This window comes from Dromiciops gliroides, chromosome 1, assembly GCF_019393635.1.
Source record: "Dromiciops gliroides isolate mDroGli1 chromosome 1, mDroGli1.pri, whole genome shotgun sequence".
Taxonomy (NCBI): domain Eukaryota; kingdom Metazoa; phylum Chordata; class Mammalia; order Microbiotheria; family Microbiotheriidae; genus Dromiciops; species Dromiciops gliroides.
The window spans coordinates 328,315,385-328,387,473 of NC_057861.1; the positions used below are offsets into that span (position 1 = coordinate 328,315,385).

At 37.4% G+C, this 72,089-nt stretch overlaps 1 pseudogene; it reads left to right on the forward strand.

Moving 5' to 3' along the window:
* Positions 1 to 9,102: 9,102 nt before the first annotated feature.
* Positions 9,103 to 48,271, forward strand: LOC122748836 (annotated as a pseudogene).
* The last annotated feature ends 23,818 nt before the right edge of the window (positions 48,272 to 72,089 follow it).

Sequence of the window (72,089 nt, forward strand, 5' to 3'; positions counted from 1 at the left end):
CCTTGCCTTTACCTAGCAGCCCACACTTCCAAAAAGAACATGTGAAGTTCTGCCACCACAAGTGGGTTCCCCAACAAAAAGGCCGATCCAGCAAGCCACCTTCACTTTCCTACTTCCTGCCTCCCTCCCCAAAAGCAGAGGTCCTTCAAGCTGATTGGTTGAGGGTGGTCTCCTGTACATTTTCCCAATTTAATATGATTCCCCTGATTGTTAGTGTACCTCTCTACCCCATTACTTTTTTGGTAAGAATTTGCATTTATCTATCTTGGAATATGTTTTTGTTTGTTTGGTTTTTCCCCCAATAGTGGAATGTAATTCCACTCCTTAAAGGTAAATACTATCTCATGTTTTATTTTGTGTCTCCAAGATCTGGCACTAGTTCTTCTCATATACTAACTAGGCACTTAATAAATGACTGATTAATTATCACCCAGCCATCTGCTCAGAAGCTATCTTGCCATCACCTTTCCAGTTTTGGAACTATGATCAAATCAATACTTCTATTGCTACTATAAAAGATATACCAATATATTCTTTGCTTACCATTCCTTTTTTGTGTATTGTCTTACCCAATACATATTAGCTCCCTGTGGACAGGAACTGTCTGCTACTTTGCATTTCTATTCCTATTCTAGTACTGTGTTTGGTGTATGCTAAGCACTTATTAAATGTTTCTACTTACTTATTCATTCATTCATTGATAAGATCATTGCTTTCACATAATGCATACCCTATCAGCTAAAGGTTATATTTTAGGCTAGAGCAAAAGGTTAGTTTGGGGTGATTAATAGACATGTTTTTAGATGGTGAAATTAAGGTGTCCATATTGATTGATGTGTCATCCCTCTATTGATAATGTGATTAGTACAGCAGACATGATGGTTTCCCTGAATGAATAAAAGTTTCTGGATAGTTGGAGGGGATTGTATATGTATATGGGGAAGGGTAAGCCATTAGATGACCAAGAGTACCTTATTCTAATGCATCTCAAGATTACTTGGTGATGTCAACATTTAGAGGGTGGGCAATGTTAAATTCAACCTGGCCTGTGTTTCAAGCTCTCTCATTTATATGTAAAAGCTACATGTAATAGATGATAGATAGATGAGAGAAAGAGAAAGAGAGAGAGAGAGAGAGAGAGAGAGAGAGAGAGAGAGAGAGAGAGAGAGAGATTGAGAGATTGGGATGAATCACATTGCTTGGTGGTAAAAACAAGTCTGAATATTGATTGGAGATTAGGGCAATTAATCTTCCTTAGAGGAAGATACCATTCCTCCCACTACTAAGATTATATCATATGAACAGGACACCTGCATCAAGGTCAACTGGAGGAAGGAGCCACAAGTTTCTATGAGGAAGCTCTAATTTGCTGCCTGTAAGCTTTTCTTTTTAAAAATACACATTAATAAATAAAATAAATTTGAATTGTTTTCTTTTGTAATCCTGAGCATTTTATGCATTTTAAAACATTATTTCAAACATCATTCCATGACTTATACCAAAAGGTTAAAAATCCTTTTTCCAAGACCTTGTTGAGTCAGGAGGTTGAACGGTACTAAATACTGTTTTCCCAACTATAAGATGTAGGCTCTAAAATAACCTTGAGTAAAACAAGAAGTTGTTAGAAAATCCATTTAGTTCAGGTCTCTAAGACACATGGCAATAGAGTCCAAAGGAAGAAAAGAAGGTGTCAGAGTCTATGATAAACTATTTTTTAAAAAAATAAAAGTATTTTATTATTTTCCTGTTACATGTAGAAATAGTTTTCAACATTTGTTTATATAAGATTTCCAATTTCAAATTTTTCTCCCTCTCTCCCCTCCCTCCCCCTCCCCTAGACAGCAAGTAATCTGATATAGGTTATATATACAAAATAACATTAAACACATTTCTGCATTAGTCATGTTATAAGAGAAGAATCAGAGAAAAAAGGAAAAACCTCAAAACAGAAAACCAACAGCACCAAAAACAAAAGAAATAGCATAGTCCAATTAGCATCCATATTCCACACTTCCTTTTTTTTTTTTTTTCTGGATTTGGAAAGCCTTTTCCATCATGAGTCCTTTGGAACTTTCTTGTACCATTGGATTGGAGAGAAGAATCTAGTCTATCATAGTTGGTCAATTCATAATGTTGATGATACTGTATATAATGTTCTTCTGGTTCTGCTCATCTCACTCATCATCAGTTCATGCAAGTCCTTCCAGGTTTCTCTGAACTTCTCTTGCTCATCGTTTCTTTTTTTTGGGGGGGGGGCAATGAGGGTTAAGTGACTTGCTCAGGGTCACACACCTAGTAAGTGTCAAGTGTCTGATACTGGATTTGAACTCACGTCCTCCTGAATCCAGGGCCGGTGCTATATCCACTGCGCCATCTAGCTGCCCCTGCTCATAGTTTCTTACAGCACAATAGAATTCCATTACATGATAAACTATTTTTGAAAGGCCCTAAAAGTATAAAGAAAGGACAATAGTAAGGGTAGTTTTTATGCAACCCAGCTCCTTAGTAGAAAAACAGAAAGGAAAATCCTCATATAGAAGAAAAAAAAGAATGAAGCAAGAACTGAAAGGGTCTATGGAGACCTTTGCACAGAGTAGCTCACGAGGAGCAAGCAGATGGCTGATCTAAGGTTAGACTATTCATTTACAGATAGAACTTTGCAGAACAAACCCTCAAGCAATGCTGTGTCACAATGAAAAACATCCCCCACCCAAAAAAAAAAAAGAATAAAAGAAAAACAGAGAAACTTTCTGCATAGTATGTCAGGCATGGGTTAGACTAGAAGGTCTACCATATTCATTCCAACTTTCGGTAAGGGGTTAAAATTGTAGCTAGTCTAAAATATCTAATGAGTGGTTGCCAATAAATTAGAAGCATTAGCAAGAGTTTAGACTTTTAAACATTTATTAAGGAGAATAAGAATTTGGTGAAGAGAGAGAGAAAGAGGCCTAGATCCATCTATCTATCAAAGGGAGAGTGCATTTTAGCTCCACTCTTCACAAGAGTCCAGACGAAAATGAGCTAGAGAGCTAGCCTAGCCCCTTCTTCCTCCCACAAGCAAATATCACTTCCTGACGCCAAAGAAAAGCTGCATGGCTTGCCCTCAGACACCTTCTCCTCATGGTTGAGCTTTCCTACAGTAGCTCTCCAGCAGGTGGCATCATTCCAATCATTACTGTCCACCCTTTGTTTTTTCAAGAAACGTGGGGTGTTTCCTTGATGAAACAGTCAAAAGTAACAGAATATAATACCCTATGCTAAAAAACAATATGTAAATAACAATATAGAAAAGAGAGAAAAGGAACTCCTCACCTGACAATGTCCCCGGAGCAGGTTGGCGCCAGAAGTGAGAGCCCCTTGGGGCCTCACCAGGTCAGTGAAAAAACAATCAGAGTAGTGGTATTTCACTGGTGGCCCAGAAGGCCTGCTCACCAATGTCAGGGGAGACCCACCGCACCCGCCTCACAGGGAGAACCCTGAGGCAGACGGACGGGGCCTTGGGGGTCACTTGGGACCTCCCACTTATTCTACACAGATAATTATGGGGACTACAATAAAAGAACAGAGAAATGATGGGATATGAGCATTCTCACACTTGAGCAATATATACTGCCCATGCAGTATGCCAGGCTTAAAATAGGTGGATGGGATATACGTCCATGCCACTGAACATATTGGAGGAATCTAAGTCAGACTTAATCAGATGCATGGGAATGAGACGTTCATGGCATCAGGCATATAGGAGGGGGCATAGAAGCCAAGTGTAGAATGAGACGGGTGGGATGAAAACTTCCAGCCATCTGTACAATATTGTGGAGAAAAATTAAACCAAGAGAAACCATCCTCAACCTTTGTCAGAAGCCGTTCCCTTGGCCACACATTGCCTTCATGTATGTCTCCCCTCATGCGACAGTTCAATGTCTACTCTTACATGTATTCCTCTTGTGATTGGATGGCATCCTGGCCAACTAGTGTCTGATAACTCGGAATGAAGGCAATTAATGTCTTAAATGATAAGTTCCCATAATCACACACAGCTCCAAGCTAATTGACTGGTAGCTTTGATAGACAGTATCCATGAGCAAACACTTCCTGATGCCAAAGAAAACCACATGGCTTGCCCTCAGACTCCTTCTCCTCATGGTTTAGATTTTCTATAGTAGCTCTCCAGCAGGTGGCGTCATTCCAATCATTACATTTGAAATTCTCAAAATACATCTTTGCCCTTATTTCCATGAGCCAGTTGTCTGGAAATACATGTAGCTATGCCAGGCCACTACTCATCCCCCCATATTAGCCAAAGGTATGGAGGGAAAGAGATCTTACTGTTATCATACAGAGAAAGCCTTAGAGTATCTAACCTGTATGCCTGGTAATCAATTAATTAATTAGCAACTATTAAATGTCTCATTTTGCCCAAGTAATGTAGCATATTCCTGCAATAATCCTCTGTCCTGCATCAACCCTTATGATGGAATTTCCACATGTGCAATCTGAGACAAGCAGGACTATAGGGTGGTGGTCATTAAGGATGGTTCAATTTACTCTATTTGGAAAGCTTGATCATGCCTCAAGGAGGCAAAAATAGTGAGCTAAGGAAAATTTCCACATACTAAATCAATGCTGCTGTGGTGGTGACCGTGAAGGTGGGGGTGTCTTGTGTATAGCATGGATGGAAATCCCTTTGAAGTGTTTCTGTTTTTCCATATGCTGTCTATCTTCCTGGGAAAGACTGATGCACCGGGCCATGTTATTGAATTGCCTAATGTTTTGAGCACTGCAAGGGTATGAGACCAATAAATATGTATCACACATTCAATGCAGACTGTATCCTTCCTAATATCTTCTCATTCCTTTCTCTTCTATTTGGTATTAATGTTAGAGACTATGATAACCTTACAAACAGAGGCCAGGTAACTCTGACAAACAGGGCTTGAAAAGTCAATGAATGGAATAGCTCTGCATATGAAACAGGATGGGGGCAGCCCTTTAGAGCAAGAATCTGTGCAAATACAAAACATGTTGATGGCCATCTTCAGAAATTGAAGATGAATTCTGAAAGACAGTTCCAATACACAGGCAGGTGTGCCTAGATTAAGGGACAGATGATGAAATTTTCCCAGCTGTCCTAAAAGAAATTGAAGAACATGCTAAAGTTAGCCTGATTGTTAGCTGCTTCCAAATCAGGATGAAACCAACACCATTTAATTGCACACAACATGATTTTCTAGCCTCAAATTGAGTAGGCATATGGCTTTCCATTACAATTCAACAACCATGTCAAAACTTGGGATCTAATTGTAGCTCACATTCCTTTTATGAAATGGTTGACTTGGGCAAGCAACCAACAGCAGAAGCATCAAGCAGGTGTTCCCATCTCGTCCCCTCATTTCCATTGGGTTGTTCTTGCAGACCCTTTGGCAAGATTCCACGCTGATAAACCCGAACCTGTTCATTGTTTCAGATTCATGGGTCAGGAAATGGATGTCTTCAAGCTGATGGCTTCATGTGCAGATGACACCGCAGCATTTGTATTTACCGATGAGGTCATGCAGGGCACCTTTTGATTATGAAACATATGCTGAAACAGCAGGATCTGAACTAAATACAAATAAAAATGTAGGCATTTGGCTTGGGTATATTGATAAACAGAAGCAAATTATGATCTCAGATGAGATTTAGGTTACAAATGCACCAATTAAGATTCTAGTGGGTTTCTTTGGGAGTCAAAATGTTGCAAAGTTATACTGATAGGAAGGAAATTAGGACATGAACAGGGGGTAGGATTGAAGGAAAACTGAAAGCTGTTTTCCTGCCATTGAAGGATGCTGATAATTCACTTCCTAACTGAGATCAGCATCTATTAGTGATGAGTACCCTCCCCTGGAATAGTGTGAATGTTGTTGGAAAACCTTTTCCCTAAATTGCACAAGAAAAAGATACTGAAGGACAGAGAAGGATACTGAAGATTCTACAGCCTGGCTGTGAACCTCCTGAGGAATGTTAAAATACAGGCTACAAGTGGTGCCTAGCTCACTGTAATATCTGCCACAAAAAGAACATGCACAGACAAACTTGTTGTTTGTCATTAATTCTCTAAGAGGACCATGACATTGGGGTGATGTCATGACTTGTGAGGGAGGGAGGGCTATACAAAGTCACCAGCTTCACTCTCTCCTCCAAAACTGTCTGGGTCCCAGTGGCAAGTTATATATCAGGATAACTAGAGATGGCTCCAGATGTTTGAGGCAATGAGGGTTAAGTGACTTGCCCAGGGTCCCACAGCTAGTAAGTATCAAGTGTAGGATCTGGATTTGAACTCAGGTCCTCCTGGCTCCAGGGCCTGTGCTCTATTCACTGCTCCACCTAGCTGCCAAGCACAAGCACACACAGAAAACGTGATGGAAGACTCATCCTTTAGGGGAGATTTGAAGGATTCCAAGGGTTGTGCTCACCCTAAGAGGTAGATGGCTTGCCCAAGGTCATTGTGATAATAAACATCAAAGGAAGAATTTCAATCCTGGTTCCTCTAACACCCTTTACTCTTTCTACCATGCCTCATTGCTATTAGTGAGCAATTGATTATTTTCAATTAAGACATGTCTTTTTCCTGGGTTTTCTCAAAGTACAAATTCTATCTCAGAAGAGTGATATGTTAGATTCTTATACCTTAATATAATGAGTTTTTCAAAATATTCTCTTTCCATTAAAGGATAGAAAGAGAACAATCAGGAAGAGGGGATAGGGTACTTACTACGGGGAAGGATCCTCAACAAGAGAAAAACAGGGTATGGGATGCAAACTTGGCTTGCATATTTTATTAAGACTCAGGCCTGTACACTTTGCAAGAAGTTAGATGCAGTATGATATTGCAGGAAGTAACATATGACATGAGTAGGAATCAAGAAACCTGGATTCCTTCCCAGCTCTGTCACTAACAAGATTATATGACTATGGACAAAATCACTTCACTTCTCTGGTATTATCATTTTATGGGTTCATAGGATCATAGATATAGTCACCTCATCTATAAAATGGGCGGTATTTGGATAGAGCACCGGCCCTGGATTCAGGGGTACCTGAGTTCAAATCCGGCCTCAGAAACTTAACACTTACTAGATGTGTGACTCTGGGCAAGTCACTTAATACCAGTTGCCCCCGCAAAAAAACAAAAAAAACAAAACAAAAAAATGAGCTGTATTTAACCAGACCATTCAGGAGCTCCTTTTCTGTCCTTTACGATTCTGAGTGAAACCTTTGTCAATCCTTGGACCTGGAAAAATCTTTTTTTTCCTCAAAGTTAAGGTCTAAGCCTTTAGCCACTTGCCCAATTCTTCCACAATTATGATACAAAGATGATAGAGACTTGAACTCTGAAGAGGTCTTTATGTGGTCCCTGAGCCACCTCACTGAACTGGGCTTGCTTAACCATCCCAAACAGAAGAAAGTGAACTTTAGGTAGAAAAAAAAAATCACTGATGAGATGTGAAAGGCTTCAGATATGATGAGTCTTTGTAGGAGGCAAGCTGCATAGGCCCAATGAAGCAGAAACCTGGGTCTGTCAGTAAGCTGAGCAATTATCAAGTGAATTCAATGCAAAGAGATAGTCCTTTGTATCCATTCAGATCTTGGACACACATTTTTTTTTTTCTACAAAGGAGCAAGATCTTAAAAACAAAATAAATAAAACAACTATCCACACATCAAAAATAGAAAATCACATATAAAAGTTATAAGACATGCTCTGTTGAAGACCACATGTTTGATTTTAAGTGGTAAATTACTGCTTGAAGGCAAATTTGATGTTCCTAATAATATCTGACATTTACATATATAAACACTTTTTACTTTCCAAAGGATTTTCATTTTCATTACTGAGCATATCATGTGAGTGTCAAGTACCACATATTGCACATAGTAGGAGTTCTAATTCATACCAATTCTGCAAATATTTATTAACCACCTAAAATATACAAGGTATCCTACTAGATACTATGGTTATGTGGGAATTTATTGTGATTTAGAGATCTTGTCTTTGGGCTGAGATTAGAAAGCCTTAGGCCTTCAGGGTTTTTCTCTGTGTAATCAGAGCTGCCCCGCCCCTCCCACTCTGCTTCTGTGGGGGTGGGGTAGGTGGGAGGACTTCTGAGCTGGGCTAAGCTGCGCACAGGAAAAAACCCAGGCCCCGGCAGTGGCACTGTGTGGCCTATGCGCACAGTGGAGATGTGCACGAAAAAACCTGAGGGACTCTGGAGTTTGCTTCACCCAGCCCCCAGCTCCAGGTGGCCGCAGCATGAGGTTCAGCCGGCCCTGGGGAGGCGAGCCCAAGTTTCACCTGAGAGAGAAGGTGGGGGGTTCGCAAGGGGTTTGGAGTTAGGGGCTTTTCAGGTGTTCACTGAGACGGTAAAGAGAGGGGCTGACAGAGATGGAGAAAAAGCTAAGAAGGAACGAGGACGCTAAGGGGCTTTTCAGGAAGGTCTGTGCACTTGGGGGGGGTCATTGCAACTGTAAAGAATTAGTTGTTATTTGAGGTTTTTATGCCTCAGCGAGCACTGGCCTGGGGCTCCGCAAACCGCACGGTGCTCCACCCACTGGTTGTAGCCATTGCCAGGGCTCTGGCACCTCACATCATCACCACTCCCTGACACCTACAAGGGCCTGGCAAAATTATAATGATTGGAAGCCTAGTGAGGGCAGTCATGTGACTGTCAGAGCGGCCATCCCATTGGCTGGGGCTGTGTGGGGTGTTTCTAGGTTTGGGGGAGGAGAATTGGGCATTCTAGGTGGAAGTTGGAAAGCGACAGGCGCTCTCCTGCGTATTTTCAGCTGAATCCTGGGCTGTGGTATTTTTTCAGGTATTATAATTTCCCTTTCCCCATTTTATTTCCTTTCCCTTGATCCTACTGATCCTGTTTGTGTGTGTGTGTGTGTGTGTGTGTGTGTGTGTGTGTTTTAAGTTTGTTCTTGTTAAAATAAATCTTGTTCTGTTTTGAGGGAGGCTGCCGGTCTCCTTCCTTGCACCAATATTGAGGCGAGCCGCTTAGCTAGCACTCCCCAATTAAAAATTGGTCCCCACACGACAGTACAGAAAGGGGGTTCACAATGGAGACTGAGGCTACGGTAGTAAGAGAGAAGTTAAAGAGTGAAGCAGGGGGCTTTTTAGTGAGGGGAACACTAGAAGAAGGTTAGTTGGTACGGAGATGCAGGACACTAAGAAAGTTGTGGGCACAGCAAAGAGTAAGGGCAAGCGGCAGCAGGAGAGAGACATGCCGGAAAACAGCCAGGTCTCATATAATTTTGCATTTCTTTACCCTTATGTCATACATTTATTTTATTTTTTTAGTGAGGCAGTTGGGGTCAAGTGACTTGCCCAGGGTCACACAGCTAGTAAGTGTTAAGTGTCTGAGGCCGGATCCGAACCCAGGTACTCCTGACTCCAGGGCCGGTGCTTTATCCACTGCGCCACCTAGCTGCCCTCATACATTTATTTTTATAAATAAATCCTGCTTTGATTATAAAAGAGGCTGTTTGCTTATCAATTTGGGAGGAGCAAGTGTGGAAAATTTTAAAGGGCCCTAACAGATTGGCTTAGGAAATTAATAGCAGTCAGATAGCCAGCCAGTCAAAAGTCAAACATCCACAGATTAGGCCCCCAGTTAGATTAGCCCCCAAGTTAGCAAAATATTTTAGCAGTTACAAAGATAAGAATATAAAGAATCTGTCCCCAAGAAAATACAAAGTAGATCAAGGCAATTTCAAGAGGGATAGGAAATTCAAAAAAATCCTAGTGTATGTATGAGTTAAGCACTGTACTATGCTTTGAAGGATGATAAGGGAGGGTACTAGAGAGAAGTGAGGACAAACAAATGTTTGTTGATTTTATTTGATATTCATATATCTTATTTCAAAGACGTCACATACTTATGACATGAAAATGTAAATATTATTACTCTTGTTTGACAGGTGAAGTAATTTAGATTGATAAATGAATGACACAGCTAAAAGAATTAGTCAAGTCAACATGCATTGATTAAACTCATATTCGGTGCCAGGAACTATGCCAAGCAGTGGGGAGTCAAAGAAAAACAAAAAGCAGTTCCTGATCTCAAGAAGTTCACAGTCTATTTGGGGAGACAGCATGCAAACAACTTTGGACAAACAAGTCATATACAGGACACATTGGGCATAGTTTCAGATGATTAAGGAGGACCGGGAAAAGGCTTATACAAGGTGGGATTTAGCTGAGTACGGAAGGAAGTCAGGGAGGCTAAGTAATAGTGATGAGGAGAGTGTTCCAGGCTTAGAGCCAGGGGAAATGCTGAAAGTTGGTGGAGTATCTTGTGTAAGGAAGAGAGGAAAAAAAAAAAAGGCAGCAAGTGTCACAGGATCAAAGCGTATGGAGAGGGTTATAAGATGTCAAGAGACTAGAAAGGTGGGAAGAGTCCAGTTCTTTAAATAAGAAAATTAAAATCCTACTGCTAGAAGGGGACTTGAATATCTTCCAATGTAGAGGAAAACCCCCAAAAATAAAATGATTTCCCCAAAGTCATTCTTAAGACAACGTTCTTGTTAGTGTATACATTGTTCTCTTGGTTCTGCTCATTTTTTTTTATTTTGCTATTCATTATTTTGCATGTCTTTCCATGTTTTTTCTAAAATCATTGAGCTCATCATTTCTTTTTTTTCTTTCTCTTTTTTTGTGAGGCAATTGGGGTTAAGTGACTTGCCTAGTCACACAGCTAGTTAAGTGTTTGAGGTCGAATTTGAACTCAGGTCCTCCTGATTCCAGGGCCTGTGCTCTATCCACTGTGCCCCTAGCGGCCCCTCTCATCATTTCTTATAGCACAGTAGTATTCCATCAAAATCATATGCCACAACCTGTTCAGACATTCCACAATTGATAAACATCCCTACTATTTCCAATTCTTTGCCACCATAAAGAGAGCTGCTATAAACTAAAATATTTTAGAACATATAGATTCTTTTCCTTTTCCCCTAATTATCATAAATTAACATTATAAAAATGATTTTCCTGAGACTGACACTAACATTGCTAATCAGTTTATGAGACAAGCTGAATAGTTTGGACTTGACGAAACAATGGTAACTAAACTGGAGGTGGGGGCAGGGTGAAGTGAGGGAGTTGAAGTATCTTGTGAATAGCAAGTTGAAATAAACGTGAGGATCAGTGTAGCATCCATGCCCTTGGTGTTATTGGGATCTGATTAGTTTATTACCTCATAATTCACGTTTCTTTTTTTTGGTAAAACAAATATTTTTATGAAGTAAAGTTTCGAGTTCCAAATTTTATCCTTCTTTTCTTTCCTCCCCCCCACCCAGGTCAGGCATTCAGATATAGGTTATATGTATGTAATTACTTTAAATGTTACCGTATTAGTCATTTTATAGAAGAAAAATTGAATAAAATGAAAGAAATAAAGCAAAAAAGCATACTTCTGTCCATGTTCAATCAATATCAATTCTTTCTTTGGAGGTGGATAGTATGCTTCATCATTAGTCCTCTGGGATTGTCTTGGATCATTTTATTCCTGAGAATAGTTGTCATTCATAGTTCTCCATCAGACAGTATTGCTGTCATTGTGCACAACGTTCTCCTGGTTCTTCTCACTTCACTATACATCAGTTCATGTAAGTTTTTCCAGGTCTTTCTGAAATCATCCTGTTTATCATCTCATGGCACAATATTATTCCATTACAATCATATACCACAGCTTGTTTAGATATTCCCCAACTGATGCACATTCTTGTTGTTTTCCAATTCTTAGCCACCACAAAAATAACTGTTTTGATATTTTTATACAAATAGGCCTTTTTCTCTTTTGGGGGGATGTATTTGGGATATAAACCTAGCAGTGGATTTTTCTGGATTAATAGGTATGCACAGTTTTATAGCCCTTTGGGCATAGTTCCAAATTGCTCTTCAGAATGGTTGAATCAATTCACAACTCCAGCAGTGGATTAGTGTCCCAGTTTCCCCACACTGCCTCCAACATCCAACATTTTTCTTTTTTGTTATATTTGCCACTCTGATAGGAGTGAGGTAGTACCTCAAAGTTGTTTTAATTTATATTTTTATGATCAATAATTATTTAGAGCATTTTATATGAATATAGATAGCTTTGATTTCTTTGTCTGAAAACTGTTCATATTCTTTGACCATTTATCAATTGGGGAATTACTTGTATTCTTATAAATCATTGATTCCCTTGATATCCTCAAGCTTTTGTTCTTCCAGATTAATTTTATTATTTTTTCTAGTTCTATAAAATACTTTTTATAGGTTGATAGGTATGGCACTAAATAAATATTTTAATTTAAGTAATGACTCAGATTTCTATAGCAAGGGACAATTTCTCCTCCTGTGGCTTCCTAGAGGAAGATTTATTTGTTTATTGTGTAGTCGTGAGAATGAGAACTCAATTAAGACAAGGTAAATTATTAGGATGCAAATTGTATAGAACACAGACCTTAGAATTAGAAAGATCTGAATTCAAATAGATCTCAGTCACTTATTAACTGTGTAATCCTGGGCAAGTTACTTGACCTCTGCCTCAGTTTTCTTTCTTTTTTTTTTTTTTTTTTTGGTGAGGCAATTGGGGTTAAGTGATTTGTCCAGGGTCACACAGCTAGTAAGTGTTAAGTGTCTGAAGCCAGATTTGAACTCAGGTCCTCCTGAATCCAGGGCCGGTGCTCTATCCACTGCGCCACCTAGCTGCCCTTGCCTCAGTTTTCTAAACTGTAAAATTGGGTTAATAATTATATCTACCTTCCAAGGTTATTGTGAGATTCAAATGAGAAAATAGTTTTAAAGTGATCAGCACAGTGCCTTGGAGCATTTGTTGTTCAGTCATGTTAAATTCTTCATGACCGTGTAGACCATACTGTCCATAGGATTTTCTTGGTAAAGGTACTGGAGTGATTTATCATTTCTTTCTCCAGTAGACAAAGGCAAACAGAGGTTAAGTGAACTACCCAGGGTCACACAGATATTAAGTGTATGAGGATGTATTTAAATTCAGGTCTTCCTGACTCCAGGACCAATTCTCTCACTACTGAACCATCTGGAACATGGTACACACTTAATAAGTCCTTCCTCCCTCCGTCACTCCCTCCCTCTCTCCCTCCCTCCCTTCTTTCCTTCCTTCCTTCCTTCCCTGTTAGAATTTGCCTATGATGAAATTTTATCTCAGACTTTTCTGGTTAGTGTATATCAATGGGAATCATTTGAACTAGATTTTCTCCCCCACAAAGATTGTCCCCCTTGTCTGGAATTCACCAAATCCTTAATTCCAACACTTAGAATTCCTTCCTTAATTCAAATAATCAGCAAACAATTACAAAGTGATTCTAATGAAAACATATTAAATAAGCTTTTCTTGATGTTCTGAGTTATTGATACTATTTTGTATAATTCCAGATTTTGATTTGTTCATCCTGGCATTTCACATGATATACTCTTCACATAAGTTAAATAAATAAGGTGACAACATACAGTCTTATGATAGTCCATTTACAATCTTAAACTAGCTAGATGTTCCATTTTCAATTCTAACTGTTTCTTCCTGGCCTGTATACAGTTTCCTTAGGAGACAAGTAAGATGAGTTGTTTCTCCCATCTCTTTAATGACTTACCAAATTTTGTTCTGATCCACCCAGTTAAAGGCTTTATTTTAGTCAATGAAGCAGAAATCAATGTGTTGTTGTTGTTATTGTTGTTTTTCTGGAATTCTCTCACTTTCTCCATATTGCAGCCAACATTGGCAATTTGGACTCAAGTTCTTCTGACCCTCTATGAACCAGCCTGCTCATCTAGTAATATTTAGTTTACATATTATTAAAGCCTAGTTTGTAGAATCTTAAGAATAACCTTCTGGTGTGTGTTGTGTGTAATTGTTCAGCATTTTGAACAATTTTGGCATTGCCCTGTTCAGGACTGGGACAAAAACTGATCTTTTCCAATCCAGTGGCCCCTGTTCAGTTTTCTAAATTTGTAGACATATTGAGTGCAACACTTTAACACCATCGTCTTTTAGAATTTTATAGAATTCATCTGGCATTTCATCACCTCTGCTAGCAACTTATATTTAGATAAGTCTTTAAGGTTAACAAAGCATTCACCTATTTCATTTGATTCTCACAACACTCATGTGAAATAGGTACTATTAATATCCCCATTTTTGTTGTTGTTTAGTTGTGTTTTAATTGTTTTAGTTGTGTGCAACTCTTCTTGACCCCATTTGGTGTTTTCTTGGCATAGATACTAGAATGGTTTGCAATTTTTTTTTTTCTCCAGCTCATTTTATAGATGAGGAAAATGAGGTCAATAAAGTTAAGTGAGTTGCCCAAAGTCACACAGCTAGTAAGTGTCTGAGGCCAGATTTGAACTCAAGAAGGTGAGTCTTTCTAACTCTAGGTCCAGTACTTTATCCATGGTGTCACCTAGCTGCCCCCACTTTACCCCTAAGAAATGGTTTCTTTGAATGATTAATGGATTTTTTTTTTTTTAGTGAGGCAATTGGGGTTAAGTGACTTGCCCAGGGTCACACAGCTGGTAAGTGTTAAGTGTCTGAGGTCGGATTTGAACTCAGGTCCTCCTGACTCCAGGGCTGGTACTCTATCCACTGCACCACCGAGCTGCCCCGATTAATGGATTTTTAATCAACTGATTAATGGAAACCTCCCTATAGCACAAAGTCCATCTCAAGGTTCCCTTCTTTTTGGGTTACTTCAGTATTTGTTTGCTTAGAGATAATTAACAACAGTTTGGGGAGTGAATCTTTTTTTTTTTTTAATAAGTCTTCTGAATTGGAAAGAATATAGAAAGCATTAGGTGCTGGCAATACTGAAGGTGAAGGGTTAGCAGTCAAGTTTTAATTTGGGTTTTAATCATGACATTCCCAAACAATCAGCTGAGCTTGCAGGAGGAAATTAAAGAGGAAGTTGAGAAAGAAGAGCAATTTATGAACAGCAGAATAACAAGAGGCTGAATGGGACCCAATTTGGGTTCAGCCTTTAGAAAAGATACCCTGAAGAAGGATGTGGGATAAAGCCTTTCTTTGGGTTTTAAAGAATGGTTACACAATCTCCAGATGATCTGGTAAAGACCTTGCCTTTGTTGAAGTTCCATTTGAACTATGCTAGCCATGTTGTCATATTGTTCTGTGACATCTACGTTCTTTTAAGTAAAAAAAAAAATACACTTATTTCTCTAACTTCTATTAATTAGTATTGATGGAAAGGTCTTCTAAATTTCTTGAAAATCTTTTCATGAAAAGGTACTAAAGTAGTGTGATTACCATTGACTATTTGACATTCACAACTGATGGTCAGAAATAAGGATTTTACCTACATGGATGAATGTATTTACTATACAGAACATATTCAGGCAATACCATGAATAAATGGCAAGGCATCCACTTGGATTAGGGAGCCCTTTTTATGTTAATTTGCTTACAATTCATGAATAATTGCCTCCTGGAAGAACCTGGAAGATCTAGGGAGGTAGGTGAGGGGATAGAGTGCATTACTGGTAAAGAATTGTCTCTCACACATACACCCCAATTCCTGAGAGTTTCAAAGGATACAGCCTTACAAATCTTCCCCTCTAATTCTGGAATGGATTTTTCAATTGTCCTTTTAGAGAATCAGACTTTTAGTATGGTAATTAGCTAGTTTACTTAACTGAGAAGCAAATATCTCTGTGATCACTCAGGCTGACAGAGAGAAAGAGAGAGCGGGAGAGCTAATCCGTATTCTAATGACTGCAGATGGCAACACCATCATACATCTCATCTGTTCCTAGGTGGAAATTTTCTTATTAATACTCAAACTTATGTCCATTTCAGATCGGGATGGTTTTTTATGTCGCCCCTCATTTCCCACTGGGGTTGGTAATTAAAAACTCTCCAGAGTAGACCATAGTTAATCTAAGTTCCTTCTTCCCCCTAGAGCTTTATAATTATAAAGTTACTACATTTATGGCTTTATGCACAGCCTCATGTTTTATCTGTTTCCAAAACAACAGTGCTGCATTGTGTGTGTGTGTGTGTGTGTGTATGTATGTGGTGTATGTGTATACAGGAGATATTGGCACAATGCATAGACTGAGGTGATACAGGTACAAAAGGACAAAATGACAATGAATAGGACTGAAAATGATTTGAAATCTTAGTCTTGGCATGCATTGGGATGGGGAGGAGAGTAAGCTATTTTAGTTACTGGTTTGGAGGTCAACTGCAGTTGCAGTAACCCAAGCCAGGTTGCCAACATCTTCCTTTTGGCTTGGGAACAAATTGCCTTCTGCTGTCCACTCTGGATAGCCACCCTTTTGCTTTTGAAACCAATAGGCAGTTTGGACCATTGAAATCCAGTTCAAAGGCTCATAAAAGTCAGTCTACCTGAACTGCATTATGGATGCATTTGCTGCCTGTTTTGATCTTTTCCAATGACCATCTTCTTTTTCTGGTTTATTACATTCCATAAGTATATTGAGTTCCATGGTCCTGATTTTTAAGGCTGTACTAATCTAGCAGTTGAAAGAATTAGTGGGAAATGAATCTATCCCTTCACTGAGTGAGTTATGAAGAGGAAGAAGTTGTATTCATTACAAAGAGATCCTACTGTACTTTTTATAGTAAAGAAATCAAATGAAAATTACTTTCTTACTTGTTCCTCTCAGATTTACCTTTATTCACTTTTGTTCTTAAGAATCCCCTATCAGGCTATTCTGCCATGTTTATTTGAAGTCCTTCTGTTCTATGCTATGTGAAGATGATGCTATTCATTCTCTAACTCAGATTTATATGCTCATAGATTTAGAGTTGTAAGGGGATCCAGAGGTCATTTAATCTTAACTTCTCTCTCTCTCTGTCTCTGTCTGTGTTTCTCTGTGTTTCTCTCTGTGTGGTTCTCTGTCTCTGTCTGTCTCTCCGTATCTGTCTCTCTCTATCTCTGTCTCTCTGTCTCTGTCTCTGTGTCTGTCTGTCTGTCTCCCTTTTTTCAGAAGGAACCCTGGTATACAACTGTTAAGTGGGAGAGGTAGGATTCACACTCATCTCCTCAGATTATTAATCCAACACTATTTCTAAAGTACCATAAATGTTTACAGTGCTGTGTGTTCCCTTTCTTCTTCCCCTCACTCCATCCTACTTTCCCATTGATGAATTCATACTAGGCCATATGTTCTCTTTCCTGAGGAATCCTTTTTAAAGAATCTGGGCCTCAAGCTTTTTTTTTTTTTCTTTTTTTTCCATCTGTAAAATGATCATATTGGATTAAATGACTTTCTAAAGTCCTTTCTAGCACTAAATTAATCCTACTAAATTCATTTACAAGAGGGTTGAAAGTTTTCTCTGAACACAAAGAGAATGTAGTTAGTCACTTCTTCTAGAAATTGTCCTTGACTTCCTAAGTGCCGTATTTTCTTAATGAGGTATGTATTAATAAGTATATTCTGTCCCTTACCTGGATACTGTTGCTGCTTAGCACTTTATTCTGTGGTTCCATGGTAAATTATAAATTCTGACATTAAAACAATTATTAAGGCAGTTATGGAGTGGATGGAGTGTTCAACCTGCAGTCAGGAAGATCTAAGTTCAAATCTGGCTTCAGTCTCTACCTAGCTGTGTCTCTTAACCACTATTTGTCTCAATTTCTTCAACTGTAAAATGGAAATAATAGCATCACTTACCTTTCAAGGTTGAAATGAGGATGGCATGAGACAATATTTGTAAAAGTGCTTAACAGAGTGTCTGGCACATATTTGCTTTTTCCCCCCTTTCTCCAATTGAAATAATCCATCCCTCAGACAGCTGCCAAGTTGATGGTCCCAAACTCATGTCTGACCCTGTAACTCCTCTGCTCAAGAGGCTTCCGTGGCCCCTTTTGACTTTAGGATAAAATATACTCTTGTGGGGCAGCTAGGTGGAGTAGTGGATAAAGCACTGGCCTTGGATTCAGGAGGACCTGAGTTCAAATCCAGCCTCAGACACTTGACACTTAACTAGCTGTGTGACCCTGGGCAAGTCACTTAACCCTCATTGCCCTGCAAAAACAAAAGAAAAAAAATACTCTTGTTTGGCATTTAAAACCTTCCTTAATATGAGCCCAGGCTAATTTTCCAGGATGGTTGCACACATTATACCTTTAATAGAACTATTCTAGCCAAACTGACTGATTTGTTGCTTAGATATTCCTTCTTTTTTCTCATTGCCTTTGAGTTAGTTGTCACCACCCATACTGGAGAAGCTTTTTACTTTTTTGAAACTTTCTGTAAAGGTGAATTCAAATGCCAAGAAATGTTTCTTAATTCGGATTCTCCTATTTGGTAGAGGCCCTTCCCCATCAGAGTGGGCATGTGTGTCTACACATATATCCTGTCTTGTTCAGCCACAGCAGAATGGATAGAGAGTTGGCCTTTGAGCCAGGAAGACCTGAGTTCAAGCCCCATCTCTGACATATATTGATTTTTTGACTCTGGACAAAACAGTTAACACTCTCATTCCTCCAGACATCTCTCTAAAATTATAAATTGCAGATGCCTATCTGCCTTGATGGTAAAAGTTTCCTCAATTAGGAATTCTCTATATCTGAGTTTCTTAAACTGTGGGTGGGTCATGAACCCATATGAGATTGAATAACTGAATGTGGGGGTGCTGAAAATTTTGGCAATGGTAAAACACCATGTATATCTATTTTATATACCTCTCTCTCTCTCTCTCTCTCTCTCTGTGTATATATATATATATATATAGGGTCACATAAAAATTTCTCTGGCGAAAAGGGGTGGTGTGTGGAAAAAGTTTAAGAAGCCCTGCTCTATATCAATGAAATCCTTGTCTGGGACATATCTTATATATTCCTGTATTTACTTACTAACATAATGAATATTTTATCTTCCTAGAACAGGGGTAATTAATCTGTTTGAGTTTGTCATGGATCCTTATGACAGTCCTGTGAAGACTTCATAGAATGTTTTGTTTTGTCTTTTATTAAAATTAAATATTGATTAGTGAAACTAGATAGACTTTTTTTTTTATCCAAGTCATGGGCCCATTGAAATCCATTTAAGAACCTCAGCCCTAACAGAATGTAAGGCAAGAAACATTTTGTGTTTTTGTCTTTTTGTCTCCATCCCCTTAGCACAATGTTTATTACAAAGCAGGTAATAAATAATAATTAAAAAAAATTAATTGATTGATTAAAGTGTCAGAAGCCTGGGTATAGAAGGAAAGACTATGACTAACTCTGAGCTAAATGATTCTCCTTTTTCTTTTCTTTCTTTCTTTTTTTTGGGGGGTGGTGGTGAGGCAATAGGGGTTAAGTGACTTGCTCAGGGTCACACAGCTAGTAAGTGTCAAGTGTCTGAGGCCAGATTTGAACTCAGGTCCTCCTGAATCGAGGGCCAGTTCTTTATCCACTGTACCACCTAGCTGCCCTGAGCTAAATGATTCTCAATCAGTTAATATAAACATATTGATCAAGTGAAGTCAACATGAATATATATATATATACCAGGCCCCATACTAATCACTGGGAATACAAGAAAAGGCAAAATCAGTTCCTCCTCACAGGTAACTCACAGAGAGAGACAACATGCAAGCAACTGGATACAAACAAAATATATACAGGGTAAAAAAGGAGATAATCTCACAAGGAAGTCACTAGTATTAATCCATCACTATCTGCTAAACCAAATAAAAGAGGCTCACTTGTTTTTGGTTTTTATTTTTTAGTTAAGCTATTATTTTTTGGGGGGGAGGGACTAGAGGGGGGGTGATATAACCCCAAAGTGATATCACCTTGACCTAATAATGACAATTCACAACTTTATGAATTCCTTAAATGTAAACATTAGCAGGCTTTGAAGAGCAAACCTATTTAATTGTAGCTTTCCAGAGGAAAGTAACAATCTCTCCAGCCAGAAATGGGCCTATCAAGTTGTACAAACAAGTGAAAGTGGAGGAGAGGAGGTTAAGAACAAAACTAATCAAATTTATTGGGATGGGTCATTATCAAGTGGTCAAAAGGAAAACAATTGCAAGAGTTGAACAATCAGCATCAAAGAACAAAATTAAGTGTCTTGGTCCTAAAGATGCTCAAGGTCAAAACATTCTCTTCCTATATTTTGTTTTTGTTTTTTGGTGAAGCAATTGGTGTTAAGTGACTTGCCTAGGGTCACACAGCTAGTGTTAACTGTCTAAGGCCAGATTTGAACTCAGGTCCTCCTGAATCCAGGGCTGGTGCTCTATTCACTGCACCACCTACCTGCCCCTCTCCCTATATTTTATGTCCCCAAACATTTGTTTGGTAATTCTGAGGTGTATATTTTAAGTGCCATAGCAAATTTTGCGTGAAAATTATGATTCCTCTTTCTAAGAAAAAGCTTTTTAAAGAGTTGATTTGGTACAAATCTTAAGTGGATAAATAGATTTTTAATTAATCTAGATTCCACCAGGTAACGATAGTGTGTATGTGTGTGGGGTTGGGGTAGTATCATGAGTAAATTTCGAGATAATTATGAAAGGGGCATAGACACTATTTGTGTCCTCTTTTATGTACACACACACACACACACACACACACACACACACACACACAAAAATAGTCTCTTAACAGAGGGAATGTATTTCCCAATATAACCTTACCGGTGTGCCTCAACCCTGACCTGAAGGGACCATTTCCAGGACTAAGGTTGTAGGTAAATTTTCATGGCCCATTTAGTCCTTGGCCTCTCTGCTTAGCCTGCCAACAAAGGGGCCAATTAGTAAAGACAATTGTGATACATTTTTTTTTTCCTGAGACAAATCCATTTCCATTGGGACATGGACTAAGCCCACCAACACATTTTGCATAAGAAGAAGAATCAGCTTCTTGAAGGGCTAAAGAAGCATGAGCTGATGGAAGCAAGTCTTACATCTTTTGCAGAGGTGAAGGGTCCAGGGAGGGTAGTGGAGATTCAAATTGTTGAAATGTGGATGAGAAATGAAGGGAAAAGCTGTTTTGTTATGTGTTGTGGCTTTTTTTTTTTAAATCTGTAATGATAACCCTGAATTTTCCATTTCCTTTTCATAAAGCATTCAAATGATGCAGTATATATTTATTCAAGGCTGTTATGAAAACAGCACAAAATGAAGAAATCTTGCTACATAAAAAGGGAAACAAAACGTAATCTTTTACTTTGAATTTGTCTGGCAGTATCTTATAAAATCTCTGTGTTATAGGAAGCTTTTAATCTATCACCCAAAGCCTAAGTTACTCATTGAAAATACATTTTTATTGAATTGAATTTAAATTATTTAGCCATTTTTATAGGCATAAGGTAATCAGATACATAATGTATCACGCAGCTCCCCAGAACGTCCTGTGCGCTGCCTTTTGCTAATTAAATCTACACCACTGTTAGTAGGGGAGAAAAGGGGATTTTTTCTTCTTTTTCCTTCTTTTATTATGCTCAGTTCCTTTTTTAAAGGAAAAATAAAGGTCAGCTGTTAATTAGCAACTTTCTGAAAGTATCCATTAATATTACATAAATTACTGCCTCCAAATTCAATTAGAATCTCGGGTTGTATTGGAACTAAATAGATGATTTAATTTTCAGGGCACATTATGTAATAAGGTCTGTGGAAGAAATCGATACAGGTACAGTAAAAGAACCCAGATGTAACTGAGTGCATGTGTCTCTTTACTTATACATTCTTCAAGTGCTGAAATTCCACTCTATCTATAAGTAAGTCACTGTGTAGATGCTACATTAACTCTCTTAGGGACACTGGGGTATTGCCCCACAACAGTGATTTATTTACTCAATATAGGGTTGACTCTTTGTAATCATAGAAAACTATGTGATGGGCATGTTGACAAAGGAAAAGAAATTAGGAAGCATGTGTTCAATTCAAAATCATTTATCAAATGCTTACTATGTGCAAGGGGCTGTGCTAAGTCCTATAGAATTTGGTAAAGTGAGAGAAAGGAACACAGCTAATATATTTTTGGAAATTAAAAAAATAAAACAAACACCTAACTTCATTCAACATGTACTTGTTGAATGTCTGCTTCATGCCATATCTTGTGCTTAATACTGGGGAAGAGACAAAGGTAGATATAATCCTTGCTCCTAAGGATTTTATAATCTAGTAGAGAAGATCAGACATGTCAAAGAGGAAATATAATGGAAGGCATAATATGAAAAGGTAATGGTAAAACCTATGACAAATCCTTTTTTGTGAAATAGATAATCTCCACATAATTGACCTGTAAAACCAGATTGGGAGGGAGGGGGCAAATTGGTTTTCTTGAAATCAAAGGCCTGTTTATCACACTTATCAGACAAGGCAGGCAATCAGAAGACAGGGACAATGGTTTTGTTCCAAGTTGACAAAACACTCCTAAACAGGGAGAAAAAAATGAAATAATGCTAGTTTGAGGTTAGTGGCAAGATTTCTCTGCCTTGTAAAAGGCCTTCCCCCCTCCTGAAATATATTTAGAATTTCTTTATCTTTACTCCTCTATTGCAATTCCTTTGTCTTAGCTTTGTGTATCTTACTACAATGTATGTCATTTTTCCCCCCCTTTCCCTTAGCGCTCTCATTAGGTAAAGAGTCTAGAGTGTGAGAGTTGGGAGACAGGAAGAATCAAGTTCAAATCCTGCCTAATAGGCTTCTTTGAAATGTGTCCCTTGGCACAATTCAAATCATTTCAATTTTAACTACACTTAAACCTCTGAGATGCAGTTTCCTAATCAATGAACTGGACAAAATAATAATTGTAGCACTCACAGAATAGGGATTTGTGAGTATCAGAAGACACTGTTTATTTAGAGCCTGCCACTTGCCAGGCCCTGAAGAGGTAATGACAAATAAAGGAAAATAACCCCTCCCCTCAAGGAGTTTATATTTTCTTAAGAGGAAAACAGCATGTAAACAGAAAAATACAAAATATAAATAAATATAAAAGACATACAGAGCAATTTCTGTCAGAGAGATAATAAAGCTCTTTGTAAACCTGAAAGGGCCCTTTAAATATCAATTCTTATCTTCACCATGTCCTTTCTTTTCCATTTTTTGGCCCTCTACTTATTTCTAGCTAGGCCCTCTGGTTCCCCTTTCTTTTTGCCTCTTTTCATTGCAGTCTTCCCTATATCATTCTTGGCATGTTCATATTCAATGGGAACCTTTAAAACTTCATGAAGAATCACTAGAACTGACAAAAGAGCTAATCTCTTCCTAATAAACAATTCCAATCCTAGTAGCCATAACTAGCTCAGAGATGATGCCCTTTCCACAACATTCTCATTAAATCCAGGGCTTTGTTTGGTGTTTTGGTTTTAAACAAACACTTGTCCCAGCAGTGCAGCTCACCAATATAGAACAAAATTACAATGTACTTCCAGCCAAATTCAGTTTATTGTCTATTTCAGTAGTGTTTCTTATGGTAGCAATTATTCTCTGTAAGCCTGCAAGCGAGCAGCAGAAAACTGAAATCATCAAAGAGTTTTTATCTGCGGCAATTTCAGAAATGGCAGGTAGCTGATAGTTTAAACTTTAGTTCTCTGCAGTAGAATAGTGCAAATAGGAGAATGCCATCTGCCTACTCCTGGAGGCACTTTGAAAAACACCCGAGTTAATAAAGTTGTTGGGGGTTTTGGGGGGAGGGGAAGGAAGAGTGGAGTGATGTGTGATGACTTTGGGTTACTAGTGCACTCCAGAGATGCCAGACAATACCTGTACTACTGTTGTTAGGATAAATGCCTCTGGGAAGACTTTAACAAGTTGGAGTTGGTATGTATATTTGGAGCTTTGACATTTGGATGCTCATCTCCATTTCCTAACTCTTATGCACCACGGTCCACCAAAAGATAGTTATTTTGTTCAACTTAGGCCATTAGACAAAGTTGGACACTAGTGAACAGGAGCCAATGTGTTGGGGTTTGTTTTTGTTTTGTTTTTAATACCGATGTGAATTCCTTATTCTTGGTTACATCCTCTTTATATTTTTTTGGATATCACATAATCCATAAGACCTAGAAACAAAGAATGATGAGAGCAGAACTCACTTTATAGGTCCATTCCCTGTTTTGTTTTAAAGGATATATCAAACAGAAATCTAACATTCAGGTCTTCTGAGAAATAGATGTTGCAACTTCTCTTGCCAACATATTCCAGTTTTTCAAAATTTATAGAGTCCAAAAGTGTTCTGAAGCCTGCCTGCTGCAACTCACCTGTATTTTTACTTGTCTTACTATGAGTTGAAGTAAAAAGTAGCAGGTGGTCAATAAATGCTTTTCACAAATTTGTTAGAACAGGGGTTCTTCACCTTATTTGTGTCATGCACCCCATGGGCAGTCTGATAAATCTTATGAACTATTTTCAGGATAATAGTTTAAAGGCATAAAAAAGAAGATATAGGACTAGAAAGGGAATGAATTATTTTGAAATATATACACATATGTATGTAGATCTAGATCTAGATTATTGAGAGAGAGAAAGAGAGAGGGGTGATCCAAGGTAAATAATCTCTTTTAGAAGAAACTATTTGCATCATCTATCCTCTGCTGTTTGCTCTTCAGGCAGACTCTTTTAGCTTCTCCTGACAGATCTAGTTTGGATTCTTTTGCCACTCCCATTTTACTGTCCTGGTTGCTTTCCAAATTCTCCTTATCTTCCTTAGCCTCTGGAAGCGTAGAGGAATGGAACAGCTGATAGCATCCCACCCTTTCAAAACGGAATTATTTTCATATAAGCATTCTCTAATACTTTAAGGATCTGTCATTTTGTCAGTGTAGGTACTCCTTCCACCACTACAGATCACAGACCCTGATCTCCAGGAGTTGCTCTATACAGAAAAAAAAAAAAAAATCACCTGGTAGACAGCTTGGCAGTGAGATTCTTTGTTTTTAGTCAGGTTTGTCCATTAAATACAAATATTCATTCCTATATCAAGCCCATATTTGAAGCCTTTCCAGCTTAGCAAGGCATAACAGAGCTTGGACTCCACCGGTTTCCCCTTCAAAAACCCAGGGTCACCTCCATGCCAGGGTAAGACTTTAGGAAAGGGTTATGTAAATACATGGGAAATTTATTTTACGTTAACTGTTGTGATTTGCAAAACGGGGGGGGGGGCAACTTAAACATCTCTTCATAATGCTGTTATACAAGTTAACTTTTTCTTATTATCCTGATTTTGGAGGGGGGGGGGATGAAAGAAAAAACAACCACAAAAGACATCACCTGACATCCTCTTGTTAAAATAAAAATCTATTATATTCTCTTTGTGAAATATAATAAATTATTTCCACAGAAAATGAGCCACAGTGACCATGCTTGTGGTCTTTGGCTTCCCATTGACCTGCCATATCTTTTAATATACTGAATTGAAATTTAAGTGCAAACTTGAAAATTGCTATAGTCTTTGTTCGATTGTCAATGAGTCACCAGACATTACCTAAAGTTTTGGAACAAACTCTTTCTATTCTCACATTATCTGTTATGCAAACATGTAATTTTAATATTATTTTAAACATATTAAAATTTTTATTTTTATATCACTATCATTTCCAAATATATTCTCTCTTCCCTTCCCCTACTCAGAGAACAATCCCTTATAACAAAGAAGTTTAAAAACGTTTTTTAAAAAGGCTAACCAAACTAGCCAACTCATCAAGTAATTTTAGCAGTATACTGTATGTGATGTTACATTCCTATCTCTACAAACAGGAATGTAAGTTTTAGGTTTTTGTTTGTTTATTTGTTTTTTTAATCTCTTCTTTGGATCCAAACTTTTTTTATTGTAATTATACATTTTTCAATTTGCCTATTTGTTTTGGTTTTGGTTATTTTTTGTTTGTAGTTCTTTTACTTTATATTATGGTATACATTATTTTCCTACATCTGCTTATTTTACCTTGTATCAGTTCATATTAATTTTTCCATGCATTTTCTGAATTCTTCATGTTCATCATTTCTTAAGGGACAGAAATATTTCATTATATTCATGTACCCAAATTTGTTAAGCCATTTTTCAATTGGAGGGCATTGACTTTGTTCCAGTTTCATTACTTCTATAAAAAGTACTGCAATAGATATTTGGGGATATATAGGACCTTTCTATCTTTGACCTCTTTAGGGTATACTTTGTAGGCATTTAAAAAAATGATATGAATTGACTTTTACCTTGAGAATGTAAAAACTCAGTCTCATATTCAGTTACTTTCAATTTATAGAACTAAGTTTTTAAAATGAAGTACTTTTAAAAATGTTTTAACAGGAATCTTGATGGTTTGTAGGATCTTAAAGATAATTTTTCTGGTATCTCATTATACATTTCCTATTTTGTTGTACTTTTAATAACAATAATCACTGATAATTATGTAGTATTTTATATATTATGAAATTTTTTTTTCCCCTCACATCTCATAACAAGAACTATCCCCTTGTTGCAGACAAGAAAACAGAGTTTAAGTGATCTGGCCATGGTCACAACAGCTAGTACTTATTTAAGTTGGAAGTTGGAATATAGAGATATGGTCATTTGGATAGTATGATACACTGAAAAATATGCTAAATTTGTTGTAAAAAAACCCAGGTTTCTGTCCTGACTCTGCCACTCTGGAGAACTTTAGCCAGACTCTAATGAAATCAGATCTGTTGGATTCTCTGTGTAAAATATAATATGTCATTTCCATAGAAAGTAAGCCACACAGACCTGTAAGGCTTTGGAAAAATGATTTAAGCTTTCTGGTGAACCCATTTATAAAATGAGGAAACTAGACTAAATGGCCTCTAAGTTTCCTTCTAGGTATTCCCTTATGATTCTGTGATAGTCTTTTGTCTGGAAGAGGGCTACTGGGAAAGGGAAGCCCAGACACTTTGATACCCAAGGCCAGATCATTGCTAGGAAAGGAAACTACTACCTTGAACTAAACTATCTTCCTGATCCTTTAGAGCCTCATCTGGATCACTGAATCAATTGCTTTAGAAGTGATCTCTTCGGAGCAGCTAGGTGGCACAGTGGATAAAGCATTGGTCTTGAATTCAGGAGGACCTGAGTTCAAATCTGGATTCAGACACTTGACTATTACTAGATGTGTGACCCTAGGCAAGTCACTTAACCCTCATTGCCCTGTTTAAAAAAAAAATGAAAAAAAAAAAGAAGTGATCTCCTTGGATAGGTAGTGCTATAATACTAGGACCCAGTGAATTCATCCTTTTTTATCAAGTCTTCCTCCTCTACCTCACTATTTCTTGGGGAAATGGAATTGCCTCCCTGTGCACTTTTTAAATCTTACTTATTTGCTACATGTACTTTTATAGAGCATTTTCTCTACTGACAAAAATAAACCGATTTTCTTTCCATTCTTAGGGAACATTTGCTAGAAATGAGTAAACCCCAATATCTAAAGAAAGGCAAAAAGAAAGACAAAGGGTAATCCTTAAACCTAGACAACTAAATGCCTCTGCTGAATCTCTCTGTCTCTGTCTCTTTCTTCTTCTCTCCCTTACTATCAACACAAAGAGAAGCTTCATGAAAAAATGGAACAGAGAAGGCAAGAATGTGGTCAGGCAGTAAAGGAGTGATAAAACATATGCTAGATGAGGATTGACATATATAGTGACACTGAAGAAGAAGCAAATGTGTCCTGTCCTCAGAGCTATTCTCTGATATTGAAGAAGCTTTTGCTGAAAAATAGGATATGCTTTGTCTTGTTATAGGCCCTGCAGTTGATACAAAGGAAGGAGGATTCAGCCCTTCTCATTATGCCACTCATTTATGAGGGTCTTGTCCAGTCTCAAATACTGTAATTTCCTGATCATGAAAGTCTGCTTCCTCTTCTCTTTTGCCAAAACTGACCTAACTCAGGTCTTATTCAGTGTCTGGGATCTGATATAATAAAAGTACAGTGTGTGTGTGTGTGTGTGTGTGTGTGTGTGTGTGTGTGTGTGTGTGAATGGCAGGGATGATTAAATTCCTCCCTGATCTTTAAAAAATTTTTTTTCATTTACTAACAATCCTGGGAAGCATCAGGACTACATGTGCTACCCACTTAATGATAACAGGACAATAAGTTACATTTATAATACTGTTGTTTTTCCTCCCTGGTGCTAGCAGCCAAAGAGAATAGGGAGTTGGAGTCCAAACTCATTTTCCCTACAATTAGCTTCTGTGATGTCTTTCTCACCTAATGAGAAAAGTGACAGAAGATTGAATCCTCCACTTCACCCCTCTCTCACCCAACCAGTACTGTGTCACTGTGTCCTAGCCAGGGAGGATCAGGGAGAGAGGGGAGAGAAGAGAGAAAGAGAGAGAGAGAGAGAGAGAGAGAGAGAGAGAGAGAGAGAGAGAGAGAGAGAGAGAGAGAGAGAGAGAGATCAGTGCTTGAGCTACAGTTTTATACAGGTCCCACTATTACATGGGACTTCAAAAAGACCAAAATTAATTAAGGAAGTTCCATTTTGAATTTGTTAATCTAGGGTAACATTTTCCTGGGTTACTAAAAATAAACTCAATTCAAATTGATTGAATGACATTTTTAGGGTTGCTGTGGTGAATAGAAAACTATGAATCAGTCCCTGCCCTCAAGGGAATTCAATCTAACTACAGAAAGGAAATTTATAACATGAAAGAATTAGGGAATTAGAGAGAACAAAGCATTACTAAGTGCCCTAAAGGCTTACAGTCTGTTTGGGACAGTAAGTGCTATGGTGGGGGGGGCGGTCTATTTGCCAATCAACAAGTATTTATTAAGCTGAAAAGGATCATTGATAACACATCTAGAGTTAGAAAGACCTCAGAGACCTTCTAGTCCAATCCCCTGATTTTACAATTGTGGAAACTGAGGACCAAATAAGTTAACTTCAGAAACCTGTTAAGAACTACCCACTTCTAGAAATCCATCTAAAGAAAAATAATATCAAGAAGAAACTATAAAATACTAATCAGGATTATGAAATATTGAATGAGCCCTAAACTGAGGGGGTGGGTGGTATATTTTATCTCTATTACTAATTTAAAACTTTAGGATTCAAAAAAGGATAGATTTCAATATTGCATGCTATCAGCATAGTATCTGACAACACTAGTCTTTGGATTTGAAGGCCATGGCTTAAAATATGGGAATTATGGGACCTCCTGAAGAGGGAATGCATGTGACAAGGGTCAATAAAACACCTGAAATAATAAAATACACATACCTGAAATTTTGCAAATTCATTCAATATATTTTTAAACACACAAAAAAGAAGGGATCCAAAAAAAATAACCCATTTGAATTTAACAACTTTGAATCTCTTTTTAATATTACCTTCCCTGAATTATTATTGAGAAGGGAGAATTATTCAACACTTATTTTGCTCCTTTTTTCTCCCTTCTGAGGAAAATATTTAGAATGCAAAAGCCAGAAGAAAAATGGTTAATAGGGAATCTAAATCCAAGATAAATATGAAGAGCTAGTCAGACAGCAAGTAGTTGTTTTCAAAGATTTGAAGTCAAGAGTCCTGAAGAACCACATTTTCAAGGTATCAGGGGAAAGAAAAACAAAAACAAAAACAAAAACTGGTAAATTGATAAACTGAACCATTCCCAAAGCTACACCTTCTGGTGATCTTTAAAAATCCCCATAGATTCAATGATCATATCTTTGCAAATGACTAGATGACTCCCACACCTTCACTCCCTTTTCTGAACTCCAGTCCTGTCTCCCTAATTTCCCAGCAGACATTGCTGTCTATGTATCCCAACAACAACTCAAAATCAGCATGTCTAAAAATTGAACTCATGCTACTTCAAACTCATCTGTCTTTTGAACTTCCCTATTTCTAGTCACTGATTCAAAGCCACAAAGACATCCTTAACTCTTCTCTCTCACTTAACTCCCATATCTAATCTATTATCAAGCCTTGCAGAATATCCTCTTAATGCTGTGGGAATGTAGTGGGATCCCAAGAAATCCAAAATATTCAAACCCCCTAGGCCAAGGGGAAAACAAGTCTTTCTCCCACCTCAGGTATGAGGTATGGCCAGACATGACCTCAGTACACTCATAAGCAATACTAAGGTCTGCAAGAAGATATGCAGAATAAGGATGGATGCTGCATATCCTGGTGATACACTATTATCAAAGATCCCTCTCCTCATCCATCCCCAGTTTTTACATTTCCCCTTGCTTTGTAATTCCCTTCCCTTCCTTTGTTTTGTAAAGATACAAAAGACCAGGTCTTCTCTTACTTCAGTGGGACAGTCACCATGGTGATCTGTTCCCCCAGCTCACCAGATTTCTCTCTCCTACTAAATCTCTTTTTTATTTTACAAGACTCATGATGAGCCTCCAATTCTTTGGGTGAGCTAGCCTCCCAAACTAGGTTGCAAATCCTCCCAAACATTAAAGTATCTTTTTTTTCTTTTAAATCTATCCCTTTTTATTTTTCATTTATATGACCACTGCCCTAATTTAGAAACTCCACACTTCTTGCTTAGACTATTGTAGTTGTGTGCTAATTGGTCTCTCTGGGTACAGTCTCTTACTCTTTCTAATCTATCTTCTACAAAGTCCCCAGAAGAATCTTATTAAAGAACAACTTTAATTCTGTTACTTCCCTGCTTAAGAATTATCTGTTGCTCCCTATTGCCTCCAGAATAAAATATAAACACTCCATCTAGCATTTAGGTTTCCCTCTTTGTTTCATATTATTCACTTTAGTACACTCTACATTACAGCCAAACTGACCTCCTATATTTCACATTATCCACCTTCCTACACTCTACATTACAGCTAAACTGACCTACTGTTTGTTCATCAAAGACATCTCCATGTCTTGCAAAGGCTGTTTCCCAAGGCTGTTGTCTACTCCTTTTCATATCTCAATCTCAGAATCTTTACCTTCATTCAAAGGTCAGCACAGGTGAAACTGAATAAGGGAAGTCATTCCTGATCATCTTAGTCATTATCTGTCTTTCTCTACTCAAATTATCTTGTATTTGCCAATATGTTTTCATGTATTTCCCATTTGAATTTAAACTTTTAGAGAACAGAGACTTAGTTTGCTTGCTTGTCTTTTTGAATACCAAGCACCAAGCACAGTGCCTTAAATAGCTAGCACTAAATAAATATTTATTGAATTGAATTAGAGCTACTAAAAATAAAATGAGCTGCCTTAGTAAGTCACAGATTTCTATTCAGTGACAGTGCTCTAGGGACAAATGGATGGCCACTTGTTGGAGATGTTAGAAAAGAGATTCTCAGTTATGTACAGATTGTACTGAAATCCCTCCCAATTTAAATTCTATGATTTTGAAAAAGATTTGGAGTTACAGACTAGGGCACTAAATTATTTGAGGCCTTCATGAAAGGGGAGAGGAGTCAACTGTCCAGAATGCTTTGAAACCCTTGGGGGATAGGTTTAAGGAAGTAACCATCTCTCACTGAGAAGGTGAAGGACATGGGAAGTGCAGCCATGGAATGGAAATTTAGTCCAGTGTCAAAATGGATGATCTTTGGACCTATACTCAGTTGATTATGGAACATACTGAGTTTCTCCCATTTTTAGAAGGGACTGTCAACCCAAATCTATTATCTCCATTCAGTGTCAAAGGCTGAATATCTGAGTAGAGTGTTTAGATAAAGGACAATTGATAGGAACAAGATTGATGATGGATACCTTATAAACTATAACATTCAAGCCAGTTTATCATTAGATTTCAGTTGCTTTAGGATAATATATTTGTGCTCAGTTAAGTTTTTTTCTTATCTATAATTTCAATTCATTCATATGGACGTTGATTCCTGAAACAAGAACTGAGAGATGAATCAGAGATGGGATCTATGAACTTAACTATCTCATTTACTTTTCAACAAAAAACCAGGGTACTTACCCTTGACTATAGAATTTTAAGACATTTTTATAAAATTGACAGTTAAAATCCCTATTCCCCAGTAGTTATCAGAAGTAATATGTTTTTTAAAAAACTTGTAAAAACAAAAGAATGGCATATTCTTATTTAAAAGCAACAGAAAAGGGATAGAGTAGAAACCTAGGTGCCAAGTATCACAAAAAGAAAAAAAAAAAGAGGTATGGTAGAAACTCATATCAAGGGAAGCCTTTTATTTGTTTCCCCAATCATTCTTATTTATTCCAGATCCTATACATTTACTTATGTTGTTCTCTACCCCTATCCCTACATCTCCTTTCTTCACTTAGGTAGCTCCATCTTACTGTTCCTTAGGAACTATTTAAATTTTATATGTCCCATAAAGCTTTCCCTGACCAATGCAGGCTTCAATGAGCTTTTCTACCACTGAACTGTGTGGGGACCAATTTTTAATTGGGGAGTGCTAGCTAAGCGGCTTGCTGCAATATTGGGGCAGAGAAGGAGACCATCAGCCTCCCTCAAAACAGAACAAGATTTATTTTAACAAGAACGAACTTTAAAAAAAACACAAACAGGATCAGTAGGGTCAAGGGAAAGGAAATAAAATGGGGAATGGGAAATTATAATACCTGAAAAAATACCACCGCCCAGGAATCAGTTGAAAATATGCAGCAGAATGCCTGTCACTTTCCAGCTTCCACCTAGAATGCCCAATTCTCCTCCCCCAAACCTAGAAATACCCCACACAGCCCCAGCCAATGGGATGGCCGCTCTGACAGTCACATGACTGCCCTCACTAGGCTTCCAATCATTATAATTTTGCCAGGCCCACATAGGCTTCGGCAAGTGGTGATGACATGAGGTGCCAGCACCATGGCAACGGCTACAACCAGTGGGTGGAGCACCGCATGGTTTGCAGAACCCCAGGCCAGCTCTCAGAGAGGCATAAAAACCTCAAATAACAATTAATTCTTTACATTTGGAAGTATTTATTACCTCTACCACTTACATATATACTGCCTTGTGAATCTCATATTACTATTAGTGTTTCATGTGTATATGGTCCCCAATTAGATGGTAAGTTAATTGAAAGCTATGTTTTGTATGTCCTATATTACCCTGTGTAATACCTAGCACAAGATTATGTACATAGTAGGTCTTCAGTAGATATGGTTTGAATTCTTTTCTTTCATTAAGGATAAAATTGGAGGCAGTAGGTGGCGTAATGGATAAAGCACTGGCCCTGGATTCGGGAGGACCAGAGTTCAAATCCTGCCTCAGACACTTGACACTTACTAGCTGTGTGACCCTGGGCAAGTCACTTGACCCATATTGCCTCATTGCCCTGCCAAAAAAAAAAATCAACCATTAAGGGTAGAATCACTTTCATCTCCCTTCTATCCTCAAGAATATGCTAAGTTGGCAAGACTCAACACTGAGTAGATTGGATACCATTCTCAGTTCTTTTTTCTTTCTTATTGAAATATTGTAGTAATGTATGAGAATGGCAATGGAAATGTTTGATTTTTATTATCACATGAAGTTTACAAGGGGGGAAAAGATTATTTTGAATAATAGGATCTTGAAAAAAGTATAAAAGTTGTACTCATTTATTTCTTCATATTTTGTCTCTCGCACAAATAATACTGACTGGTTTCAGACTATACCCCGAAGCTACAGCACATGTTTTATAACAGATGTTTTAGTGCCTAGCACTTTGCAATAGTCATCCATCCAAAATACTATAATTTGCCCCCAACCCCAACCACTCCCGGAAATAAAACAGCAAGAAAGCAAAGCTATCCAAACAACTAGCCCCCAGAGTCATTCTGAAGCTTAGGAGTTCTTCTGTCCTTGAGTTCACACCACATGATCAACTTTCTTTTTTTCTTAATTAAACTTTAGTTTTGAGAAAGTAGAAGTGTATTTTTTAAAAGAGGGATTTTTTTGTTTGTTTGTTTTCTGGGGGTAGTATCTCCTTTACCTGACCCCATGTTGCTTATGGGCATCATGCCAGGTGGGTGTGATAGTTAGAAGCAGAGTCAGTTTGACAACACACAATTTGATTAATGGTTAGAGGATGTCCAGAGCCAAAAGTAGTTTCCAGATACACAAAGGGAACCCCAATGGAAAACTGAGAAATTATGCCCTGATTTTTTCAGAGACTCATCCTAATGGAATAGCTAATAATGAACCAGGTTTTGTCTCTTTGAAAGATTTGACACATCAATAGATAGTTCAGCTAAATTCTATTTGCTGTCATATTGGAAAAAGCTTTACACTGGCTGGAGTCCTGTTTTTCATGTTTTCATCCAATCATATATCTGTGAATTGACTGGGACACACTGGCATATTGTGGTACAAACAAACCCATCTTCTGGTCTGGCTATCTTTCCATTCATATTGCGTTATCTTCCATCACATTATGTATTTCTATGCACAAACACTCACTGGCTATTTTTCTTTCTCTCTCTATCACTCTGATCAGCCTCATTACCTTTTGATAATGTAGTCTAAAATTTGTAAAACAGAGTAAACAGTATTAAAAGATATTGATAATAAGATGGTGTCTTTTTGGTGCACAGAACCATCAAAATGGACTTCCTAGAAGATAGCAGATTAGAAGTGAACTTTTGAAAGCCCCTTCTTTTACATATATCCACCCATGTTGCCAACTCAATAAAAGCCTAACCAGTTCTTTATGCTAGTGTGACAATTTTGCTTCCTTTTTTTTTTTTTTTAAACCCCAGGATGATTAGTTGGGTTTCAGGAAGGATAGCTGTTGCCTATGGTGTAATATGTCAGAGCACACAAGAGCCCTCTTGTCTCTACTCCTAACATGGCACAATGGAATTTTTCATATTGTGTTTCGTAGTCAAGAAAGACACTTCATTTTTATTCTAGTGAATAGTCAAGGTCATAATCTTATCTCCTGGGAACAACCTGCCTCTAAGAAAAGTTCAAATATCATCTACTGGTGGCAAAGATGTTTCCATAAATTAGAAATGCTCAAAGGAATCAAATGGGATTTGCAGATATCCCTGTCTAAATTTGACTTTTACAAATATCCTATAGCCTTCCAATCAGTGTTTCTGCCACAAGTCATTGTCTTTGGTCAGTAATGATGCCCTGGAGGTTGGCACAGATCAGTAACCCTGGAGAGTCTTTGTTTGCACTCAAAATATTGAATAACTTAGTCCTAATAATATCAGGTATTTGAGTTCAGTCCACACTGAACTTCATAGTAATAGGTATAATCAGGAAAGCGTCCTACTAATTTAGTCTCCTAAAAGTTAGTCACCAGGAGTACCTGGAAGATAGTCATTCTTTTAGGTTAGAGCTGCCAGTTGTCGGGTTTTTTTGTTTGTTTTTGTTTTATTTTGTTTTGTTTTGTTTTTCTCCCCAAATTATCTGCCATTTGACATGATAAGTGCTGGACTTGAGAAATTAGAAGAATGGTGGTAACAAATTATTTAGAGCCCCCAGCGTGAAGGCAAGTATATAGCAGAGAGCTTGGAGTCAGAGTCCCTTAGAAACCAGAATAAGTTCTACTTGAGTAAGCTACATGGAGCTACATTGTTTAGGAACCAATATCTGAAGGTAAAATTCCTAGTCTTTGTGGAGAGGGATTTTGTTTGTTTGTTTTCCCATATCTGTGATTTTAAATTTGTACAGATATCTTACAGATGTAGTTCTATCATTTGGCTATGTATAATTTAAAGAGTTTCCTGAGGCTCTGAGAAGTTAAATGACTTGTTCATGGTCATATAGCCTGAATATGTTGGAGGCAGGTCTGAAGATCAGCTATATACCTCCTATATTATGATACATCATTTGCCTGATTAAAAGTAGAATTCCTTTAAGTTCAGACTTTGATTGTAAGTCTGTACAGAGATAGGAAATCAGAGTTGGATAGGGAAGGGCGATGTCTATTGTATCAAGGGCTAAGAATTTTGGAATTAAGAAAACAACCAGAAAAAGGGAAAATGATAAATAATCATTGGGTAAGAAAAGATTATTCTACGTTTTTTTTTTCTATTAGTGGTCTTCCAAGCACTGAGGGTTCAACACTCTCCAAGTAGTCCAGAATGGCAAGACCGGGTATATTTGTGGTTCTATTGGTACCTAATTTATTCTTCCTTCCTTATTTGTGAGGAGTAATCTGTACATACATGATGATCCTGGCTTCTCAAATTATATCTTTTGTGAACCTTGAATTATGTCAATAAATACCCAGTTTTGGAAGTGAAGGGCATTGAAAATGGCACCAGATTTGAAGTTAGAGGATCTGAGCTTGAATCACACATGTGCCATTTACTACTCCTATGAATTTGTCCAAGTCAGTTAAGACCTCTAATAATAATTTCTTCATCTATAAAATTACAGATTAAGATTAGATCATCTCTAGGATCTTTTTCAGTTCTCCATATATGAATCTCTGAACTTATAGTTTGAAGCTTCACAGGAAAGCTGTGAAATTGCCAAATTTTGCCAGATTTATTTCTCAGTGGGATTGGCTCAAAATGTTTTTGACCTCTAGTTTTTTGACTCATATAGAACTTGTGATTTGTATTACTCCCTCTATACAATAGGATAATTCAGGAAATTCTGAATCAGCAATTATTATTTTATAGATTTGTCCAATGTCAGTCAGGAACAAACTCTGAAGCCAAAAAAAGTTTTAAAAAGAATTTTAGTAAGTCAGTTTGGCCCAGAAGAAAGGTATAAAAAGTTGTGGCTCCCTCCCTAAATGAGATTTGTATTATATACCATTTAAACAAGGGCATAAAGACCAGCATGTGAGTGGATAGCATATAGATAGGCAGTTTCCAGAACAGTTAACTTTCCAGTTACAGGTGCCTGAGATATATATCACCAGGTTAAGTATAAATATATAATCAATTTGGGGCAAAGTTGAAAAACAAGCTATTGGGGAGCCTAAAACACAACCTTTTTTGGTACACCTAAAACCTGGGCAGATTCCCTGGCAGGTTTCTGAGATTAGCATGACCTATGATTTGAGGTTAGGCAGTTTCTGGCCACATAAAGCAAAATGAAACAATATTAATAAATAATAAATTATTTTTTCCCACAATTCTCTCTCAGTATTTTTAAAGCCCAGTATTCTCATAAGCAGAGAGATGATTTAAGATGTCAAAGAAAGTTCATTAAAATAACCCAATTCAATGGAAGCACCCTCCTCTCTATCTTTTTTAGAGCCTGGCAGAATTTCTTTAAGGAAGGTTTGGGGCCAGATTGGTGGCAAATTTTTCCCAACCTTTCATCATTAAAAGAATCAATTTGAGCAAACCTAAAGAGCTGTGAGTCAGAAGACTTATACTTGCACCTAGAAAAATGTACACTAGACATTACATAGAGATTTCCCGGGCATTGAAAGCAAAAGCAATAAAAAAATGTTTCTAGCCAAAATACCACAAAAAGAAAGAAAGAAAAGAAAGAAAAACTTGGTCTTATGCTTCTTTCAATGTCATAAAAGTTGAACAAACTTAGTTAAGCAGTGTCATAATCTCATACATCCCCTAAGGAGACAAACCTCATTAAACAGAATCTATAGATTAACTAAAATGGGTTACAGATTAAACTACATTTAGAAGGTTCACAATGGACTGATTGAGAGAGGAGATTTACTTATCACCAAGATAACCAAGAAAACTCAGTGTCAGGGGAAACTTTCCTTACACAACTAGCTAGGGGAGCTAACAAGTAAATAAATCATTTTCGGGAGCTCAGACTCCCCTTCGGCTTCTACCTGAAGACTGTCAACTGTTAACACTGCTATTCTATGTCAGGTTTTAGTCAGGTGAGGTTAATATTAACCGAAGACAGGCTTTTGGTAACCAAAAATTGTAGGAAGAATGTCCCTAATCTCCAAAAAATAAATAAAAGGAATTTGGGTTTATACTTCTTATAAACATTAGCAACAGGAAATATTAAAGCCAGAGTAATACAGTAAAGATAGTCAATATAAAATCAAATCAAATCTCCTTTTTTCCTGCTAACCTACATTTAGTATGTTTCACCCTTACATACCTTTGTGGTTTGGGTGGTTTTGTTCTCTACTGATACCAAGGATTTGTCTTAGTATGGTGGAGCCAAAAGTGTCATTGAGCAAGGAGTCCTGAGTCCATATCCTAGCTCAAATACTTTCTAGTAGGGTCATACAGGGGAGGAGAGGGAACAAGAATTTGTTAAATGCCTACTGTATGCCTGACACCGTGCAAAGTGTTTTACAGATAGAATTCCAATTGATCCTCACAATGACATTCTGAAGTAGGTAATGTTACGATCTCCATTTTACAGTTGAGGATACTGAGAAAGACAGAGGTTAAATTACTTTTGTTATCAGGAATGGCTCTTTGGTTAGGAAAAGAGTGAAGGATACGCTTAGGAATGAAAGTGATACAAAAGCAAATATATATCATTTTTTTAAAGTACCACATAAAGTTGAGGTATTAGCCTGCAGAGATAGAAAGCAATAAGGATCTGCCCATCTTTCAAGGTTGTATCATCTGTCATTTTAAGACGAGTCTTCTTTGGCCATCTCAATAAGCACCCCCCCTAAAGAAAAGTTATAGATAAAGGAAGCCTGGAGTCATCATCAGCATGATCTGGCAACAGCTATTTAGCCAACATGTTGAACTGGCAGTCTTGGCAGTCTTTCACAAAATAATGTATTAAACAATATTTAGTACCTATTCTTGAATGAGGGTGGAAAGGGAGTATGATCTGGTCATTACAGGGAATGGTAAAAGAATAAATGAAAAGGATTCTCATAGTAAGTTTATGCAGATTTCACTTAAAGAATTCTAAGGAACAGTGTTGGAGAGATAGATTGGAGTTAGATTGTGAATTGTCAGCCTAAGAAATTGGGACTTTATTTTTTAGATTTGTGAGGGGAGGGCACAGTATGGTTTGAGTAGGAGAATAAATGTCTGCTAGAATTTGACACCATGCTAGGAACCGAAGGATATAGATAAAAGACAGTGTTTGCACTCAAGTATTTAACAATCTCATGCATATAATGTAAACCCATAAATAATAAACAACTATACATGACTCATTCAATCAAACATCATATAAGTACCACCTGACTGTTAAAGCACTATGCACTAGGCACCAGAGATAAAATGAAACATTCTCTTACTCCAAGGAGCTTACATTCTAACATGTAAAATACAAAATACACAGAGACAATAAAATAATTGGCACTGCTGAGATTTGTGATTTCATCAATTTGGTTGTTTATCCAGCATTGTAGATTGCAATCCATCCATTTCTGCCCATTCTGTGCAATCTTTATCCCTGTTTTCCCCTTAGTTTACTGCAGGGGATATACCCAATGTACTAGAGGCCTTTTTTTTGTCTGGAATAGAGAATATCAGTATAGTTTTGTGGCTATCCCCCTATAATCGCTTCACTCTACCACATGACCTATTCATCTTGTCTTGTTATTAAAGGTTTACCTGATGACATTGTTCACTCACAAAAGAATTTTTCCAGGTTCCCCATTGGCTATTATAAGCTACAGCCTGCTCATACCTACCATGTACTTCTCTGTTGCTCTCTCTGAGATATTCATTTATAATTTTTTGGATATTGCTTTGTTATCTGTCTTATTACCACACATCAATAGTAGTAGTGTATTGCTATTAAAATTTGTTCCTTTGTCTATCAGGGAAACTTGGGGGATATTAAAAACTGCAATTTACTGAAGGCAGTCTAGCTCTCTATGTTTCTTGATGGGTAATATGGCGATGCAGAGAGAGAAAAGTAAATAGTAAGTACAAACAGAGCAATTGTAAAAATTACAAGAGAGCTAACAATATGGTGTATTAGGAAAGGGCACCTGAATGAAGAGGTAAAAAAAAGCAACCTTAAGGATACTAATAGGAGAAGCTAGGTGGTGCAGTGGATTGAGTGCTTGACCTGGAATCAGGAAGACATTAGTTTAAATCCAGCCTCAGACACTTATGAGCTGTATAACCCTGGGCAAGTTACTTACCTTTGTTTGCCTCAATTTCCTCATCTGTAAAATGAACTGAAGAAGGAAATGGCAAACCACTTCAGTATCTTAGCAAATAAAACTCCTAATGGGATCACAAAGAGTTGGATTTAACTGATACGACTGGAAAACAACCACAAAATAATTCTAAGAGGCTGAAGAGATGGAGGGAGTACATTACAGATGGTGAGGATATACTATACAAAGACACTGGTAGGAGGTGAAATTGTTGTTGTTTGACATTTTCCTAGAAGACCATTAAAGGGTGATGTCATGAGTTGCAGTGAAATAGATTTAAGTGAGAAAAATCTGTACAAAGTCACTAGCCTCACCCTCTCCTCCAGAGCCATCTGGATCTAGTGGCAAGATATTTATCAGGATGACTGGAGATGGCTCCAATGTTTTAGACAATCAAGGTTAAGTGACTTGCCCAGGGTCACACAGCTAGTAGTATCAAGTGTCTGAGGCTGGATTTGAACTCAGGTCCTCCTGACTCCAGGGCCAGTGCTCTATCCATTGAACCACCTAGCAGCCCCAGGAGATGAAATGTTGTTTATGGGAAAGAGTTATTAGTATGGATTTCCAAGATATGAAGAGAAGTAATCAGGACTAAGACTAGAAAAATTAAATGGGAGCCAGGCAGGCCTGCTGCAGACTTTAAATGTCAGACAGAGAAATTTTATCTTATTCTAGAGACAACAGTTCCTTTTTTTTAAATTAAGGAGTCTATTCATCATATCTATTTCTTAGTGATAACCATTTGGCAGTTGTATAGAGAATAGATTGGAAGGGGGAGAGACTAGGAGAAAGAAGACAAATTAGGAGGCCAAGAGGTGATGAGGGCCTGTTCTAGGGTTGTGACTGAATTTATAGAAGGGAAGAGGTGGATAGAAGTTGTTCTGGTGGCAGAATTGACAAGACTTGGAAACTGGGTATAAGCAAAACAGAGAGTAAAGAGTATAGGAGGTAAAAGTATAGAGAGTGATAAATTCTTAAAGAAAAAAGATATCTTTGAGATCAATCCTCCCTAGTCTAACCCTTGTTCCCCCTGGCATTTTGAAGATGAGGAATTTGAGGTTCATAGAGTTTGTGACTTGCCTATTTTCACACAACGAGTTAGTGGCAAGCCTGAGTTCTAGCCTTGGATCATCTGACTCACAGGCCAGTGATTTTCTGCTACATCCCTCAGTCACTCTGTGGGTTGAAAGAGAAGGCCTCATGGATGTGGTGGATTTAAAGGATGGGTCAAATCTAGATGGGTAAAGGGGAGTACATGTATAAAAATCATAATAATGGTTCCCTTACATTGGATGTAGGGAATTCTTAAAACAGACCTGATGAAAGGGGCCCTTTCCCTTTGCTGATAGCTCTTGTCTTGGTCAGTAAGATTTTTTTTTTCCCTGAGAGCATAGCTATGGGGCTCACCTTTTGCCCTCACTGTCTCTGTTTTGAACATACCAAAGTCTCTTGATGGTGGCTTGTGCCCTGTACCTCACCCCTTCTCCATTATAGATGAATCTAGCCTTCCTACAAATGGAAAAAGTTACAAATTGATGCCTGACACATCTGCTTCCTTGATGGACAGTTCTCCAATGCTCTTGCTCTAGAGAGATATTTAGCAGGTTAGAAATAAAACCCATCCCAAGAAGAACAAAATCTCTCTCTCTCTCTCTCTCTCTCTCTCTCTCTGTTTTTTCCCTCCTTCTCCTTTCTTTTCTGCTCCTCCCCCTAAAAGAAAGAGTAATTGAGAATGTCTTAAGAACAGGTACTTCCATAATCATTCTGTCTAAACAGAAAGCTATGAAAATAAAAAGAAAGTCACTATAATAATGTGGCCCAGGGGATTCATATGATGTACAACACTACCAAGTATGGTTGAAGAATATTAGATCATAATTGGAAAATATTTAACAAAATAATTAAAAAATAGATAATGTTAACATGCCATTTCCTATGTCAACATGTGACCCACAGGGATCCTTATGGATGTTTAGTGGCTCACGTTGCTCTTTGAGTTTGACACCACTAGTGTCAAAGCTACAAGAGCAAAAATTCACCAAGACTTTCTGATGACCTCAACCTGGATTGAGTTTTAGGAACAAGAGAAAATTCGGAGACAAAATTGATGTTGAATAAAGATAGCCTTATAGATTCAACAGCGTAAAAACCACTTCTTTCAAAAGCCCCAGAGAATTAGGGTTTCCACATTAAGACTTGTGAAAAGCCAGCAAAAGATTCACTCTTAATCATATAATTATTAATTCATTGTTACTATATGCCCCTTATAAAGCTATATAAAGAAACTATTTTATAGTTGGCAGAGGAGATGACTACTCCCTTTAAACAAGTGTAAAAATGCCATTCCTAATTCACAAAAAGCTGGTTCTGAATTGTTCTCTCATCCCAAACTCCTAATTGACCACATTATGGTATCTTAGAAAGGAGAAGTTCTTCCAATCTGGCATTTCAAATTTACCAGCAACCACTCCCCCAGCTCCCTTTCAGCTTGCAGCTGTCCCAGTTCAGTGACATGCTGCATAATGTTACATTATAATGGTATTTTTCCAGAGGCAATCATTTCTACCTGGACTTGAAATGTGAAGGCATATATGACAAAAGCTTTTGTTTTCCTTCTCTGAGCAGAATCTCTGATAGCACCTTACATGTTTGTACTTTATGGGGAGGAGGAGTTTTTGTTTTGGGAAAATGAACATCAAAAAAAAATTCTATTTTTTTAAATGTACAAGTCCCATGCCTACTGTCTGGTTTCATTGTCTAAAAGCACTTTCCAAAAATAAGATCAGATTTCTACTGAGTACATACTTTGTCACCATTTTTTGTAAGCATAAAAGATACTATTATCATTAACTTTATGAATGAATCTATTTTTAATGATAGAAATCCCCCTCCCTCCCACACCCATCATGGTATATAGGTATTTATTTTGTGATGTGTCAAGGCATTTGTGTTACAAGGAAGACTCAGTGCCTTTTATGTACATTAACAGAGAGTGCAATTTTCAAATGCAGGGAGATAAAATTTTTAAACTTTGTCTTACACACATAAGTCCCTTACTCCTACTTTGATCAAGTAGCAAGCCCCCAACCACCCCCAAAATGGAGTAGAAAGAAAGAAGATAGTAATTGGGTTGAAAAAAAGCATGATGAAAATTTTCCTTCTTGTCTCAGTAGCAAAGTAACCCCTCACCTAACTACAGGGGAGATTTGGGGAGGATTACAGCAGGAAATTGTAGCTTCTATTACAATTCCTATTCTAGAAACAGAGATGCCAAATGTATATACTTCCTGATTCAACAGAAACTGTACTGTAACCTCCAGTACTTTTTATGCTGAGAGCTCTACATATACTGCATGAGTATATATTTCAGTTGATTTCATGTAAACTGAAAGCTAAACTAGAAGATTGTCCTAGTATCTCCTTGTTAGTGACCAAAACCAATGTTACCTTGTTTTATGGGTTGATTGGAAATAGAAAATCCAATAAAACAAAAACACTTTGTATGGGTTAGCTGTTGTCAATGCAGATAACCAGGGTATTTATTTATTTATTTAAATTGCTATTTAGATATCCTTATTAAATGCTTGTTCTTTTATTCTTAATTTGAAAATGTCTTGAAATTACCCTTTCTTCTCCTCTTTCCTCCTCCTTTGTTTTAATTATGGTGACTCTGATTGACAAGCAGACAGGCAGGGAAAGACAAGACAGCCTCCTTTATATCCTGTATGACACAATTTAATGAATGTGTGATGGCTACTCTGTGTGTGTGATTTTTTTTTAATTCCCTAGACCACTTAAACAATTGAAGACAAAACATGGAAATTATGAGCATGAAAAATGTGGGGAATGGGGGGGGTAAGGAAGAAGTTAATTGACCCAGGAACCAAATATAATATTCATTTGTGCACTCACTTAATAGATTAATAACTGCCAATTTGGTACAGGGATTCTCTGTAATTGTAATAAGAATTCCATCTCTGGCCCTTCCTGGGCAAAGGGAAGCCAGCAAATAGACTGTGGCCACTGGATGCCCTAGCCCTGTGTTTTATGTTGTTTACTTTATAATCCCATCATCCCCATGCCACCAGCATGCTTGAGGGGTAGTGAAGGCAGCCGCTGCTGCTCCCTCTCGGCCCCCTGTCTTTCAGAGCTACCCTAAGGTACTTAAGAATGACAGTATAAAGAATTTCTGTGCAGATGAGCCTGTAGATTTGGGGAATTGGCTGCTTATAGACAGGGATTCTTTTGGTAGACTTAATTCCTTTAGCAAGGGTGAAGTACCATCTGTGGGGATTCCTGTCATGTATAAGGAAGTTAGTCATGCTCTCTGTGGAGTTGAGTTTCTTGAATTTTAATGAAACCCATGTCAATCTGTCTCTTCTATACCCCAGTGTTAAAATCAGTGGTCAGCTAGTCAACAATCACAACAGTAAATCACAGTAGATAAACCAACCAGGACAGCTATGAAGAATTTAAGGTGGCTTCCTCCTCACTCCCCTCCCCAGGAAAGACTCTTAGAGAATACATAATGAACTTATGGCATTTTGTTTAAAGGGACAGTCTCACATTCAAGCCAGAATTTAAGAATTGATTGTTCTCTTTCTTTCTTTCTTTCTTTCTTTCTTTCTTTCTTTCTTTCTTTCTTTCTTTCTTTCTTCTTTCTTTCTTTCTTTCTTCTTTCTTTCTTTCTTTCTTTCTTTCTTTCTTTCTTTCTTTCTTCCTTCCTTCCTTCCTTCCTTCCTTCCTTCCTTCCTTCCTTCCTTCCTTCCTTCCTTCCTTCCTTCCTTCCTTCCTTCCTTCCTTCCTTCCTTCCTTCCTTCCTTCCTTCCTTCCTTCCTTTTTAAAACAAGTTTTTTTCTGTTTGGAACTTTCCCTTCACTGTTTTTATTTACATTCGCCCAAATAGATCTGTCATTGGTTTCATGGATTTGGTCCAGGTTATCTCAAAGCTGTACTTTAAAAATATCATCTAAGAGAAATGCTGATTCCAACTAAAGTGAAAATGAACTGTTATGCAGAAATTAGGAGAAAATTATGTGCATGCCACCTGCATATAAATTAAGTGTGAATGATGGAAGTCTGGGAAGCAGGTGGCTGTTTTATATGAGATATTTACAATTAGTGTGCATGCATCACTTGGAGAACCTATCACAGGCAAAACCATATTCTTTATTCCATGGGCTCCCAAAGTATTATGTTAGTTCAAGGGACACGGGACTAAAATGGACCACTACTAGCTTAAAACCAATGTTTTTGAAAAGCACTTCTCATTGTTACTTTGCTTGATTTGATACAACAAATAATTGTTCCTATTCAGAGGGAGGACAAAGTCAGACTGGAAGAGAAGTTTCTAGATAGAAAGGATTTGTCTGTACAAAGTGTAAGTTTCATCTACTTAACCTAAAACTTCTTGATTTTCTCTTGCTTAAAGCATAAATTATAACTGACTGTTCATTGTTTTGAAGAATTTATTGCCCTTAATCTTAATTTAACATTTGACATATACAATCTGATCATACTTTATAATTCTTTGTATTCCTAGCTCCTAGCACAATGTATTGTATCAAAGTGACTTTAAGTTAGTCAATCCAATATCTTAAGCATTTGTTAATTATTTATTAAATGCAATGCTTTTTAGTAAGTTGCTTTAGGGAGGTGATTTTCCAAATCTGTAAAATGGAAAATAGTTGCCAATCTGTATTGGTAGAGGAACCAAATTTACTGGAAGTTCCCAATACAAGAGAATTAACAGATTCAAATTAGTGAGGAAAAAACACTTTTTTAACTGGGCATGGAACTGTGTTAATCACTGAGGCAAGGAAATTGGGTTTGTTGTACCTATCCTAAAGATATTTAATTTAAAAATTGAGTCATTTTTGGCAAGGCAGCTTAAAGTAAACTACCTTAAAAGTAGAACTTCCATACCAGTCTTTATGATAATGGAATGAAATCATTGAGTGTTCTGAAAGCATATTCAGTAATTTCTCATACTTTCAACCCAGGTTAATCTTTCTAGATCATACATCTTCTTTTCATCCTAGCATTTTGACTGTTTATTTTCCCCTAAATCCATATCAAGCTATCAACATATTTTAATCAATGTAACATTCAATGTATGAATCCTGTAAGCACTTATAGCACTTTCTCTCAAAGTTGCATTTATTCCCTATATATCATTATATATTGATGTTGACCTTGTTTATACATACCATGAATGTCTTCAGGGCTGTGTCTCTTCTTTATATTTTATATATATATTTTTTTATCTAAAGCAGGGCTTCTTAAACTTTTCCCACTCCCGACTCCTTTTTGCCCAAGAAATTTTTACGCAATGCTGAGTATATAGGTATATAAAATAGTTATACATAGCCTTTTATGGTTGTCAAATTTTTCACGATACCCACATTCAGTTATGTGACTCCATATGGGATTGTGACCCACAGTTTAAGAAGCTGGGTTCTAAAGAACTTTGAAAAGAAAAGTACTGTATTAAAGGTTTTGAAGCTTCCCAAATCTACCAATGATTGGAGCAATGATTAGATGAGTTGAAACATCAAGGAGGTGCTCTTTCTCTCCATGGTAATGGCTTTTTGAGACTTAGTACCACACAGTACTACACAGGAACCATGCTGCTTTGAAACCATTAAAAACGAATAACATAATGAAGAAATGTCATCTTTCCCCTTTACTTCCACAGGAAAATGTGCCAAATTTCCCTAACTCCCAGTATAACTGTAGTCATGGGCAAATCATTCACTTCAGCACTTCTCTTACTGTGTCTTCCCCTTCCCTACCCCAAATATTTTGTTTTACCCTAAACAAAAAATAAATTCCTAGTGATGGCTCTGCAGATTCAGAAAGTTGAGACTCAAAATGATTCAAGGACTTGTTCAGGGTCATGCAATTAATAACAACTGGACTAGAGATTTGAATCCAAGGGTCTTGTAATACAACATCTATAACTTTTTTCCTTAAAGTTTTCTCTACTTATGAAATTTCCAAATATAATGCTATCTTTTATTAATATTTGTATCTCTCTATGATATCTAGCCCAGAGCTATGGATCATAGTAAGTACTACATTAGTGTTTACTTAATTGAATGTCTATATATTATATATTAACAACTCATTTTTTTTCCTATGGTCATGCCCAAATTTTAGATGGTATTCTGTATAACATCTACCTCTTTAATTAGGACTATTACTATCAAATTGCCTTCTGAGGGGTACACAAAAGTTAGCAGGGGCATAGCTAGAGGGTAGATGGAGAAGAGGCACATCAAATGGCATTGGGGATTAAATTCATGCTGAGTCATAAAAAGAGTTGGAGTTGAATCTCCTTACTGGTCCAATCCCACTACTGTTCATTCTGTACCACCAAACTTAGTTAAACATTGCTTTGCTCTAATACAGGTTGTAGAGGATAAAAGAACTACTTTGGAAGAGGGCATTTCTCAGTGAGGGCTCAATGTTCCATTAAAATTGTAGGCCCATTTAAAAAAAAATCATTTTATTGTTCAAGAATATTCTCACAAAAGGATAAACTGAAACTCACTTCTCTTTTCCAAGAATGGCCTCCTTGTTTACCAGAATTCTACCCTCTTTTTGGAGCTCAGGTGACTAATTTTTTGTAGCTTTCCATCCTATATAACTCATAACAGGTGATTGCCATTGTGTGCTATTCTCTCATGTGTATTAGTCTTAGGTCCCCAACCAGAATGGCAGAAAGGTAATAGAAAGATCACATTCTAGTTTGGGCTTCATGACTTTCTATCTAAAGTGAATATAGCTGCCATTCCTGGAGCAAGTGCCGAGGTGGAGGCTCTGGTGTCCCCCTGTGGAAGGGTGGGCATCTCGGGCCCGAGGGCCCAGGAGCTAGGCCCGGGTGCGGTACCTGCTGTTGCAGCTTCAAGACCTTCAGGCCGAGCGCTCTGAGGCATTTGGACTTCTGGTCCAGGGTCACCAGGCCTGCCTGAGCAGTGGTCCACACTATGACTTCCCCTTGCTACCGGCAGCTGGTGCACGAGGTGACCGAGGCCCTCATCAGCATCTCCGGAAAAGTGCTGGCCATCCAGCAGCCGCTTAAGGACACCCACGGGCTGCCCGATCTTACCCAACCCCTGTCCCGTCTGCAGGAGCAGGAGCAGGAGTAGGAGCAGGAGCAGGAGCAGCAGCGCCTGGAGCTGACAGCGGCTCTACAGCTGGCCCGGCAAAAGGCCCAAGAGGAGCCAGAGGCAATGGCCCCCCAGAGAGGAGGTTCAAGAATGGCTGCAGAGAATAATTAAAACCATGGAGGTAATCAGTGAGATTGTCCAGGACCTGAAGTATGATTCAGGAGAGGCTGAGTGATGTTTGGCCCCGAGGGACATGGGAAACACTAGAAGGAAAGGCGCCCCTCAGCCTCTTCTGGAGTCACCAGGCTCTGACTAGGGGATGGGAGGGCCTGCTCAGGGTCTTTACCCCCCAGGAATGCCCCTGGACCTCACCCTGCTGGGGGCAGAGGCTATCTCCTTCTGGCCCTTGGGGCAATATCTCCATCAACCCCTACTGCTCCCATCTGTTTGCCACAATAAAGCTTTCTCCTCCCCCGCCCCCCCCCCAAAATAAAGTGAATATAACCATGCCATTTAGTTAGTCCCTCAAGGATCTAGTCTCAGGTTGATCCTTTAATCAAAGGACCTTTAGATCAAATGAGATAATATGTGGCAAAGCATTTTGAAAACTGTTCTGATATACAAATGTGAGTTGTCATAATCAATCTTATTTTCCACATGATTTTAATGATAATTATTATATGTAAAATTCGTTGGAGGCAGTGTATTTTATATTTCCCTGTTGCCCAAAATCTGATACAATGCTAAGCGCATAATAGGTGGTGATTGTGTTGGTGGTGGGGTGTTGGTGGAAATGATGATGACATAATAAGCACTCTGGGCATTAGTTTCCTCATATGTAAAGGAAAAGAAAAATACTTTAGTTAGTAGTGTAGTGGAAAGAGTGTTGGTTTACAACCAGAAGAGCTGAATTCAAAACTGGCTCTGCTACTTACTGCCTGTGTAACACTGAGGAACTCATTTAACCTTGTTAGTCCTGCTTTATCACTGCAAAATAAGGGAGACTTGATTTTCTAGAAAGTCTCTTCCAGCTCAGATTCTGTAAGCCTATGAATAAATCAATGATTCCATACATTGTAACTGATATTTCTCAAGGTTTCATTCTGAAGACTTTGAGAATTTAGGTCTTTCTGTCAAATCCAGGGTCCTTTCCACTGGGAAGCATGAAGCTTTCTCCCTCTTTCTAAAGCACTTTGATGTTTTCAAAGTGTTTTCCATATATCATCTTATTTAAGCCTTATGACAACCATGAACTATTACAGGTTCTAATGCCCCCATTGTGCAGGTGAGGAAATTGAAACTCACAGAGATGGGACTTATTCATGGTCACACAGATAATATGTATCAGAGGCAGAATTTAAATCCATTGCTTCATAACTCTAAGTCCAGCACTCTATTCCAATGTCATCTTGGCCACTTTAAAAAAAAATTGCTGATGGAAATAAAGGAAGTTGTATTTAAATTGTTCAATTTTTAAGAACTCTAGAAAGTTATTTTATAGGGGAGGAAATCGAAACCAATGGATATAATGAATATTTGTGACTCTTCCACCTCTACCTCTCTTGTTTATATAGAAAAATAAGACTTGGTTGTAGATACTCATAGACTGAAACTCTATAATTGCATTTGCAACAGAAATTATATACTCTAGTCCTACTGTGTTAAGGAAGAAATGCTTTAAAATAGTTTATAAAAACACGTAAAACCCTGAGATTAACCTCTCCTTTGGTGAATGTTTTATGCTACATTCTTTAACTTTTTAAGAGAGAGATTGGGAGATTGCTCTCTTATCCATTCAAATGTATGACCATGTTATTTGTTTACAGTTAACAAATATACACACACACATACATATATATATATACACACACACAGACACACATATGTATATGCATATATACATACATACACACACATATATATATAATTGATTTTGGCTCATTATGCTTGTAGTATGTAAAAAAGTGATTATCTGGGACTAGTCATTTGCATCATTATAGGGCAGCCTACTCTTGTCAGCACCTTCTCCCCCACCCTCTGCTCTACACCTACCATCTAAGGAAAAGGTTGGACTTCAGCAATCTCTGAGATGTTGGAATACTTGATGCTTTCAGGCACTGTGGTTTCCAAAAATGAAGATGTTTTCTGGTGCTGACTGGAATATGATTTATCAGTAGTTAGATATAATCAAATGTGATCGAGATCTCTGCTTCAACCCCCAACCCCATCATTTTCCGGCAGAACCAATAAGGAAATTTCTTTCTTATTTCATTTTGGAAATTTCAGTAAAACATAATCGGGCATGTTTCACTTAAACCAAAGTGGTTAAACTTCACAATTGAGATATTCATTGATGCTACTTACAAAAATGGTCCAAAATATGACAGAGAGAGGTGTTTCTTTTCCATTAAAATGGAACATTAGAATTTCAATTACAGGTTTTTTGCATCCATGAGTTAATTTTTTTTCATATCAAATTTGGAGTCCCTTAATGCATGTTTATTACTCATAGATTATATCTTGTCATGAATGTACATGTAAAGTATACTAGGTTGTTCTGTAAATAACAAAGGATTCTCCTTCAAACTACTTTCTCCAGTTCAAATACAAAAACCTGTCATACAAATACACCCTTCTCATAGACCTAAATATGATAGAATTGATATGTGGTCAGTCATCTTTTTAGCTTTGTCCATATTGTGGGGGGGGGATTGTTTGTTTTTGTTTTTGTTTTGTTTGTTCCTTCTCAACCAATGGTTCTTTCTCAGAGTTTTGATTCTTATAAAAGCAAGGAGGGAGGCAAGGTTTGTAGCTGATCAATTGGACAAGCTCATAAGAATGTTATCTTTTCTTGATAAATTTTTGATTATAGTTCTCTCCTCATAAAATCTGGACAGGACTATTGTCATTTTTTCTAGGCAGGCATAAAACAACATGTGATTATGTATCAGTTCTAAATGGGTCCATTCCAAATTGAAGTTACATAATTTCATCAGGGCCCTCCCTTATCATTGGGTGGCAGTCCTTTCATAACTTCCTAGTTGATTCACTATTCCACTTATCACAGTGGTTATTTGTAACCTGTTCATCCCTCCTCCACTTATTATGGCCCCCTACTCCATACTTTCAGATGAGGACTCAGCTTCCTACTTCATAAAACTAAAATTAAGGCTATTTGCTAAGAGCTTCCTCCTCTCCCTTCTACTTCTATTGCTCAGCTTTATCTTTCCTCACTTTCCCTTCACCCACCTCCATTTCATATGAAAACGTCCTTTCTATTTTTATTTCTAGTCTATTTCTTTTAACTATAATCTCTATGCAGATGATTTCCAGATCTATATATCCAGCCCTAGTCTGTCTCCTGAATTCATCCTACACCACCAACTGCTTTTTGGATATCTCAAACTAGATGTCCCATAAGCTTCTGAAACTTTTCTCTTTTCTTTTACCTACTTTTAATTTATAGCATTATATCAAATGTACACAGGGTCAATAAATAAGCAATTTATTAAATACTTACTATGTTTCATGCTCTGTGCTAAGTAATGAGGAATCAAAGGCAAAAGTAAGGTCCCTGCTTTAAAGGATCTCACATTCTAATGGAAAAATCAGACATCAAAGACCATTATGAACTTAGCCTTTGCATGGAGAATAAGGAGGGCACACACGGAAAAAAACTTTCCAACTGAAGGAACTTCAAAATTAAATTAAATTAAATTAAATAAATAAAATAAAATAAATAAAACCCACGTTTAGTGACTCACCCAGGATCACACAGCTAGTAAGTGTCAGAGGCCAGATTTGAATTTAAGTCTTCCTGATTTCAGGCCTGGTGCTCTATCTCTTGAGCCACCCAGCTGCCCATTAAAGATAGACTGAAGCTACTTTTTTCATGGAAGCAAGTATTGTACAGACAGCCCCATTTTGGGGTGGGGAGGTGGGTTTTGGGTCTTCATTCTCAAAATGCAGATTCTGTTCCCAACTCTATTGTTAACTGACTGAGTGAACTTGAATAATTCTCAACCTTCCTGAGCCTCTGTTCTGTCATCTCTAAAATGGGAATAATAAAAGAATTTTACTTAAAGGGGGACTCTATATATTGGAGACATATTGAAAAGTTTAAAAAAAAAAGATTACGCTGGTAAGGGGTGTTTTAATGTTCTCAGTATTCCATAAAGGCAACTTTGGCTTGTCAAAGACTATACAAATGGAACACTAGCTCTGACTAGTGAAGGTTTCTTCAGCTATCATCCAAGGACCCCAGTTAAATTCTGAGGGGATGGTGGATCTGGCTCACAACAGGTATTAAAATTTTTTGGTCCTACAATTTCACAAAGAATGTCAACATATGGAAGAGTTGGGATCTGCAGTGGTGTACAGGTATGTCCCTGATTTTCTTTTAAATGTTTAACAACTTGCTCTTTAGGGGGAAAATAGTTTTACCACACACTTACTAGTTTAAATTATATTATTCATATTTTCTTATACAGCTAGTAGAGGTGTCTGAAATAAGATTTGAACTTACAAAGTGAATCTTTCTGACTGAAGGTCCAATACTGTACTCACTGCACCATCTAGCTGCCCTTCCTGATATGTAGTGTTTGGTGGTTTACAAGGTGTAAATGTTTGGACTGAAAATTTAACAATTAGCTCTCAAAAAGAGGTACCAGCTGGTTGCAGTAAGTCTCTGGTTGTATCTTGAATACAGGAAACCATGTATACTTTAAATATTCATATTAACAATGCTATTATTATCGAGGAGATATGGTATACTTGAGGATACTGAGTGAAAAGCAAATTAAAAGACCACTTATTTTTTGTGTGAAAGGAGTTAGAATCATAAATTTTAGATCATACAGGGTAATTGTTGAGGGCATTGTGATAGGTGTAGATGAGGGATAATGATAGGATCATAGATTTAGATCTAAGAGAGACCTTACATATAATCTAGTCTAACTCTTGATTTTTCAGAAAGGAAAAACAAGGGCCACCCCATTAGAAAATAAACACACTGTGACTAGGGATTATTTCTTTCTATGTGTTTATATCTCCATCTCCAAGCAGAGTGGTTAGCACATAGCAAGAACCTAATAAATACATGCTGGTTCATTGGTTAAAGCATTAATCTTAAACAAAGTTTCATAAAAAGTAAGTAGTAGAGGTAGGGTTCAAATCTTTCCCTCTCCCCATTTTGTATCCCAACCTTTCAAAAAAAATTCTTTACAAAGGACCTGAAATATAGATTTATTATTTATTTTTGTTTCACTTCTTCAAAACATGTCATAAGGAAATCAACCTCAATGCACTTTGGGAAATTAGATTCCAGTAAAAGTAGGTAGGAGAGTCAGGGAAGTACTTTGTACCCTGGAATTTAAAGATCCGTTCAGATTCCGTAAGAAGCAAAGCCATGTATAATTCTCATTTTTCATTTAGCAGGTTCAGAATTTTTCCATCATTTTCATCAAACCAATCTTGATGTTTGTGAGTGTTCTGGCACAGATGAGTAAATGGGTTTGTCCACCAAATCTGTGAAAGCTGCTAACTCCTTTTCTGCTCCACTATTGCCAACCATGTGTTGACTAGGCTTTCCCTCAAAGTTAGCGGCAGACTCTTCACATGTGGAAAAGTGCTTTGATCTCTTGACCTTAAATGTTCTGGTAGTCATCTTACCTTTGGTTGAATGTGAAGGTGAAGTTTAGAGAGGATAAGGCTGTGATTGGTCCAGTACTCTGCTCCACACATAGTCTCCATTACTCCAATATCCTATCTATATCTTCTTTTTACAATGATATAGCTTATTAGCTGTCAATGTTTTCTGTGAGTGTGCATTTCTGAAATTTTATGACATTTAGATAATTGGAGAGCAATGTTGGTGATGGGGTCATGATACACACAAAAGTTCAGTAGTGAGTGACCACTGCTGTATCTGTTTCCAATTTCATTCCTCCCAAAGACTGTCTGTCATGTCTGATATTCGGTACATTCTCCAGCCTTAAAGTCACCAAGGATTATAAGGTTGCCCCTTTTCAACACACTGATGATGAGGTTCTCCAGGTCTTCCTTAAATTTTTGACTTCATCAAGGTTCATAATGGTGGGAGCATATGCACTGAGGATAATGGTGTGACTCTTCCCTGTGAGTGCCAATCACATTGTTATGAGCTGCAACTTTTGGGAGGCATGAAAGCTTGTTGACCAGATTAAGTCTGATTGCAAAATCCACACCAGCTTCACAGAACTCCCCATCATTGTAGCTTTTCCAGAAAAAAAACATAGATCTAGCTCGAACTTCTGATAGTTGTCCTTCATTTACCAGCCTTGTTTCACTCAGGACTGCTATTTGTTTGTTCGTTTTTTTGTTTTGCAGGGCAATGGGGGTTAAATGAATTGCCCAGGGTCACACAGCTAGTAAGTGTCAAGTGTCCGAGGCTGGATTTGAACTCAGGTACTCCTGAATCCAGGGCCGGTGCTTTATCCACTGCACCACCTAGCTGCCCCAGGACTGCTATTTGCATGTGATACCTCCTGATTTCTCTTGCAATAAGAGTTGTTTATGTTTCAGTCTTACTGGATTTCTTGTTGTACATAAGCACACACACACACATTATATGTACCAATGGTGAATGGAATCATCTTTACAAAATCTTTTGTACATTTCTTTTCTGTGTTTTGGTTGCAGGGTAGGATCCCAGTCTGCTATGGTTGCTTGAAGCAGAGAATTTTTAGGACACCTTTTCTAATCCCTTCCTCTTGCCAGGAGGTGGGCAGGGCTGTCCTTCTAAAAGGGCATGACTGATGCAGAAATGTGTTTAATGTTGTTATGTATGTGTATATGTGTATGTACATATATATAGAGAGATATGTATAGACAGGTGTGTGTGTGTGTGTATAAAACCTATATCAGATTGCCTGCTGTCTGGAGGAAGGAGGGAGGGGAGGAGGGAGAAAAAAATTGCAATTGGAAATCTTGTGTAAACAAATGCTGAAAGCTATCTCTACATGTAACTGGAAAATAATAAAATAAAAAAAAATTAAAAGGGTGCTTGACACCTAGGGGGCTGCCAAGTCCCACTGCTTCTCAGGTCCAGTGAGAAGATGACCCTATGGCCTGGGACACCTGTGTACAGGGTTGTAATTACAGCTCCTAGTGTATCTTTAGATGCTGCTTCACCACTTGCTCATTAACATAGTACTTTGAGGTAGGTAAAAATGCTAAAATGGGGTAGGTGATATCTTTTTTCTCGTGCATAAATTAGATTTAAATGGGTCAGAGTTGTTATTACAGAGTCATCAAAGTCCAATGGCAAGACAAAGTCAAGACTACTGGCAATGGCTCAGGGTGTAGTGGATGACATTGGTTTATTTGATGTTTAATCAAGCCCTAAGTGCTCCATGGTTCTTCCTTCTAGCACCTATTCACACAAATTATGCATATCCACCCATTCCACTGGGAGAAATTTTCACATGCTTGTTGTTGACATCAACCATTGGTTACCCTCAACCTGGTTTAGTCCATCTGCCAAAATGGTTTACTGGGGTATGGCCACTGTACACAGAGGAGAGTTGGTTGGCAGGTATATCCCAAAGGTAGAAGGCATCTCTGAAAAAGACTCAGCAGCAGTCACACCAGAATTGCTAGTCTTTTTATATAATTTTTTTTTTTACTAAACTGCATGTTAAAACAACTTTTTAATATTTAAGTTCCAAATCATATCCTTCCTTTCCTCTCCTCCCCCCTTCCCTGAGAAGGTAAGCAATATGATACAGTTATACATGTGCAATCATGTAAAAAATTCCCATATTATGCATTCTGTACAAGAAAAGAGAAAGAAACAGAGAAAGAGGAAAGGAAAGAGAAAAGGAAAGGAAAGGAAAGGAAAGGAAAGGAAAGGAAAGGAAAGGAAAGGAAAGGAAAGGAAAGGAAAGGAAAGGAAAGGAAAGGAAAGGAAAGGAAAGGAAAGGAAAGTTAAAAAATAATATGTTTCAGTTTGCATTCAGATAATACCAGTTCTTTCTCTGGAGGCAGATAGCAAACTTCATTGTGGATCCTTTGGAATTGTCTTCAATCATTGTACTGCTGAGAATAGCTAAGTTATTCACAATTCTTCATTGTACAATATTTTTGTTACTGTGTACAGCATTTTCCTAGTTCTGCTAACTCACTTTGCTTTAGTTCATGTAAGTATTTCCAGGTTTTTCTGAAATCATCTAGCTTTTCATTTATTATAGCACAATAATATTCCATTACATTTATATACCACAGTTATTCAGCCATTCACCAATTGATTATTCAGTCATTCACTCTTTGATTTCTAATTCTTAACCACCACAAAAAAAGCTACTATAAATATTTTTGTACAAATAGGTTCTTTTGCCTTTTGTAAAATCTCTTTGAGATTCAGGCCTTGCTGTCTTGTTGCTGTATCAAAGTGTATGCATAGTTTTATAGCCCTTTGAATATATTTCAAAATTTCTCTACAGAATGGTTGGATAAGTTCATAACTCCACCAACAGTGCATTTTCCCACATTCCCTCCAATATTTATTTTTTTTTCCTTTTAGTTCATTTTAGCCAATCTGAGAGGTATGAGGTTTTACCGCAGAGGTGTTTTAATTTGCATTTCTCTAATCAATAATGATTTAGAACATTTTTCATATGACAATAGCTAGCTTTGATTTCTTTGTCTGAAAACGGCCAGTTGATACCCTTTGACCATTTAACGATTGGAGAATGACTTACATTCTTATTAATTTAATTCAGTTTTCTATATATGTTAAAATGAAACCTTTATCAGAAATACTTGTTGCAAAAATTTCCCCCAAAATTTCTACTTTCCTTTTAATTTTTCTTGCATTGTTTTTGTTTATGCAAAATTTTTTTTAATTTTATATAATCAAAATTATATATTTTGTAATGCTCTCTATATCTTATTAGGTCTTAAATTCTTCCCTTATCCATAGATCTGACAGATAACACCCACACATTCCTAAATACCTATTAGAATAACTGCTAGATTTTCCTTTACAGGTGGTCATAAAGATTCTGCTTAGGAACCTCTAAATGATCCTGAATTCAATAACAAGAGAGATTATTACATATTTTTGATAGGTTTGATTTTGAAGATTTTATTTCTAATTGAAATATGCCTACCTCCAACTCACATAATTTTGTTCTCTGGAATGACAGACATTGAAAACAAATATAATCACTGCCTAAGTCTACTCTTTTCTAGATTAACAGCTCTAGTTCAGTCATTTTTTCCACATATAGCTTTATTTCTTGCCCTTTTCCATCCTGGTTACACTACGGTGAAATATTGCCATATTACAATACTATTACTTCCATTCTTTGACAGATCCTTATGCTTCTTCAGATGTAGGCATTTCCACTCTTCCAAATAGCACCAATTACTATCTATCCATGCCTTCTCATAGGACACATTTATTTTTCTCCAAGTCCTTCTATAAAGCCTCCAGTAGAGAACTATGAATTGTGCCAGAGTTATTTCCACTTAGTCTTTTAATTTTTTTTAAGCTGCTGTGCATCACTCGTGCTGTCCATCTCTTATCCCTCATTCTCACTATATGACCAGCCTACTTAATTGTATTTGCTAATATCCCATTTAAAAGGAGACACCCAATCCCTGAACAAAATGCTACAAAATGTGGAGGTCAGGCTACAATGGAACTAAAACTCCTTTATTCTAGATATTATAGTTCAATTAATGTGATCTGAGATTTTATTAATCTATTTATCAGCCAGCTGCTAAAATAGATTTGGATTAATGAGCATGTGAGAGAATAATTCATTATGGAATGAAAGTCTGGTAGAAACTGATGTGACCTTCCTTCTCAAGAAATTATGCCCCTTGGTTCTCCTCCAAGGTGTAGATTTCTTGAAACCCACCAACTTCCATTATCCCATGTTATCTTTTCTTTTTCATTTTTACTCAGTGGGCCATTGACTTTGTATTGCCCTTGTCAGGATCGCTTGAGCTGTTGGTAAGCTTCAATTTCAGTTTAAAAAGGAGAGGGAAAAAGTAAATTTGTCCCCCTTTCCCCTCTAAAAGCAAGAGAAAATAAAAAAATAAAATAAACAAAACAACCAAAAAAGAAAATGAAACCATAAAGTGCCAAAGAGCAGTGTTTATAAGTTTTCAAATAGAAACTGAGAAACACCAATAAAGTTTGGATTCAGCTCAAGTGTACCATCAACCTCAGGCAGCTCCCCCCCTCCTTTTAATGGTCCATTTGTCTAGTCCCCTTGAAAGATCTATAGAGAAAATTACTGGGGCAGAATGTAGATCCAATTGCACATCCTGCAACAGGAGAAACGATTCCTGTTCTCATCATTTGGATCGATAATTTGCTAACACAGTATTAGCAACAGCAACAACTCCACCAGGTTAAAGGAGTTTTACACTGAATAATGACGGCCTGGAGAAGGGAAAAGCTTTGGGAGTAAATCCTGGCAGCCTTTTACTATTGAGGGAGCACATGCCAGTGAATCAATAGTAGCTGTGGTGAAGCTAGGCTGTAAAGATGCTTTATTGTGCTGCCTAAGTACATTGGCGGGGAAGCTCCTCTTAATATTAGCACATAGGAGCCAGGGCAGCTAAACCTGGCCTACTGAAAGGCCTTCTATTCTTCTCAAGAAACAGTGCCCTTCCTAAGTGCACCAATGGTTCTTTTATTTTGAGAAGCTCTATTCATTCTCTAAGTGCATAGTCTTTCTGGGGTGGGTAGCATTACCATTCTTATAGGTAACATGGAACACGATTGCAGTAGGAAGAAGAGCAGGTTTTCACCAACTGGGGGAGTGGAGGTCAATGTGCTTCTCCCCCATACCCAAACCCATATACAGAAACTTGTATATATGTGTGTGTGTGTTTACTCATGTATTTGTGAGTATGTATTTGTATATATACAGAAAGATAAGAATACATATATATAATTAAATTATGCACATGTGTACATATTTGCTTATTTTTATACATAATTTCCCTCACCCTCACCCTCAGCTTCAGTAGAATGTAAACTTTTTGAGGGTAGGGGATATTTTGATTTTGTTGAATACCCAAGACCCAGCACATAGCAAATATTTTTAAATGCTTGTTGAATTGAATGAAAGGGCACTAGCAGAATAAAGAAAGAATAGAGGTCCCTGACCTCTCTTTGCTGATCTGTGTCCCTTCCTTGAAGATATAATTCAAGTTTCCTCTTCCTGAATAAAATGATAGCCTCAAAGAGTCTTAGTTTTGGAAAAGGCCTCAGAGGTCATCTAGTCTCACCCCTAATACATCTTGTTCATGCCATTTCCAGTATGTTAGAGCCGGAAAGGACTTTAGGGATTAGAGGATTAGAGAAATTGAGCAGGGGTTCTAGAATATGTAAACTGTTTTTATTTTTAAAATTTTGATATTTGTATTCATATATTATGAATTTTCTTTGTAAGTATATTTATTTTATTTTATTTTATGCATTTAAGACATTATTCTGAAAGGGAGCATCACCATAATTCTAATGGTATTCCCTGATACAAAAAAGAAAAAATAAAGGTTAACAAACCCAAATTTAGAGCCAGAAAGCAGCTAAGGGATCATCTAATGTAATCTGCTCATTTTTTTTTTAAGACGAGGCAGCAGCCTCAGAGAGTTTAAATAACTTGCCCTGTGTCAGACAGGTATTAAGTGGAATAATAGGAAATCCCAATCAGGTCCACTGACACAAATCTAGTCCAACTCAGAATTAAGATTATGCTTCTAGAGAAAAATTAGAGAGTCAGAGAGTTTAAGGAATGTGGTCAATGTCACTCAACTAATTGGATCCATTTCACCAAGGTTGTGTTGTGGTTATCATCTTTATTCCCATTCAAAGAATCATAAAATTTTGGAACAGCATGGGACTGAAATAATTCTTTCACCAGTTCCCTCACTTCACAGATTTGATTGAATTCCACAAACACTTGATATGTGTTCATTATTTCTTTGGCACAGGGGGGATGCTATACTAATCACTGGGGTTACGAAGATGAAAGAAAGCACAAGTCCCTGACTTTAAGAGATTTACAGTTGACATGAATTCAATTGAGGCCAAGGGTTAAGAGACATGAGCAGGGTCACACAGTTACTAGGGGGAGATAAGAGCCCTTATCTCTTAGCTGTGAGTCTGTTGCTCTTTTCACTCCCTTTCTCCACCCCAACCCCATCCATAGGCTGACACTTGATCTGCAGTACAAATTAAAGCAGTTGCTTTTATTCTCTTCTTTTATGGAAACAAGCCTAATCTTTCTGACTAAGAAGTAAGGAAGGGAAATGATCTCCCATCAGCAACCACAGTCCTAGGTATACAAAAATACAGACAAATGCTATTTGCTTGAGTGAAGGAATTGAATGAATTAATGAATGAAGAGTGACTATTAGCCACACAGAAAGTATCTTTATCTGAGGCCACATCCTCTGATTCATTTCTCCTTCCTACCATGTGCTGTCAGAAAATTAATCAACAAGGGAGTCCTTTCCTAAAATGTTGGAACACATTTCTGATCATGGAGGTGGACGTGACCCTAGATATCCTTTAGATATGAATCCTTATATATTTTACAAAAGAAGACAACTCCTCGAATTGGGTGACATCCAAAGGATGAGGTGAAATGACTCAGGAACATAGATCTAGGGCTGAGTACGACTTTAGAGATAATTTCTATTCTAAACTCTCTCATTTTACAGATGAAGAAACCAAGAACTACAAAATGGTCTTGCCTAAAGTCACAAAGTCAATAATAAGCATCAGAGCATGGTATTCTATTCCAGGTTCTCTAAAGGCAAAACTCTTAACTTCTGTCACATATGCTTTTTGAAACTCCTGTGAATGGGTGAAAGAGAGGTAGAGAGGATGAATGAATGAATGAAAAACAATAACAGCTAGCATTTATGTAGCATTTTAAGGTTTACAAATGACTTTACATATGTGATTTCATTTTATCCTTATAATAACCTTATGAAATATGTGCTTTTATAGAAGAGAAAACTGAGAGGTTAAGTGACTTGTCCAAGGTAACATAAATAAGAGTCTAAGGTAGGATTTGACCTCAGGTCATCCTGACTCTAAGTCTAAAGCTCTATCTATTATGTTACCTAGTACTTTTTAAAGGACTCACTATATGTCAAGTACTTTGCTAAGTGCTGGGGTTGCTAATACAAAAGCAAAGTCAGTTTCTTCCCTCAAGATGCTTATATTTAACAGGGTTAGTCAGTTAGTCAGCAACTTTTATTAAGCAATAAATATGTATCAGGCACTGTACTTAGCAATGAAGATATAAAAGGAAAAACAACAAAAAAAGAACAACAACAACAAAAAACCCCAGTCCCTGCTCTTAAGGAACTCATAGTCAACAAATATAATAATAAATAAAATTTTTATTGCACCTACTATGTGCCAGGCACTGTGCTAAATGCATTACAAATAGTACCTCAATTTATCCTCACCACAACTCTGGGTGGCAGTTGCTATTATTACCTTCATTTTATAGATAAAGAAACTGAGGCAAACAGAAGTTAAGTGACTTGCTCAACGAGACATAGCTACTAAGTGTCTGAAGCAGGATTTAAACTAGATCCTCCTTAATCCTGGACCAGAACTCTACTCACTGTGGCACAAATAAGGGAGATGTGATCAACAATAGGATGGTTTGGTCTAAAAAGTCACAGGAATAGTGTGTCAAAAGGGAGTAGATTAATATACCCATTCCAATAGCAATGACAATATTCATTTGATTATGCCTCAGAACTGGAAAAAGATATTGAGAAGCTTGCTGGGAGAGGGGGTACAGCAAAATAGTGACTAGCAGAGCCGAGATGGTGGAGAAAAGGCAGTGACTTGCCTGAGCTCTTCCCCAAACCCTTCCAAATACCTTTAAATAACCCCATAAAGGTGCCCATCAATTGGGGAATGGCTGGACAAGTTGTGGTATATGAATACAATGGAATACTATTGTGCTGTAAGAAATGATGAGCAGGAAGAGTTCAGAGAAACCTGGAGGGTCTTACGTGAGCTGATGATGAGTGAGATGAGCAGAACCAGAAGAACATTGTACACAGTATCTTCAACATTGACTGTTGACCTACTGTGATGGACTATATTCTTCTCACCAATGCAATGGTACAGAAGAGTTCCAGGGAACTCATGATAGAAGAGGATCTCCAAAGCCAAGAAAAAAAAAGAAAGAAAGAACTGTGGAGTATAGATGCTGATTGAACCATATTATTTCTTTTGTTTTGGGTGCTGTTGTTTTTTTTTTCTATTTTGAGGTTTTGCATCACTGCTCTGATTTTTTCTCTTGTAACAGGATTAATGCAGAAATAGGATTAATGTTATTATGTGTATATATATATATATATCTATATGTATATGTATAGAGATATATAGATATAACCTATATCAGATTACCTGCTGTCTAGGGGAGGGGGGAGGGAGGGGAGGGAGGGAGAAAATTCTGAAATTGTAAAGCATGTATAAACAAAAGTTGAGAACTATCTTTACATGTAACGGAAAAAATAAAATACCTCATACATTAAAAATAAATAAATAAATAACCCCATAAAACAGTTCCCCAGAGCAGCAGAACCCACAAAAGGATAGGGTGAAATAATTTTCCAGTTAGAGACAACTAAGAAGCTTGGCAGGAAAGATCTGTTGCACCAATGTGAGAGTGAACCACAGTCCAGCATAGACTGTGGAAGCAAAGACTGGGCCCCAGTAAACCAGGAGCAGGCCTTGGGAACTACTGAATAATCATCAGCAGCAGCAGCTGCTTCTGGAACTCGCAACCCACAGACAGTAAGGGGGTCAAACAACTGGTCATAAAGAGATTACAGAGGTCACTTGACTAGCACTGACAGGATTCTGTTGCTTTGCCCATACTCTGATACAGGTTGCAGTCCAGGGTGCCAGTCCCAGAGTGAGGAGGAACATACTAGAACTTTTGGCCAGTAAACTACTGGTTTGTGTTCTCCTCAGGAGATATTAATGCATTGTTGGTGGATTTGTGGACTGATTCAACCAATCTATAGGTGAATTTGGAATTATGCACAAAGGGCTATAAAACCATGCATACCCTTCGACCTAGCAATACCACTACTAGGTTGGTATCCAAAAAGACATAAAAAACAAATAAACAAAGGATATATATGTGCCAAAATATTTATAGCAGCTCTTTTCTGGTGCCAAAAAAAGGAAATGGAGTGGATGACCATAAATTGGGGGACGTCTAAACAAATTGTGCTATGTGATTATGATGGAATACTATAGTCCTATATAAAATGATAAACAAGATGCTCTCAGAAAAACCTTAAAAAAATTACATGAGCTGATGCAAAGTGAAATGTACTATGTACAAAGTAATTAGCTGTGAATGACAGCTTTTCTGAGCAATACAATGATCCAAGACAACTCTAAAGGACTTAGAAAAATGTTATCCATCCCCTGAGAAAGAACTGATGGTATCCAAAGACAGATTGAAGCAGATATTTTTAAACTTTTTTTTTTCTTGAAGGTTTTTTTTTTTTTTTTGGTGGGGGGTGGGTCTGTTTTACTTCAAATGACTCATATGGAATGTTTTGGCTGACTACACACGTATATCCTATAGGGGCAATAGGGGCAGGGGGAAGGAGGAAGGGAGAAAATGTGGAATTCAAAGTTTCAAAAACAAATGTTAAAAATTATTTTACATGTAATTGGGGGAAAATAAAATGCTATTTTTTTAAAAGAAAGAACAGTAACCTCCAAAAAAGGAAAATGAGCTGCCTTAACTGATAGGCTTCTTTGGTTGCCTGTGTAAAACCTCATATGTGTCTTTATCTTCTTCTTTTCTAGGGAGTTGCTAGCCACTTGGAAACTGCCCATCAACTGATACTAATTGAACTTCTTTTTTTGTCTTCTAGCTTTACTTCTTGATTTATTGAATTTCAGCCAAAGCTACACAAGTGGGAGATATTACTCTCTGGGTTTCTTGGATCTCTAGGTTGAAAAATACCCCAATAACAAGATGGCCAATTCTACATCTGTAATCCTAAAGATCCTTACCAAATCCCCAGATTTACCAAGCTTCTAGGGACTAATTACATAGACTCTTGGGAGATGTTGTTCACTAGGTGATTATAACACCTTGAATAGAGTCTTGGACCTGGAGTTAGAAACATTTGAGTTCAAATTTAGACTCAAACACTGACTAGATGTGTGATTCTGAGTAAGGCATTTAATGTGTATCTGCATCAGTTACTTCATCTGTAAAATGGGTATAATAATAGCACCTGTTTACCAGGGACGGTTTTTTGTTTATTTGTGGGGTTTTTTGTTTGTTTGCTTGTTTGTTTATTTTTTTTAAGGATAGAATGATATAATATTTGTATAAAGCACTTTGTAAACCTTAACACACTATTTAAGTACAATTGTTATTAGGGACTGTTTACAATACAGCCTATGAAAGTTTGGAACTGGTAATAAAAAGAGGAGAAATAAGTTTGGAGTGGCCACATTCTATTCCACAGAGCAGGAGCAGGGGAGATGAGCAGAGTGATGCTCTTGATGGTGTATAACCCTAGGCTACAAAATCTCTACTCACAGACATATGGCTTCACTGCAGTAATGAACTCTTTCTCCTGGGAGGCTATGCTATTAGTCTCTGAAAGATTAGGAGGTTGGAAGTGGGAGGGAGGGCTACCCTTAATGATATATAGCACTTGTCTTCAAAGGTCTTAAAATTTTGAGGTAGGATAGATCAAAGTTAAGTTTTTAGAAATCCATAAGATCATAGTAAATCTTTTGGAGTTGTAGAGTCATCTGGGTAGGGAAATATCCCTTTGAAATTGTGAGGGGGCGGCTAGGTGGCGCAGTGGATAAAGCACCGGCCCTGGATTCAGGAGTACCTGAGTTCAAATCCGGCCTCAGACACTTGACACTTAACTAGCTGTGTGACCCTGGGCAAGTCGCTTAACCCCCATTGCCCCGCAAAAAAAAAAAAAAAAAAAAAAAAAAAGAAATTGTGGAGAACATTTTGGGAGGGTCAGTTTTTTCTTGTGGTAGGTCATAGGCTGTCATCAAAAAATTTATTGAGAATCATTATGTAGTTCTGCAAGTTTAAAGAACTGTACTAGGTCCCAGGATTCTTCTGCTTGCTTAAGGAATTCTTGATTTGTGTCTCCAAATTAAGCCAGAGATGTAATTCCTGTGTTTCTCCAGTATCTGTTTGGTAACATTTTGAGGTGGCTTTTAAATTGCCCCTGCAATGCACCCCAGGAATGACTTTTTCCATCTGAGGACTAAAATGGCTTCTTTGTATGACCTCTGTCTTGGATGGAAGTTCTCTCACAAAACCCATCTCATTCTCCTTTAATGATCTCCCTCAAACTATTTTCCTGAATGTAACATTTGTTTTGTTTTAGTTATGGACTCATGAAATTGTTTTTAAGCAAGGATTGTCCATGTATCATGTTCTTCTAGCACTAACATTCTGTGATTCCATGACTTGGGGGCTTAGGAATTTGGTCCTTTCCTAATCAAAGGGAAGTGTATTAATGATGGCTATTATGATTTTTATATGTTATTGTGTATCCTTAAGGGCTTCAGCCGGGGGGAGGGAAGAAGATTGTGGGTTGGGAAATGGGAAGGGGATCAAGCTGGGGGAGATGGCCTAGTTCCAGCTCTAACCTAGTAGCCTAGCATTGGGTAAAAAGAACTGTTGTTCTAAAGGCAATAACCCTTCTTCTTGGCATCCAGATGAGATCTATGTAAAGTACTTCTCTTCATTCTTTCAGTATCCCTGTATTATACCATGGTCGGAGCAAAGTGATGTTTGCTAGGATAATCCACCTTTACTGGGAGATATCAACTGAATATATCAGAAACATTTAGAGAAAAAATAACTGTTCAGCAATATATGGCTTTCTCAGTGTCCAGCCAAATGAGATAAGTATCTGGCAAATATTGCCATCCCCTAAGATTAGTCACATTGGCAACACTCAAATCTCTGGTGAAATCTTCACGGGAAATATTTTTGATGAAAGAACAATTTTTTCTTTAGACATTATGTCTACATTGGAAAAAAGGGAGGAATATCCATCAATTGAAGAATAGCTAAATAAATTGTGATATATGAATAGAAGGGAGTATTATTGTATTGTAAGAAATGAAAAGTGAGATGGTTCCAAAGAAACTTGGGAATACTTACATGAATTGATGCAGACTGAACTGAACAGAACCATGAGAATAACATATAGTAACAAAAATTATAAAGACATTTCATTTGCTTATTGCTCCTAGAAAGATGTGATTCCTTATAAAGATATATATACAAAGATATCTTTCCAGGTCCATATGCAGCCTGGCTTTTCCTTCTTTCTATGTCTCAATCTCTTTTGGTCTGTGTCTGACAATATTCTCTTAGTATCTACTTCCTTTTCTTTTTAAAGTATATCTTATTGTTGCATTTTTCCTATGCATCATTATTATTCCATCTAGTTATTCCAGCCATAATTTGAACTCTCCCTTTTATAAGGAAAAGCAATCTGACAAAAATGTTGAATAGAAAAACTATATCTGACCATGTATACAATATTCTGTCCTACTTGTCCACTATCTCTAACTGAAATATCTCCAGTTCTTTTTTAAAAGATAAAACCAAGAGTTCATCTGAGGAATGTTACACAAAAATTTCTAAAGTTTTGATTTGGTGATCCTCAATAGGCAATCCATTCTTTGTTCAGAGAATCCATATCTTGTCCAGGAAAAAGTAGATTAGAATAGAGTTTATTTCTCTTGGCACTTGCTCAACCATGCCTGCTACATATGTATTTTAATAATTTCTAAACAATTGTATTGTTAAATATTCAACCAAGTACAAAAATACATTAATAGTTTAAAGTGTTTGTGATCTCCAGCACCTTGAACAAGGGTTCACTAGATGAAAGGTTAAAGATTCCTCATATCAAGGTGCAAAGTACCATCAGAATTTAAACTAAGAGTTGTCTACTCAAAGCCTAATGGATCTGCTTTTCTTACTATGAGACAGACACTAGAACCCATCTTCACATTTGATTAAACCCTGAAGTAGAAAGAAAGGATTGGAGAAGGATATTGATTAATACAATTGAGTAGTCTCAGGAACAGAAAACAATAGAATTAGAATAAAAGAAGATAATTATTATGGATCTTGGTTTTGATCTCATAAATGTTAAGGAACACCACCCTTTTGGTTAATAAAAGAAAAAATGAAGTAAACATTCATCAGGAATATTCCTAATGTTTTGAGTGTCGGGGGCCAGGTATTATCATAGACTGATTCACACTGTGGCATGAGAAGGTTAACTAGCCCCTACTGCTCAATGACAAATATGTCAAATAGATTTCCATCTGGGTTCCATGCTCTCAGAATACAAAAAGAGAGCATCAAGCTACTGAGTCTGAATCTTTTCACATGAAATAATTGGGAAAGCTATCAACTCCGTCAGAAAATATGGATCTAGGGGCAGTTAGGTGGCTCAGTGGATAGAGCACTGGCCCTGGAGTCAGGAGGACCTGAGCTCAAATCCAGCCTCAGACACTTGACACTTACTGGCTGTGTGACTGTGTGCAAGTCACAACCTAATTGCAACACCAAAAAAAAAAAAAAAAAAGATGGATCTAGAAACCACAAACCACCAAAAGAAAGACCCTCATAGTTAGGAATAACTGAGGTAATACTGTAAGCTAACCCACAGCAAACAATGTTCTCCTCTACATTATATCAAACAGCATTCACATTAGGACCTTCACTTAGGAGCAACCTACCACCTCTAAAGTCATTCTATTCCATTCCTGTATAGTTCTAATTTTTAGGAACGTCGTTTTTCTTTTTCCCATGTGTTAAAAAGAATGCTCCTTGGTAATTTCCATCATTTGCTCATAGTTCTATCTTCTGTGGTCAAGCAGAACTGATCTTGACCATAGAAGATAAAAATAAGGCTTTATTATAATAGGCTTTTCTTCCTTAAATGTCTTTGGTTGCTTTGTCTTTGAGGACATTTAGGTAGGTTTATCTGAACTCTTGCAAGTGATATCTTTTCTTACATTCAAAGACAGTATATCCATCAAGTCTTCTTTTCTCTACAGTAAATATCCTCATTTCTTTCAACAGAACCTCACATGGTGCAATTTCACCATCTAAATTAGTCTATCATGCTTGTTTGTTTGTTTTTTTTTAAAACTGTGTTCCAGAATTCCAAAACCCATTTTCAAGTATGAGCTTATTTCATGTTCAATTTTCTGTTCACTTCCCAGCTCTGCTTTTCTTTTCTCATTTTCCTTTCCCCCTCCCCAAGATTTGAGATAGCTTCATGTTGTAGTAGATAGACTTTTTCAGTTGGAATAAGAAGGGCCTGAGTTCAAATCTTTCCTTTGCTATTTCCTATGGTTATGATCACGGGAAAGATATGTATCCTCCCTTAGTTTCAGTTTTCTCATATATAAAATGGGAAGAATAATACCACCCACCTCACAGGGTTGTTATGAGGATCAAATGAGAAATATACACACACATGTACATACATACATATATTCTCCAACTCAGGTTGTTTATCAGTAGTGTATGACTTTTAGCGATCCCATATAGGATTTTCTTGGCAAAAATACTGGAGTGGTTTGCCATTTCTTTCTCCAGCTCATTTTACAGATGAGGAAAGTGAGGAAACAGGATTAAGTGACTTGCCCAGTGTCACACTGCTACTAAGTGTCTGAGGCCAGATTTGAACTCAGGAAGATGACTCTTCCTGACTCCAGGCCCGGCTCACTATCCACTGTGCCATCTAGCTGATAGACACACACACATATCACTTTGGAAACTTTAAAAGGCTATTTGAATGTGACCTTATTATCAATAGTAGTGATAAAAATACTAATCAGCCAACCAAGGACTTTGGTTTCTTATCTAAAACTTCATGATCATTAGCAATGACTTCTAGATTCCATACGGTAGTATAATCTGTGTGCATTATAATTTGGTAATAGTCATTGAGGTTGACAAGTCTAAAAAGAGTCTTTATCATGAGCTGGATACTTTCCCTGAAAACAGTAGAACTTGCAGTATTGTCATTGGATTAATCAAGAGTTGATTCATCACCATCAGCAGGAAATTGCCAGTCACCATTGCTTATCTCTTTTGTCCATTATTGAATGGTCTTTCTCACTTGACTAAGTCTGAGAATTCACATCACTGTTCCAAGGAAGACAAGCATTTTCTTCTTGTTTAGAAGGTCTAGTTTCCTTGTTTTGGGGAACAGCCACACATCTCTTATTTGGGTTCAAGTTTTCTGTAGCCCTTTCCCTCTCTTTGTTCTTCTACTCTGGTATCTGCTAATGAATACAGGTTGTGACTCCTCTTTGGCACTTGAGTTCCTTTTTCTTCTCTTTTCACGTTGAAATCCATTGAATAACTTTAAAAATCTAGATTATCTTGAGAAAGCAGAGGCATTCTATGAACCTCTTTTCATTTTCATCTTTGAGGGAGACTACCTAGCATTTTGAGCATGGATAAAAGTCATTTCTTCATGGTAGAAATTCACATCACACACACATTATGCTGGTCACTACATAATTCTTTGTGCTCTCTCCATTCTTGCTAAGAAGAAGCATCCTTAGTCTTTTGTCACTTTTGCCAGGAGCCCCCCTGAAGGACTTTGTGTTTGCTTGTAGCAACCCTGTTTCTCCTCTGATTTTGGTTTATGTAGGCTTATTTTCAATTTCTGCTGCTGATAAGGTATTTAAAGCAGATGTGTTCAGACTTTGCCTGAATAGCAGCCATGTCTATGGATTGTTTCTTGACTCAGTTATTGCCTAAACCACAGTTTCTTGATAGGGGCCTTGATTTAAGAATTTTTTTTTGTTGTTGTTTCTTCCTACATTTAGTAAGGGCTGATTAAATATTTATCCCACTACACCATCAAATGTGATACTCTATAGCTACCCTGCCTGAGCCATTGACATCAGGTATTTTATACAATCACAGAATCTAAGAACTGGAGATCTTAAAATTAACTAATTGAACCTTTATGTGAGCAAGAATCCCCCCAAAGAGAGTATTCATTCTTTGTATGAAATTTAACAATGAAAAAGGAACCTACCACCTCCGGAAGCAATGAATTTTACTCTTGTTTATCATCAATTTGGGGATTTTTTTTTTACACCTTCCTAAGCTACCTTTCTATGACTTATTATAATTTTGTTCTCCCTTTTGGGGCCAGATAGAATAAGTTTAATCTGTATTCCAAAGGACAGTCCTCAAACACCTAAAGGTAGCAATCATTCACCAATATTTTGTCCTGAGGATAAATATAATTCTTTTGAATGATTCATGTATACATAGTATGACCTCTAAGTGTTTCCAAGGCACAAAGGTTGCCTTCATTGGGACATGGACCAAATGATCTTTCTCTTTCCTAAAATGTGATATTTAGAATTGATCCTAAATGGGAAAGTGCTATTGCATTCCTCAGTCTGGACACTAATTATTTTGATGCAGCCAGATGTATTTTGTATTTTGCTTTGTTTTGCAGCCATGTCAAATGACGTGTTGACCCATATTGAATCAATTTTAACCCTTCAATCATTTGCACAGGGACTGTTTTACAATCACATTTTAATTCAATTTAATTCAACAGCTTTATTTAGTGATTACTTTATGCAAGATACCAAGCTAGATAGTGGGAATAAAATACACAGACACAAAAAAGGTTCTTGCTCCCAAAGAGTTTAAATTCTACTACCATTTACAACATATGTAGAGATAAATAAATACAAAGTTACACAAAGTGTGTTTATTTTTCTTTTTAATTTTCTTTTTTTTACTAATGCTCTTTTTATTTAATACAAAATGGGTTTACTCTGATCCCACTGTCTGAAAGTCAGGCATGTTTTATCCCTGACTTTATTATCCCTGGATCTTTATTACCTGAAGAGATTGGAAGCCTCTCCTTTCTGCCATTTCTTAGCACTTCCATTGATTGTTTTTCCATTTTTAGGGGACATAGGGATTAGCGACCCAGTTTATCTTTTGCAAAGAATATTTAATACAAAAGAGTCATAAAAGAAAACATGAAAACAGTTTTTCACAAAACCCTGAGGTCACATTTCCTTCAGTCTTTGTGGAGGAGAAAGAGATTTGGCTCACAGATCAACTCAGTCCCTATATCACATTAGTCCCACCAAGTTAAAGTCAAAAATCTCACTTGGTTAGTGTTCTAGATCATTGCTCCTCAAAGGTTCCTGGCTGGGTTGACTGCAATATCTGATCTGGAAATCCTGAGCTCTAAGATCCCCATGTTTTGAGTTCTGGGTCTGGGACTTCCCTCCTTGCACCCAGAACTGAAAAGGACAAAAGATACCACAAAACCTGAAGCCCATTTCTTTGGTTCACATAGCCTTATGGAAGATAGAGGCAGCCCCTCAGACCCCTGCTCCCAATAACTACATGATGTTACCTGTTAGTAAATGAAGTCATCCTTTGTTGCTCCAGAAATTGTGATCATACTTAATTATGAAACTTTAAAGAAGTAGACTGTTTTGGCTATGTAGCCAATGGAAAATAGCTACTCCTAACCGTGAAAGGCCAATGCAGAATGTCCTGATATGTGGCAATTGTCCATTCTCTCAGGAGCAGGTCGAACATATCTCCTACTTGGGTAATGCAATTTTAAGTATGTTTTATTATCTCTATATCTCTGTGTGTATATGTATGTATGTATGTATGTATGTATGTATGTATGTATGTATATGTATACATACACACATATGTGTGTATGTGTGCCACTTCCTATATATTGAATCATGGAGAACTCTCCATTTAACAGATAAGTAGAATCAAGTAAACCAAATAAATATATTTCCTATTTCTGAAGATATATGCCTATTTCAGTACCTGTGATTCATCATGTTTCTGTCAATAGGTGGAGAACATATCAAAACACATTTCAAAAGGAGAGCTTACTATTAAAGGGAACTGGATCATTAAGGGTCTTGAATTTGAGGA